Below are 68,005 nucleotides of genomic sequence, written 5' to 3'. Positions count from 1 at the left end.
ATCCCAACCAGAGTCTATTCTGACTGGTGCTGCACTGGTTGTTAATTTTCTTTTTTTTTTTTTAAGATTTTATTTATTTATTTGACAGAGAGAGACAGCGAGAGAGGGAACACAAGCAAGGGGAGTGTGAGAGGGAGAAGCAGGCTTTCCACCGAGCAGGGAGTCTGATGTGGGGCTCGATCCCAGGACCCTGGGATCATGACCTGAGCTGAAGGCAGACGCTTAACGGCTGAGCCGCCCAGGCACCCCTGTTAATTTTTTTTTTAATCACCCATGTATCTAGGCACTGTTGATACTATGGTGAAGAAAACAAAGTCCCAACTCTGGGGTCACTCTACTGAAGAGTCGACGAAAGGAGATGAAGCAGGAGGAGTTAAGGTGGAGATCAGGAAGAAATTCCGGGCTCTTCAAATGACGAGATCCGGCAATAGGCCACCCTGAAGTCTTCTTTTGCTTGAGATACAAGCTCATCTGCTTGGTCTGGGGAATAAGAACGTCTTGTGAGCCCCTCCAAAGGCTCGGGAGAAATCAGTTCTGTGTTCTCAAAAGAGCATTCTTAAGATTCAGAGATCCCCAATGTGGCGTGGGCCTGTGATATTCCCATTGTTTTGCCTTCCATCTCCGATCAGGTAAGGCATTGCTGACTCACTTGTGAGTCTGAGTTTCAGGCAGTGAGATGTGCATTTCAACACAGGGGCATTGATTTATGGCTACAAGGAATCTGGGAATTCCTCTCTCCTGCTTCCAGGCAGCTCCTACTTTGTGAGGACGGGTCTCTTTCACCACCCACAGGCTTTAATCTCTACAGTATCAATCATATGACAATAAAGCTATGTGACCCAAATCCCACTTGTCTTGGCAGTCAGAGGGTGTGGCAACTGGGACTGCTCCCAGTGGTTCAGTACAGTGGAGAACTTAGTGTCCCTCGTGTCAGTAATAGCACTAGACTGGGCTCCTTGTTGGTGGGGCTGTGGAAGAGGCTGAACAGTCCGATTCTGTGCTCTCTCAGAGGAACTCAGACCCCATCCAGCCTTCTAGAAGGCATTTTGGAGCCCATCATGACTGCCGTAAATCCTACCTTGATTTAAATCTGGCTCCATCCATGTGTTTCAAGGTCCTGGGGCTACAGATGAGCTTAACGCTTTGCCGACACTGCAGCCTGAACTGTTGCTCTTCCTCTGTCCCCTTCACCCCTATAGAGGCATCCCAGAGTGTGGCCCAAATTTGAGGCTCATTGAGATTTCTACAGTGAAAGGGGCAGCAGAAATAAATTGATAAATGGATCTCACTTTCCACCCAGGCAATGAAACCGACTTCAGTTTGGGACTTTAGGTGAATTCCCCACTGAAGTGTTTAGAATTATTACTTTCTGACTCTCTTTTTATCCTTGAACCCAGCACTAGAAAGTGTTCTCAAAGAAGCAGCTTTCTTTATCCCAAACTTGGATCTATAGGGAGGAGGCAGAGGGGGGAAGACAAGGCCCAGTAAATCTCTTAGAAGTAAGCTGTCTCCCTGGGGTCCTCCCATCATTCTTTCTCCCCTTCAGTGCAAATCCCAGAGTCCACTTCCACCTGCCCTGGCGAAAGAAGCTTCCATTGGCCCTGCAGACAAAAGAGCTAAATAAGAAACCACCATGAATGTGAAGACTCACAGTGCTGATTTTAAATATGTGGCCCTGTCAGGACAGAGCGGTGTCCCGATTTTGACTCCCTGGTCAGCACCAAACAATATATCCTGTGATTATATGCTGCTGTCAAAGGAGATTGTGGATATGAAAGCTTTCCAAAATTGGTCAAGTGCGGATGGGAGGGATCATCTCTGCGGTTATCTGCTCTTTGTTTTCTTGTGTAAATCATTCTCTGGCCCTAGTTAAGTCCTTGAGGGCAGCAAGGCACAGGCCAGACAGGAACTCTTGTGAGCCAGAAGCTGCTAGCACAGGTCAGGCTCAGGGTAAGCTACGTGAGCACTGGACATGTGTTGACTTCAGAAAAATGAATTATACAGAATCTTATGGAGGACAGCGTGGTTAAGACATTGGACTTCTGTCCAGTAGGACTGATTGACCAAGTGTGTTTATCTCTTTTCCCTCCTCCGATCATTCTAGTACAACCACAAGGTTAAGAGAGGACAAAAAGCATGGGAAGGGGGATGAGAAGGGATGAAAGATTCCAACAGAAATATTAGGAGATGAAATATTATTTCAACAAAAATAGGGAGTAGGGACAGCTGATGTTTTGGTTATAAAGCTTTCAGTGCTCTTTAATTTTTAAAGCAGATAAATGTAATATTTAAGAAAGATATTATCATCACAGACTTTCAAAGACAAAAGAAAAAGCACATGGGAGCCTGGAGACTTGAGTATTAGACCTTTCTTTGGCATTCCGTGACTGCCAAGCTTGTTGCTGCTACTATCTGAGCCTGAGCCCCTCATTGGAAGGAGCTAAACAAATTCTGCAATCACCTTCCAGTTCTAACAATTCCTAGTTCAGTAATTAAATTCCAGAGGCAACACCGATGGCCTCAGAAAACCAACCTATGCTTTGGAATTTGTCAAAACTTGTCTCGAATTTCCCTTTTCTTGGTTTCTAGCTGTGTGAACTAGCTGGACCTCAGCTTACTCATCTCCTGCATGAGGATACTGGCTGTTTCACCGGACGGGCAAGAAGAACAAATTAAATAAATAAAACAATAAAAGGCCGATGCAAATGTTATTTTTCTCCACCATCCTTAGGCAAGGATCTGGCGCAGTTCTGGGCACCAGGCATTCGCTTAATATAAACCTGGAGAATTCAGAAATGAGCTACTATATATTTATTCTTGGGGCAGGGAGGATAGGAAGCAAAACATTTCATTTCTGCTGATTGGATTAGAAGCCAGGTCCAAGTGTAGATCTCAGAGCCTAGGGAATAATTCCTTTGAGGAGATGTAGCTAGGGAAAGGGCGGACGAGGGAGGTTATAAATGTGAGGTTCTTTGACCAAGCAGCCACCCCACCTTGCACCCCACCACCCCTCCAGTGTGGAACTTTCTCTTAACACAGTCCACACACCCAGCCTCAACCTAGATCAGCCTCCTATCCATTACTCGGTGGTTCTGCAGGAAAGCTGAAGATGACATCCACAGGGATTTCCTTGAGCTCCAAGGGGAGCTCTTGAGGGGCTCTGGACTGGCACACTCATTTCCACACTACCAGCTCCCTTCCACGCTAATTTCTCCACATCGCCTAAAGCTTTAGTTGTATAGTATTCAAACATGTCATTCGATCTGGTCCCTGCCCCTAGAAACTTACAACCTGAGCCTCACCTCAATTCCTACAGCCTGAACCCCCATTTGTCTGAGCTAAGCCGAGGCCTGAAAGATGACTGCATGCCATGGAGTGTTAGCCCAATAAGGAAGGAAGGGAAGATGTACCATAAATGTAAGAGTTCAGTGTTGAGCTCATGTAACTCCTAGCCAAGGGAACCCCAGAGTCAAGAGCAGAAAATGTTCAGGTCTTCCCTAAGATTGACTCAGACCAGAGGCCTGAGGCAATCCCACATGAAAAACGCAAGCATCATTCCTTCATTCATCAATCAGTAAATATTTATTGAGCACCTACTATATGCCGGACAAATTCCCTGCCCTCATGAAACTTAACCGCCCCCTATTGTCTTCTTCTATTGGTACTGAAGCCCTGTTTAAACTTTCACTTATATGTCCTTCTACTATTGTGACTACCTCCTCTCCACCAGCTTCCAGGCCCATTCTAATCTATCCTACAGCCCTCTGTGAGCTCTAATCCATTCATTCTTCTGCTCAAAAACATTCTGTGATGTCCCAAGGTTTATTGAATCGAGAAACTATATTCACTTATCCGACAGATGTTTAGTGTGTATCTGTTATGTGCCAGGCTCTGTTCTAGGTTCTGGGGGATACAGCAGTGAGCAAGACAGAAAAGAACTTCTGCTCTCATAGTGCTTATACTTTAGTGGGGGAGACAGACAATAACCAAGACAAATAAGCGAAACAAGTAAAGCATGTTAGTTGGTGATAAGTTCCAAGAAGAACAATAAATCAACAGGGATTAAGAAGGGGAGGGGACAGGGGAGAAGTGAAATTTCACATAGACTACCAGGGAGAAGATGACATTTGAGTAGAGATCTAAGAAAGTGATGGATGGAGCCCTGTAGATAGCAGAGGGAAGATTGTTCCAGAAGGAGGGGCTGGCAAGTGAAAAGGACCTGAGGTGAGCACATGCTTGCCCATTAAAGGACGGGCAGGGAGGTCAGAATGAAGTTCAGTGGCTGGAAGAGTGAGGAGCAGGGGGAGAGTGTTAGGATATGAGGTCTGAGAGATAATGACTTTAGCTTTTACTGTGAGGGAGACAGGGAGCCACTAGGAGCTTTAGAGTAAGAGCAACATGGGCTGACTTACTTTGCACCATCACTCTGCTGCTGTGTTTAAGATAGAAAGAAGGGAGGGAAAGGCCAAGCAGGGAGACTAGTTGGAAGACCCCTGTCTCACCCTAGCCTGCTTTTCCAACCACATCTCCTACCCTACAACCCTAGTAGACTCTTCCCAGAACACCCACTGTGGCTGCTGGCCTCCTATTCTTGATAAAGTTGCTTCCGCTTGCAATATTAATAATAATACAACTGGAATAATAGCTGCTACTTACTAACCATCCATAACTCCAGTCAAATGGGTTTTTTTTTGAAGTATTATCTAATTTCACTCACAGACATTATTTCATTTAATGTTGATATTTTGTCCCTATGTATTGGGATCGCTGAGGCTTTTTATGAATTGTCACCAATTGGAAGGTCCCTGGGCCCAACCATAAGATAGAGAACAATTGCTCCTCCTTGGGTCTCAAAGGGAGCTATTCCATCTTTGAGGGTCTCCAGCCCATGTGACTCTCTGGGCATTTCCTCACCGGAAGTCTGAACAAATGGGGAGAGAAATGTTGAAGATGACCCTAAAAGATCAGTATCAATTTTTTGGATAGAAAAACTCAAATGACATTTTGGGCAAAGAACATAACATCGCAAATGTTCAGAGGTACCACGTGGGAAGTTCAGGAAACTGCAGTTTGCTGGACGATTAGGGCCCAGCACAAAGTAAGTGTTCAACACATATTTATTCAATGCATACATATGGGGTAGTAATTAGCATTCCTACCTACACTTTAGGAAACTGAGGCTCACAGAAGATAATAGATCACACAGGAAGTGACCATACTCTGGTTCAAGATCAAATCTCTGAACTTGAAATGAGACAAAATGACTCACAAGACAGATGGATTAAGAGTAGAAACGGCTCTTCACCTGATCCTTACACACCCCCATCCCAAGGCTATTCCCACGTGTTACCAAAGTCTTGTGTGAGGCTCCGCCTGGTTTTAACTCCCCTGGGATACTTCTGATCCCACTCTGTGGGACTGTTTTTTCCCTTATTTTGTTCAGACCTAGGAATTAGAGATGAGGCAGCCCACACACCACCTGTCCCTCCCCAGCACAGTGACATCTGCATAGCGTGGAGCTGTTAGAAGCAGCAGTTTCTCCTGGGCCGTTCAGATCCAAGGAAGGACCCACCAGGCCTTCACTGGCCAGGCGCCTGGCTGACAAATCCCTTAGCGTAGCCAGGTAGCTGCCCTGGTTCACTGGTTACAAAACATTATCTGCAGAGCTAGGCATGACTGCTGCATAAATAGAAATGGAAGGAGGAAGGAAAATAGTAGAACCAGTGAGTGGGGATTTGGGGAGATAAAATACTAGTCTTCGAGGCTTCTAAAATAAGATGCAGGATTTCTAATAAGAGCTACTCAGTTGACGTAAAATCAATCCTTGCTTCTGCTGTTTCTTTCTCTAGTCAGACTTAGTCAATCAATAAACATTTATCGTTCAGTGTTCAACATACTTCCGTAACTGCAGGTAATGGTTTAAATGATGCCCATGAACTGAGTGTGTCACACTTCATTCATATAGTCTTGCACTTTTAATTCATGAAGAAAGGATAAAGAAAGAAACATTAGCATGTTTTACCCACCATCACAAGTCACAGGAGAAAGTTGCTCTTCCTCAGTACAATTCTAAGAGTAATTTACTAATATTAACTTTTCTGGAATCTTTCCAGCATCTTGTACTTTGAAGGAAGGGTCATGGTTCTGTGCCCTGCCCTCTGTCCAGGAATCCCCCTGCAGCGTTGCCGGCCAGCCAGCCAGGTTCATCTTGCCCACATCCATTTTCCTTAAATGGCTCTGTGTTCAGATACGTAGGGAGACTTTTTAAAATTTGATTTGTAGAAGAGTCTCTTCCCCAAGGTCACTCAGCTGGTCCATGGTGAGTGGGAAGCTGACCCCGCCCCACCTGACTGACTCCGTGCCCTTTCCATTTGGTCATGAGGGGGAACCAAAGCTTGGGAATGTTAATCTTGCCCACAGGCCCGAAGTAATATCCCAGGATGTAGATGTGTGGGACCATCTGTCTGTCCTGGGGGCGTGAAGAAGGCAGCATGCTCTGTCCTTGACCCTGACTGACTGAGCCCAGGGGCTGGATCTGGAGCTTCAGGGGCCTGGGAACCTCTCTCAGTGTGTCCGTGGCTGGAGGCCCTGAGAGTTTCGCTCTGTCTCAGAACAAGCATGGCCACCTCCCAGTTACTATTCTGTGCTGTGGCAAGTGCCAGCTTGTCTTCCCTTCCCGCCCAGCCCAGGAACCCAGCGGCATTTCTCCGTCAGGCCCAGACCCGTCCTGGCAGCCTGGATTCCACTGCCGAGCCTGCAAGCTCCTCTCAGCCCAGGGACCATCTCTCTCTGGTTTTCGTCACAGAGGAATTTCTCTATTCCAGCAGTTTGGGGAGATACAGGTGGACAGCTGCAGATGTCTCCCTTGAACTACAGAGCGGTGGGGTGCAGGTCAGGGTGCAGAGAAGGAACGATGGGAGGGAGCGATGGGAAGCTTTAGACATTCCACTCCTGAGGCTGTTTCATCCCCAAATCCAAGGTAAATAAAGGAGTTGGGGAGGCTGGACTGCACCCAGCAGCCCAGCCCTGAGTTCTAGCCCTGACAGCTGAAAGGAGGACTTTCTGGCATTCCCACACGGGGGTGGGAAAGAGGCTGGGTCTGGGCAGGTCTGAAGAGCCCTTGTTCCCTGTGGCCCCAGGAGGGAACACGCCCCAATTTGCTGACCTCTCTGGTAGCAGTCTATCACGTAGGAAGCCCAGCCTCTGATTGCTCACAGGCCGTGTGTGGGTGTGTGCAAGCAAATTGTGTAGTGCATTTGTGTGTTTATTGTTTATCTGAAATTCAGATTTATCAGGGTGTTCCAATATAGGGGGTCAGGGTTCAGGAGAACCAGAGAGAGGCTGATGCTTCCATCCCTCTGCCCCTCCAATTTCAGTGAGGTGAGGGCCAGTTTCTGGAACATACCCCTGCTTTGACCTGCTCCCCACCTGAAAGCCAGAGAATTCCTTGGGCATTGGCTTTCCAGGCCAGCGCTGGTGCCCCAGCCCACATAGCTAGGGCCCCTCCACCTTCAGTTCTGAAACTCCAAAGACTTTCATGTCAAGTGTTAATGTCCCATCCTGGAGCCCCTTTGAAGATGAAAAGCCCTCCTGAGAAGTGAAGGGCTCTGTTGTTGTAATTAACATAATTACAAGCAATTTTTCCCATAGCCCTGTAGAAAAGTAGGGGACTTCACTTCTTGCAAGAAATACCTACCTCGCTTTCCCAGGAGTCAGCCAACCTCTTCTCATCCAACCTTAAGGTAGATGTCCCTGCCAGCCCCGGTCTCCGTTCCCACCCACCTTGACTTAGACATGGTTTTGGTTTTACCTTTTCAGATGATTCAGCACCAGGACAAGGCATCCAGCTCTCTGGCCACAGGAACTACCACCCTCTCCTGGGACATGTCTGTGCCTACTTTCCTGGGTTGAAAACACCTGGCAAATGGTAAAGCCTCCAGCTACCATTTCTACCCTAGCCCTGCACGGGACAGAAGGGATGCCAGCTGCTGCAGTTTCACCTCTCGACCCAAATGCCCTGCAAACTCTACCCCGATTTCAAGAATCAGTTGCTGCTGTGCAGAGTGACCATGTGGGAAGACACGTAAGCATTTCCCTCTGGAGGGAGCTGGTCACACAGTGGTAGCCAGAGCAGCTAAAGGTCATGCCCAGAGGCCCTGTACAGAGTCTTGTTGTCTTCATTGTTTCTAGGATTGCATCCTTCTGCCGTTCCCAGGGAGGTGATCTACTGTTCTACAGAAAGAGAGAGCCACAGCATTTCCTTCACTAAAGGTTTAGCATAGAGGAGATGCTCAGCATTACTGATTGTGCCAAATAATGCTTGTCGTAGGCCAAAGAAGCATCTCTCTCTCTCTCTCTCTCTGGATTCCCAGGGCTCTAAACAGCTTTGGGGTTTCCTGGCATACCTATAGTATGACTCATATCTGGCCTGTTATATGATTGTCAAAACTTACAGAAATGTCTGACGTGGTTACTGTTGACAGTGTAGACTGCCCAACTGCCCACGCTGTCCAAGAGTTCAAGAATTTTAGACTGCAGACCGATGGTGGCTGATTAATAAGATGTTATAAAATTTCCCTGTCCCCCCAAATCTGTCTTCAGTACCTTGGTATTGGTCTTACCCTAGGTTCTCTTAGGAAATCACAACAAAGGAGAGTCCTGGATCTCAGAAGATGTCCTCAGGACCTGGTCTTTACAGCCTGCTCCTTTCCCCACATACACGCGTGCACACACATGCACGCACACACACACATATGCAAGTATGCATCTGGAAGCATCGGAGCCAAGTCCTCCTCACCCTTCCTGTTTCATTCAGTTTCATTTAATAAGAACTTACGCTTAGAGAGTAAATAATGCTCAACGACTATAACAGCTCATATTGTTATTGTTCTAGTCTCTCTGAGATTCAGAGTTACCCAACATGCCAGATGAACTTAGGATGCCCTGACAGAGGCTCAGTGACAGACAGTTGTGATTAGGCTGTTGAAATGACCTTCACCATAAGATGGGAGGATCTGGACGGGTGTCCAAGGGTCTTGAGCCCATCAGAGGGGAGATCTCACTCTGGAAACAGCATGGGGCTGATGCTGGAGCCTCCTTCCGACCCTCCCAGCTTTACACTGTGGGAGTGTCTGGGGAAATGCCTGTCAGCAGAAGGAGTGTTCCAGTGGGAGCTAGTTCTGGCTTGGCAGCCTGAGGCTGAGTATAACAAATTGGGGGAGCCAACGGAAGGGTAAGGGAGGGAAGGGGAGAATGTCTGTTCTTACCCCCAGAACACAGCCAGGCTTCAGAAGTGATTGCTTCATGTGAGTATAACCAGGACTGACTCTTTGGACATTATTGAGAGATTTGGCCAAAACAGGGGGAAGTGTGTACTTCCGGCTAATGTATGCATGTAGAAGCTTGAAGTCTTAGTCCTTTTGGGGCATTATAACAGAATACCATAAACTGGGTGGCTTATAAACAACAGAAGTTTGTTTCTTGCAGTTCCGAGGCTGGGAAGTTCAAGATCATGGTGTTGGCAGATAGGGAGTTTGATGACAGCCTGCTTCGCGGTTCTTAAAAGGCCATCTTCTTGCTGTGTCCTCGCATGGTGGAAGGCATGAGGGAGCTCTCTGAGTCCCTTTTATAAGGACACACATTCATGAGAGCTCCCCCTTTATGACCTAATCACTTCTGAGAGGCCCCACTTCCAAATACTATTACTTTGGGGGTTAGGATTTCAACATATGATTTTGGGGGGACACACATACTCAGTCCAGTGTATTCAGCATCATTGGGATTCCTATATTAAAAGAAACTCATTCCTTTTTTTTTTAAAGATTTTATTTATTTATTCGACAGAGATAGAGACAGCCAGCGAGAGAGGGAACACAAGCAGGAGGAGTGGGAGAGGAAGAAGCAGGCTCATAGCGGAGGAGCCTGATGTGGGGCTCGATCCCATAACGCCGGGATCACGCCCTGAGCCGAAGGCAGACGCTTAACCACTGTGCCACCCAGGAGCCCCAAGAAACTCATTCCTTTTAGCTAAAGGCTGAAGCACAGGGATAACTTTGAAGAATGAGTATTCTTCAAGTAATATGCTCTACTTAGGAACAAATGTATCTTCCCTAAGAGAAAAGGGTAGAGTTTTCTTTGTTTTAAAATCAAGAATACATAGTTCTCTGACTTTCTTTTCTTTTAATGATTTTCAAGGTCCTTTTGTTTTCTGCAGAGCAAAGACTAATTTCAGGGTATATTCTTGGGTGGTTGAAAAAAATTTCCTCCTTGGATCCCAGCTGCCAATGCTCAACGCTTACCCAGACTACCCTCCTCTCCCTTTCCACTAGGACCTGCCTTGTCCCAAGTCACCACCATCCATACCAGCCACCAAAGGGACAACTGTTACAGTTACTTTAGGACTGGAGGACACAGTGATCCAAACCGTCATCTGGCTCCCAAATCCCTAGCCCTGTCTTCAGGCAGAGCTGGAGAAGCTACCAGTTTGCAGAATAAGGGTAGTATAGTCCACGGTGCTCCACACTGAGCTCCAAACAGCTCTGCGATCTGCCCTTGCGGAATTTTCAGTTCACGACTTCATAATAAACTCATGAAAGGACGTCTTCAGTTACAAATTTCATGTCTAAAGTTTTCAGTTTGAACCAGGATGAATGCATAGAGAAGAAAGCAAGGAGAAATAAAATGCACAAGAAGATGCAAGAAATCTTATTCGGGAGAAATGTATGGCTGTTAAATCTCAAAAAGGCTGATGTTCACTGGGGCTTCCCTAGTTGAAGAAAAAATCTGGCCCACCAAATGGAAGGTAAATTATCGCCCAAGGAGAAACAGATCACTGAAGCCTACCGCACCAGATGTGATAGGCTCCCTGGTTTGGCCAGCGGCTTGGGGGCTACACTGGGGAGTGGTTTGGTGATAGTCAAATGTGGGAGAGCGTAAGAGCAGCTGCTGTTAATTTGAGCTAATAGGCGATTGTGCATTCGATTTCATTCAAGATGGTAATTCCTCATTTTTCAAAAAGTGGGACCACAATCTATACCCACAACCTATACTTCTTCTCTCCAAAAGAAAAAAATTCTCATAAATGGTCACATAGACTGGTTGGTGGTGCTTAGAAGAGTCACGATTTTCTTGGGCAACACGACACGTAAAAGACAAATGAGGAAGAAATGCATCACCTTTAAGTCAGGCCATCGCAAGCTGGATTAATCCCCCCCCTTTCTGCTCTCTCAGTGCATGGCTCATACGTTCATTAAAGAATTGATCATGTTGTGATGTCATGGAGAATCATGGGCTTCTGGTGCTGCCCTTTCCCTCTGGACTGTAGGCTCCCAGAGCTGAGGGCATTTGATTCTTTCGTATGAATGCCTTTGGCACTCAATATACGCCCGGAGCGCAGTGGTGCACAGTCAGGGATTACTCAACAAGCAAATACCTTCCTGGTCCTAGACTGGACCCAGTAGCACATATGAAGTGTAACCTCACTTAGTACATAATGTATGACCAAAATTTGAATCTGGATCCATCTGAGTCCAGTACTCTCTTGTCTTAGCCTTTTTGTAAACCTATCTTTCCTGAGAAGGATCAGTCAGTAAGTGGAAGAAAATAGTCGCTTTCCTGCTCCCCCAATGTCTGCTCCTTCTCAGTCACCTTGCTGGTTCTTCCTCAACCCCCCAGCCTCCTAAATCTTTGGGGCCCCGGGGTTCAGTTCTCAGGCCTCCCCTCTGTATTTATACTAGGTGATCTCATCGTGTCTTATTCATGCTGACCACTCCCAGATGTGCCTGGCTCTCCTGGCATCCTGGACCTCTTCCCTGAAGCCAGACATGCACGCATCTCTGACTACCTCTTGGATCTCTTCCCTTGGGTGTCTAATAAAGTTCCCAAGCACAGGTGAATCAAATAATCTTTTTTGTTAGGCAGATGGATGCAGGATCTCTGAGGCCAGAAAGGGAGAACAGAAGAAGTTAACAGCTGTGGGGCGCAAGTCCCTGAAGTTGGCCCATGGGATGCCCTGGTGTTGTAACCATGCCCTGCACAGGGACCAGCATGGAGGGTATGGATTTTGTAAACTGAATTCACCATAGTCTCTACTATGATCCCTCTATCAGGGTCTCTTGAGATGCTAGTTTCAAAAATGTTGAGAAGTGGAAGGAAGCATTTGATAAAAATATGAAAAAGTCTCCAAAATCCTGGTGGGCAGCATGGATAGCAACCTAACTGTTCAGGGGAGCCATTGAAAAGGAGATTGAATAGCCTTGTCCCATCATTAGGATTTCTCTAAAGTCCACACCTGATCATGTAACCCCCAGGCCCCAAATCCTTTAGCAGCTTCTTACCTCATGTGGGGTTGGGCCTGAACCCCCCCCAGCAAGGTACACAAAGCCTTCAATGGACGGTCTTCTCACCTGTTGGCCTCTCCACCACTCCTCTCTCACCCATCCACCCCAGAAACATGGACTTGCCATTTTCCAAACACATCTTTACCCTTTGCTCATGTTACTACCTCTCCGTGGAATGATCTTTCCCTTCTGTTCACTCGGGAAACCCTGACTTGCCATATCCTCTGTGCAGCTCCCCATGACCCTCTCCCTCCTCTCCAAAGAAGAGTGAGTTTCTTTATCCTCTGGGTTCCCAGAACCCCTTGTGCATCCTTCTAATACGGGTCTTATTTTATTTTATTCTTTTAAAGTTTATTTATTTAAGTAATCTCTACATCCAACATGGGGCTCGAACTCATGACCTGGAGATCAAGAGTCACATGCTCTTTCCACTGAGCCAGCCAGGCGCTGCCAAATAGAGATTTTAGCCCATGACAGTGTAATTATTTATTACTTGCTTTGCTTCCCCAATTAGACTATGAGGGCTTCAAGGGAAAATTCTGAGGTTGGAGCTTTTAAATTCGTTGAATGCCTCGCGTCATGCCTGGAACACAGTGTTTAGTAAATGTTTGATAAATGAATGCATGCATGCTGAGCCCTGCCCCAAAATATGAAAAGTAGAGTATGGTTATACCAGTATTCCACTGGAGGGAGGGATGGAAAGCTTTGTCCCCACTAGCACAGCATTTTAGGCTCCATCTCAATTAGATTAGTATAATTGGATAAAATATTTCATTTTTAGGCTTGACCTAACATACACCAATCTCTAATAAACCTGAAGGAAACGTATTTATTAAAAGTCACTATATGTCAGGCTCTGGGTTTGACAGTGGGTACTTCTCATGAGTCCAGATGAACAGAAAGGGTAGAAACTATATATACTAATATTTTACTTTTCAATGTTATGTGGAGTGCACTGAAGTGCATTACGAAGCTTTTCTTTTCTCAGAGTCTCATTTTCTAAAATGTGCTCCACCTTGAAAATTTATTGCCCCATACACAGTAAATACCGCGGAATCCGATGACTACACAGCTTTCTAATTTCCTGCTGTCCTATATCTCTCATATCCTGTCTTGAACACACACACACACACACACATACACACACACATGCTGTTCATGAAGTCAGCTGAAACAACTCCTACTGCCAAAGATCTAGAATCTAGATCAATTTGGAATTCAATCCTCATGTTCAATGAATGTGACTGACTGACAAATGCTCGAGGGCAGCAGTTCCCCCCACACCCCACCCCACCCACCCCTCCCCAAAACAAACGTCCGGGCTGCTTCCTTGGCATTAGCATTTATGGGTTGGGCATTTATCATGGTGCATTGCAATAATCTGCATACTTGTCCATACTAAACAAGACTGCAAACTCCCTTAAGAAGCCAGCCTGGGTCTTATTCTTTCTCCTAGCCTCAGCTGCTAGCGTAGCACCTGGCACACGGTGTTTAGTATATGCATTTTTTAATGAATAAATAAACTCATTTCATTATAAGGGCAGTGAGATACTGATTTCTACCAGCAGTCTCAGGGAGGGGCTGGATTGCTCTGGGGTGTATAGAGACACGTGTGTATACATGTGATGAGGGAGCTGGTCTTGGGTATAGGAAACTGTCTGATTTAAGACCGCTGGAGGAGAGGAGACAAATGTGTGCGTGTGCATATAAGAACCTTCCCCAGAACCCTCCCAAATCAGTAGCTGAGGAGTCTGAACTTTAATTATTAGAAAGGCATACCTTTAGATTACATATGGCTCCCTGTCAACGTATCTTGAACCCATGTGACCTTGTTGTTATATAAGTTATCACATTAGTTTCAGAACTCAAATATCTCCAGTATCTGATCTGTATCCTCAAGTTGTACACCCTCACCACCCTCCTCAAACCTCCCCCTCTTCTGAGAATCTGAGATAGACTCCTGATAACTTTCTGTAGTTTGCATTAGAAAGTGGTTTGTTTATTCATCTTTTCAAACATATAGCTATACATCAAATAAGCTCTTTTAAACCATATACACCCTAGTATTTGCAAGGGATGAAAGTGCATCAATTTGTAGAACTCCATGAGTTCATCATGATACTAAAAACAAAATAAAAAACTTGATTAATCACCACTAGAATATAGTGAATTGACTCCTTGTGTTGAAAATGTGTAAATAAAGGGAGAGAATCAAGCATTTATTCTGCCTTTCCTATATAAACTGTACCACTGGGTATCCCAACTTTAGATAAGGGAGAAGTTTGTTTTCATAGGAACAGTTCAGCAAGTGAGTGAAGAAGAAATGATAGAAATAGGAGATCACCCCATGCGACACAATTAGAATGCAACCTTTAGTGAATTAATGAATTTAGACATTAAGCACCAGTGGCTGGTAGCATCACAAATAAAAGACAATCAGACATTATACGCCTCCTGTAGGAAGTACAAAATACCTATTATGATGAAATCTGTTCAAAGTTCTAGATCCAGCAGCCTATTCATAAGAGATATAGAAAAGAGCAGAAGACATTACACCATCAAAGTGTAAAGAAAACAAAGACGACATTTATGAAACAATGAGAAATTTGAACACCAATTAGATACATGATGTTATTAAATAACATGATTTTTTGGGTGAAATAATGCCACCGTGGCTATTTCCAAGAAAGAATACTTCTCTTGTTGAAATGCTCACTAAAATATGTACAGATGAAATCATATGATGTCTGGGATTTGCTTCGGAAATAATGCAGGGCTGGTGGAGGTCAGGGGCAATGGGAGGGTGTATTCGTGAAACAAGATGGCCTTGTGCTGGCAATTGCTGAAGCTGAGTAATGGGTACATGGGAGTGCATTATACTATCTTGTCTACTTCTGTATTCCTTGACATTTTCTAAAGAAAACTTTTTCTCTTTTAAATTATTAACACTTCCTTATTATTCTGATACTCTTGTCCTAAGGGATAGCCATTTCTCTCCCATCTTTTGAGATCATTATCCTAGGGAATCTCCAGGGAATTGCAACTATCCTGGGGAAAGTTACATTAATTCATTAATATCTCTGCACACTAGTTACAAGATTATTTCCTGGGCCATCTTTACTCCTGAAAATACTGAGTGCCTGAGGATAAAAGTAGAAGAAAACCTTGGAGGAGGGAAAAGTAAGGGCTGGGTGTGAGAAGAAGAAAGGAAGAACAAATTTGGCCTTAATTATGATTTTCCCAGGACCTTCACTAGTTGGTTCATGCATCTTCTTTGTGTGGGTTTTACTAAGAGAACTTTCAGGGGAGGCATGAAAAAAATGTTTAAATTCTGGATTCTCAGGTCAAAATTTTACAGAGTTCCCTTTTGTGTTGTTAAGGGCTAATATAAGTATTTCTTAGGAGAAGAAGGACTCCTTTTTCATTGTCTAGTGAGCCAATGATGAGACTGCTGGGGTGGGGCTAGACACGGTTTTGCCTGAGCCTGAGAACTGTCTAGACCTGTCCACAAGACTACAAGGATGTGGAAACCAGGAGAGAGTAAGGAGTCATCTCAAGTGCTCAAGAGTATAGCTTTTTATAGAAGATCTCTGGAAGAATACCAAGAAACTGGTTGCCTCTGGGGAGAGAAGCTGGAGCACTTGGGACAGGGTGGGAGGAAAAAAAAAGTATGACTTTATTGTTACAGCCAGATTATACTGTGGTTAGTGCCTTAAAATATATGATGGCATTTTGCAAACAGCCTTCTGTTGACATAAGTGTACCTTTTATCTTGAAATTAGACGGAAGACAGATGTGTGTTTGTGTATGGTTTCCTTGGCTGGGCCAGGTGCTGACACCACCGGCTATTTGCATGTTTTCTTGATAGTCCTTCCCCTGCATTCCCTACCCCACCCCAAGCTCCCAGAATCTAATTAGGAGCACTAGATGGTCACTAGAACCAACAAGAACAGGATTCTAGTAGTTCTAGTGTAACTTCTCCATGGGTGACATGGCACTGGTCAAAGCTCAAATCTTCCCACAGAAGCACCCCTAATAGCAGAACCAAGGGAACACTCTCTTTGAAGGCTTCTGTTTTACCTTAAACGTTCAGATGAATTCTGCAGTCTATGATTTAGCACTTTGTTTTTACAGAACACGAAATTACGTTATTATTAGGGGAAAAAAAGTTGCTGTGTTTATCCCATGGATTCAAGCAGCCTCGCACACCTGTGCACGTCTCTGAAGTACTGAGTCTGGTTTTGTTTTGTGCTTTCTCCTCTTTATATGTTGAGATTATTATTTCTGGACATTAAAATTCACCAATTTTAAATGTACAGTTTAATTTTGATAATTAACTGCCACCATCAAAACCTAGAGCGGCCACATCACTTTAAAAAGTTTTTCCATCCCCCTTTGCCCAAGTGCAGTTTTGAAATACTTAATTTCATTTTATGGCATTCTCTAATATTGACTCTGGGTGATTTGGGGAAAGTCACTTTCCTTCTTTGGTTGAGTTTCTGCTCCTGTAACACGACGAATGTAGGAGTAGATTTGTTTCTAGGGGCTCTTCCATTACTTTCAGTAAATGGGGTCGGGGGTGGAGGGCGGTTATCTTAACCTTGTGTCCTAGTTCTTGATACAGCACACGCAGGTGGCCAACCCTAGTGGGTAAAAGCCTGTGGTCGCATCAAATTTCCCCATCCTCTCTTGCTAGTGTGTAACATTTCCTTTTTTTTCTTTCTTTCTTTCTTTCTTTCTTTCTTTCTTTCTTTCTTTCTTTCTTTCTTTCTTTCTTTCTTTCTTTCTTTTCCTTCCTTCCTTCCTTCCTTTCTTCTTTTCTTCCTGCTTTTCTTTTCTTCTTCTTCTTCTTCTTCTTCTTCTTCTTCTTCTTCTTCTTCTTCTCTTTTTAGTGTGCAATGTTTTCTAAGCATCGTCAGTTTCCTCCTCTGCATTATTGGGTATTGGGCTTATGAACAGGATCTCTTTGTGTGTACACTGCTATGACAATGAAGTGAGATGTGCCGGTACCCTTACAAATTGGTTGGTATTTTTATTATAGCACAACAGAAAGCCAAGCATTCAACCATCTCCGCTACCACACGTTTACTTGGGAGGATACCCAAGACCCAAACGGAAGCACAAAGTACGTCCACCCATCTACGCAGCCCGGCAGCCCCCTGCCCGCCGACGTTCTAGACCTCAGAAAACCAATAGGCACGCGTGCATGCGCTTCCAAAGTGCTTCACTAGAGGGCAGAATCGAGACCAGGAAGTTCTAACGCCTGTCGTACAGGTACGACGTAAAACGGCTCTGCTTTCTGGCAACCTGCTTCCGATCCCGCGTGTGTGAGTTAACGAGACAACTTCCTGGTGGGAAACGCGTGTTTTGAAGGTGGACGGCAGTGACGTTTTTGCTATGGGCAAACGCGGGAGCCGGAGCCAGAGCCAGCTGCTCACCACCCTGACTAAGAAGCAAAAGAAGCATCTTCGGGATTTCGGCGAGGAGCATCCCTTCTATGACAAGTATGGAGGGGCCGGGACCAGCGGTGCCCGTGGTTTTTCCCGAGTTGGGCCCGCCGGTCTCCCTGGGGATCTGGACAGGACTGCTCCCCATTCTTCCCGCGCTTTCCCAGCGCGCTCGGCTTGGGAGGGTGCCGGTGGCATCCCGCCGGTGATGGGGTTCTTCGTGGGTCCTCTGCTTTTGTTGAGCCCTTAGCTTTAAAAAGCTAGACCGCACGCCTCCTGTGGGGGTGGGGTGCTGGGTTTTGTACCGTTAGAGGTTTTCTAAGATTGTTTTTGGTTTTTTTGTGTGTTTTTAAAGAATTGTCTGGGCCCCCTAAACATCGCTGTTCTATCCAGTTACAATGAGGAAACCGGTGTATCGGTAACTGTGAGTTCCTCTCTAAGTGTCCAGACTCTCAGTTATGGTCGTCGTGCTCACCTGCCACTCCACTTTGGGGCATTATAATGAAGAAATGTGCTAGAAAAGGTCTTTTATTGGTTAAATTGATACTTCTTTCCGAGGAGAGCCAGTTAACTCTGTTTGTCAAGTGACCTCGTTAAACTTGCCATTCATCAGTTATTATCGGTTTGTTATATTCTTAAAATCCCTGTCCCAGTGCATATGTGGCTTTTACATGACTATAGCTATAATGTATTTATAGTGGTATACTCTGCGTTTTTCATGTAAAGTTATCATTAGACTTTTTACTAACTGCTCCATGCTGGTAGTTAGAGTTTAACATTACCTGTTTCTTCTCAGGGTTTCTGGAAAGGAGGCAAAACCACAGATTTATCAACTGGTAATGCTTTATATCTTTTTTTTTTTTTTAATAATAATTGGTTCTTGGTTGTTGATTTTAAGACTATATATAATGATAATAAAGCCTGGCTACATTCCCACTCCTTTCGATTTTAGATTCTAAGCTGTTATTTTAGTAGTATTGCTTAGTGTTGAATGCAGATGTGTGTTATAATGCCATTGTGATAACTAATATAGTAACCAGAGTTTGAAACTTTCCTGAGAGATTAGCCTATTAGAACCTGTCAAGGAGGCTTACCAGAGGGCTCTTGGTAAATCCTAAGGAGTATCTTGTTTACTTAACATAAAAGGAGCCACAAACAGTGCACACTGAACAAATTCCTAACTCATTACAACAAACTAAAATAAACCCTACATTCTTTTGTTGTATTGTAATTTTCCTGCTGCTTCTTTCAGCATGCCAAATATCTGACAATAGATTAGATCTCCTTATAACCTAAAGGTCTATTTTTGGTCCATTTTCTTCCCATATAGAACATTAGCAGTTCAAAGAAGATGAAAAGATTCTAGAATCATAGCTAAACTAGCTTTTTTGTTTGTTTGTTTTCTTGAGAGAGAGAGAGAGTGTACATGCACGTGTGGGGTGGGGAGGGGGAGAGAGAATTTTAAGCAGGCTTCACACCCAGCACAGAGCCCAACCTGGGGCTGGATCCCACAACCCTGAGATCATGACCTGAGTCAAAATCAAGAGTCAGACACTTAACTGACTGAGCCACTCAAGCATCCCTATTAGACTAGTTTTTTAAAATAACTTTGTTGCTGGGCATCATTGAATAGATAAGACTGCATATTTACAGAAAAGCTAATTTTTATTTATGAAAGTCTGAACCAGTTATATTTTTGTTTTTTTAAAAGATTTTATTTATTTATTTATTTATTTACAGAGAGAGAGACAGCCAGTGAGAGAGGGAACACAAGCTGGGGGAGTGGGAGAGGAAGAAGCAGGCTCCCAGCGGAGCAGGGAGCCCGATGCTGGGCTTGATCCCAGGACCCTGGGATCACGCCCTGAGCCGAAGGCAGACGCTTAACGACTGAGCCACCCATGTGCCCCATGAACCAGTTATATTTTTGGCCTAATGAAAATCATAAGGTAGAAACAAGAATAGTATGTTTCTGTTTTAAAATTTTCCAGGGCGCCTGGTGGCTCAGTCGGTTTAGCATCTGTCTTCGGCTCAGGTCAGGATCTGGAATTCAGGTCCTGGAATCAAGCCCCATGTAGGGCTCCCTGCTCAGTGGGGAGTCTGCTTCTCCCTCTCCCTCTACCACTCCTCCCACTCATGCTCTCTCTTTCTCTCTCTCTCTCAAATAAATAAATAAAATCTTTAAAAAGAAATAAAATTTCCCATTTTCCTTTTAGTCAGAGAGTTCAGATACTTCAAGTTCTGAAAGTGAAGCAGAGAGTGAACCAGAACAATTTTCTGGGTACCACAAGCTACTTGCCACATTAAAGAATGCTTCAGAAGAAGATGAGGAGGAGGAGGAGGAAGAGGAAGAGGAAGAAGACAGTGCTGTACATGAAGCGGAAATGAACGGTGAAGATAGCAATAGTGACGTCAGTGTGGAAAAAGAGACAACAGGAGAGTCTACCAAAGTGCAGGAGAGTAAGTGTCTTTGGTGTGGGCTCATCACCTTTGTCAGGGCAGACTGCCCCATGGGCACGGTGCCCTATACTGTGTGAGTTGGATGGAAGCACATGGATCCAAAGCAGAGCTCTTAACCTTGCTGGTTCAATGATATCCTTGAGAATCTGATGAAAACACAGGACCCTATGGCCAGAAAAATGCAGAAGTAATATTTTTGCTTATGATTTCCAGGACTTCATCAATCCTAGGTAAAGATCCCTTGATTCAGAGGAAAGGGAACATAATGCTGTTTTTGCGTTATACAGTCTTAATTAAAGAGATCATCGTCCTTTCCTTAGAGAAACCCAGGTTTAATGGAATACAGACAAAATATACAAAAATTTTAAAGCAGCAGATTTGTACGGAATAGCTAGTTATAAGGCGTTGAAGAGATGCTAAGTGATTGCACGCTGTCAGAGTAAATGAGGGAGGGCTTCAGGGAACCTCTAAGATTGAAAGCTTGAAGGAATTATATCTCACTCGGACTTCTAGGTGACTTTTTTCTTTTAACTTTGAAACTAACATTATGGAGGTATGATTTACAGGCAATAAAGTCTACCCGTTTTAAGTATACAGTTCAATGAGTTTGACACATACGTCTTTGTTACTATCACCAAAATAAAAATTCAGAACATTTCCAATACTTCCAGAAGGTGTCTTTTTGTCCTTTTATAGTGAGTTTCCCCCCTCTGGCATGAGGCAACCACTGACCTGCTTTCTTTCACTAAAGATGAGTTTTGCCTATTCTAGAAATTAATATAAATGTAAGCATACAGTATGTACCCTTTTGCATCTGGCTTCTTTGGCTCCTGTTTTTTATGACTAATCCATGTTGTTCATATATTAGTAATTTGTGACTTTGTATTGCTGGAGTCATATTTCATTTTCAGTGTGTCTAAGTAACTTTTTATGACTCACTATTGTAATGCCTGTTTTCCTTGCAGCTGTGTTTTTTCCCTATACTTTAAGGTGTCATACATCATTCTTAGTATTTTAATTCATCAGTTTTACTGGTCTAAGAGTTCATTGCCTCAGACTTAGGGGTTTTTTTTGTTTTTTATTTTTATCTTCTGTTTTGGATTTTTAGAAATGAAAAGTTTGGGTTTTTTTCTTTAATTATAAAAGTGATATACACTTACTATAACGATTTAATAGGGTAGTATAGTTAACCTGTATCTCCACCACCTTGCGATGAACATCTTTAACATTTCGTATAACTCCCCATTACCTTTTTATGGATACGTGTGTGAGTACAAGTATGTACATATATTTATGTATGTGTGTGTGCATAATGATCTCATACACTTCTGTAACTTACTTTTTTTGGTAGTATACCACAGATCTTTTCCATGTGAGTAATCATGGATTCATCTTCTTAATTATACGGTATTTCATTGTAAATGATATGTGGTAATTTAGTTAGTAATCCATTGATAGAAAAGGATGAAATCAATTTTTCCAGTTATTTCTTGTCATAATCAGTGCTGCTTTGAACATCTTTACATGTACCTCTTAGTGTACTTTGTCTAGTTATCATCTTAAAATAAGTTTGTAGAAGTGGAACTGGGTCAGCCATCAGGCTTAATGTTGAAACTTAAGTCTTCCACCTGAATTTGCTTAAAAATAAATAATAGCAATGAACATCAGTGTTGGTTTAGGCTAAGGAATTAAATTCTACTTGTCCACAGAAGTGTAATTACATTTATGCATAAATAATTTTACAAAATGTTTCTCCAAATCACAGGTACGGTTTTACCTGCTGACCCTGAAGGAAAAGGTGGGGATGGGCCAGTTAGCACATCACAGGAATCCCTCGAGGAGTTTACAGATGCAAAACACGAGTCACTCTTCAGCCTGGAAACCAATTTTCTTGAAGAGGACAGTGGAGGCACATGTTCTCTGAAAGTATCACAAGGTCAGAGCAGTGTGTGGTGTTGGAATTCACCAGATGCTTGGTGTGGGGGTTTGTGTGCTAATACGTGTTAAATCTCCTATTCCTGGAATGAACAGCAATCGAAACAGTTTAGCAGCTATATCTAGAGCTGGGAAGACATACTTCTCAAAGGTATTTTGTGGTTTTTCAGGGATTAGGCTATGCTGGGAGTCAGGAGGCTATTTAGTAGGACAAACGGCCGAAGAGTGATAGTACGGAAGGCCAGTTCCCCAGACTTCATATTTTCACAGTTGGGGTCAGGGGAAGACTACTGGTTTTTTCTCCAAGCAGCAAAGGAAGAGAAAGGAGAAAAATACTTTGTGCTTTTCTTTCTATCCTTCACTTGCTCTTTGTTATTGGAGCAGGAATTTTTCCAGATTTGTAAGACTCAGGACTGACTAATCTCCTTGGTCCTCATTACCAGGGAGCACCCTTGAAGCCAAAAAGCTCTGTTCTGTCTCTCTAGTCTCTCTCTGCCTCTTGGTCATGCCTCTGTCCTAGGGGCAGTGACTTGTAGGCGTAGGCAGGTCTCTGCTCCCTCTCTCAGGTCCACTTTCTCAGCCTGTGCCTGGAGGCCAAGTCAGGTTGGGCTCATTCTGTATTCTGACTACCATTTTTGGCCCGTTACCCTTCTTTTTTTTTTTTTTTTAAAGATTTTATTTATCTATTTGACAGAGATAGACAGCCAGTGAGAGAGGGAACACAAGCAGGGGGAGTGGGAGAGGAAGAAGCAGGCTCATAGTGGAGGAGCCTGATGTGGGGCTCGATCCCACAACGCCAGGATCACGCCCTGAGCCGAAGGCAGACGCTTAACTGCTGTGCCACCCAGGCGCCCCCCCCCTTTTTTTTTTTTTCTCCCCGTTGCCCTTCTTCAACCCAGCTCTACCGTTAATGAAGCTGAAATTTTAATCCTTATTTGGCTCAGTTGGTTCTTTTGGTTATTGTGCTGGAGAAGGAGAAGTAGCAGGTAGGATTTGGGCACCACCCCATTGCAAACCATCAAAACTTTAATAACCTTGGAGGAGGGGTGCTTGGGTGGCTCAGGGTTAAGTATCTGACTCTTGATTTCTGCTCAGGTCATGATCTCAGGGTTGTGAGATCAAGCCCCGTGTCAGGCTGTGCTCCTGTGCATGGAGCCTGCTTAAGATTCTCTCCCTCTTCCTCTGCCCCGCCATACCCCTCATGCTTGCTCGCTCACTCTCCCTCTCTCCCTCCCTCTCTAAAAAATAAATAAATAAAAAAATAAAAACCTTGGAAGAGACATTAGGGAGCTTGATTATCCTAAAATTTCTCTGCTGGTTTTGCCTATACAGGTATGTCAGCACCTAGAATTCTTATGTCCTATTGTTCACTCTCAGGTGTTAGTATAAAGTGCACTGCATTGAAGTGTTACCATTTGGATCCTTGCATGGGTCATTTAACTTTAACTGCTTCTTAATGAGCGGGACTGGAAGGGAGGGTTGGGTGGCCAGCTCGGAGGACTGAAGATAACCCTGAGTGTAGGTACTACCATTTGGATCATTTGTTCACCCCAGTTGAGTATTGAGCATTTCTATGTGTCCTGCACTACAAGAGAAATCAGGCATGGAACCTGCTCTCAGGGGTCTTACACTGTTGCGGTGGGTGGGTGGGGGACTGTGGAGGGCCCCAAGGATGGCCTCTTAGTAGAGCCAGCACTGTGCCTGGCAGAGTAGCTCCAGGGAAATATTTATTGTGAGTCAGGAGATAACATTAAATTGATAGTATTTGGACATACAAAAACGAGGTGAAGGGAAGGGTAGAATTTTTAATTGAAGGAAGGAAACCCACAGAAGCAGAAGAATTTGAGGGCCATATAATTAAAAAATTACGTTGGAGAGGTAGACTGGACGTGTACACCCTAGCGTACCCCAAATTTCAAACTGAGAAGTTTCTTCAAGGGTTTTGAGCTGAGAAGTAATGTGATAAGAGAAATGCTTTAGGAAAAGGAACCTGTTAGAAACTTTCGAGCTGGGAGAGAGGACGCGGAAAGTAGATGGGAGAAAGGATGAGTTAATATTGTGAAAAGGAGTGTGTCATTTAGAGGGATGACCAAAAAATATCTGTTGTTTCCTCCTAAGTGATCTGGCATTCTTGATTTCTGAATTAGATCCATTTCTACAACATGTGAGCAAAGAACTGAAAGAAAAAGAAATTCAGGCTGTTGCCACAAATCCCAAAACTACTCACCAGCTAAAAGTAAGTATTGCTTGGTCATCCCCGTTACAAAGGAAAGGAAGCTCCAAGTAAAGCAGTGGTCTTGGGTTTTGGCAGTCTCCTCGAGTGTATGATATACCCCAGCGGCGGGGGAGCTGATAACGGAGCGTAGCATAGGAAGGCCAGAAGAGCCTAGTGGGGCACAGGCGTAGCTAGAAAAGGCTCTGGGAAGCTGGAGTGTGGGAGCCAGGGAAGAATGGCTTTGGAGACAGGTACACCAGGGCTTAGACCAGCATCTGAGAGGCGCTGTTACATAACCCCAGGCAAGTTAATCTACTTTTTTGCTATTCACTGTTCTCATCTGTTAGAGGGGGCCAGTAATGCTTACCTCAGAATGAAGTAATTTAGTTTACCGACTGGTACATAGAAAGTATTGAGTAAAACAGTAGCTACTGCTGCTCTTGGTTTGTGTGAAATATCTGAGGTAGATTCACAGCTAAGTTACTCAGATGTGGAGCAGTTTTTGCTTCTTTGTGTTTTTTGTTTTTTAAGAGTTGGTCATCCTTTTTTAATTGAAATTTTTATTAAAATAATAATTATAGCTGCATTTTTTAAGAAGTAACACAAAGACATCCCTTATGCCCTTTGCCCAGTTTCCCCCCAGTGGTAGCATCTTGGCAAAACTATGCCGCAGTATCAGGGCCAGGAAACTGACATTGACACACCCTTCTGTCTTATTCAGCTTTCCTCGGTTTTGCTCCTACTCTTTTGTGTGTGTGTTTAGTTCTGTACTGTTGTATCAGGTGGAGGTTCCCCTTATCCACCACCAAAGTCATAATTCCTTGGAGATCCACCCCCAGTTCTTGGGGCAAAGCAGTAATTCATTTATTTTTATTGCTGAGATCATCCTTTTTTCCCCCTGAGATCAGCAATTTTGTTACAATGCAAAAATTCCCAAACTGGTATTTCACAAAAGTAATGCTTTATGATTTTAATAGCTGTAGCTCAAAAAAATTTATTCCATGCCCAAGTAAATTTGGAAAACTTGAGGTTAAATACAGTAGAATAGAGCTCTTGTCATAGGACTCATCAGAACCTTTTGTATCTAATATACATTGTGACTCTCCCTGAGGGGGATTAGTTTTTGTGATGTTTACCAAAGTTATTGACCGTGGAGCCCTTTTTTTTTCTAGAATGAATTTTGATTTCCTAGAACATATTCCACAGAATAGTTTGGGACACACTGACCTAGTGAAGAGCTCGGGTTGGAAGTCAGAAACCTTGGGCTCTAGCTCTCAGCTCTATTCTCTCCTGGGTCAAGTTTGTCTGAATCCTATAATCTCTCTGAACCTCTGCTTTCCTAAACTGTAAGACAAGCATAGTGTCCACCTTGCAGGGTTGTTGCTAATGGTTAAATGAGGTGATCTGGTAAATCAGAGGGAGCTTGGCAAATTAGAGAATACTGTGTGAACGTAATGTATGATAATGCATTTCTAACTGAGATCTTGATCTGTCTCTTTCTAGTGGCCCGTATTGGGCCAGCTTGTCTTTTCATCCAAGTTTCAAAAGTTGGAAACATTTAAACCCTCAAAGGACGTTGATTTAAAGTCACTTCATCTCCAGAAGCCTCTGGAATCCACCTGGACCAAGACCAACAGCCAGTTCCTCTCTGGTCCCCCAAAATCAAGTGGCCCCTTCACACCCCTCCAGAAAGAGCTCTTCTTAATTATGAATTCTTACCGGGACCTGTTCTATCCAGAAAGGACCGCCCTGAAGAATGGGGAGGAGATCCGCCATGTGTACTGCTTACATGTAATAAACCATGTCCTCAAAGCCAATGCCCAGGTGCTTGGTAACAATAGCAGACGCCGCAGCCAGAAACTTGGGGTGGGTGACGATGATGACTTCAGAGACCAAGGGCTAACAAGGCCCAAGGTGAGTGGCAGCAGGAGAGCTTTGTCCTCCAGAAGGAGGCTGCAAGGCACTGCCATATAGGTGCCTGGCACTTAGCAGGTACTCGGGTATTTTAATGATACAAATACTGGAATAATGAATGGGTCCAAGAGTGAGCGCCTTAGATGGGCCAGGCAGGGTCAGAGCAGTGCAGCAGACAGCTCAGCGGACTGTTTCTAACCATGGAGTTAAGTGGAAACTTGTGAATCAGAGGTACCTCTGTGATAATTCTCCTTAAAGATAACTCTGAACATACATAAATGACACTCCCTTGCAAATCTCTTCTTTGTGATTGTCAGAAATGGATGGAACTTTAGCAAGCCTTTTATCCAATCCCTAAATATTGTAGCTATGGACAGAGATCCAGATCTGTAGAGGACCTTGCTAAAGAGCCCCAGCGAAGGAGGAGCAGAGATGGGATTAGAACCAAGGAATCTCTTTCCTGAGCCACACACATAAGTAAACCTTGGAAAACAGAAATTCCTGTTTTTCCATTGTACAGTTACTACTGCTTAAAGTGATGATTACATTTATTTGGGTTTATAAGCCTAAGTTCCAGTGGGTTTGGAGCTTTGGTAGAAAATGTCTTTTTTAATTGTGTCCACGTTATTCATGTTTTACGTGGCTACATCTTGTGTTGTCCATTCCCCGCACCCCCTTAGCCTGTATCCCTCCATATTGAAGAAGTCTCATCTTTTTAGGTTGTTTTACTGAGTTTCATAGGATCCTAGGGTTTAGTACTGATGTGCCTCTTAGACATTTCTTGGTCCAGCCCCCTGTATGATAGCTGGGGAAGCTGAAGCCTAGATACTTCGTGTTGTAGCTGGGACAGTAACTTGGCCTTCTTCAGTCTTGGGCCCTCAGTGCTGCACTCTACCAGGCTCACTCACTGCACCTCTCCGGCTGTACTGGTTCTGTTTCTGGGAAACTATCTCAGAGTCTTGAATATAAGGATTGTAAGTTTATCTGTTTCCATTTAGAGTTGTAGAAGAAAATGAGTCCGATTACCCATGAAGCACATTTAGAATTTGATCAGTTGTGGAATCTGACAGGGGTTGTTTACATTGTCCATATTTACAGAAGGGTAGGTAGAAATTCATCATCTGTTAAGCATATTCTGTTTTCATTCTCACCAGTAACTTTAAGCATTTTTGGAATTGTTTGGAAAACTGAGCCCTACATTTCCCATTGAGGTATGATTTTATTTCAGAAATGCTTTCTCATCATTTCTGAAAAATGTACTAGGGAACATACAAGAAAAGTAGTGATGCATTAATCCTTTTCCTTACTGGCTTTATTTGTTTTCTACTTATTACACCCAATTCCTTTTTTTAATTTTTTGTTTTATTTAAAAAATTTTTTTTCCTAATTCATTTATTTATTCAGCATATTTTTATCCCTTGGGGCTTATGCATAGAAATACTACGTTCTGTGGAAGACAGAAATGAGTAACATTCTTTGCCAGTTGTATATCTGTATTGGATTTGTGCTAGTGGACACCTGTTAAAGGCATTGACCTAATCTTGAAAGATAATGTCCACATTCTGGTTGAGGGTTGCCTCCCGTGGGGCCATGAGATTAAAGTCCATAGGACACGGGGCTGTAGGTATGAGAGGTACTCAGGTTCTAGTACTGAGCCAGGTCCTGTGTAAAGCGGGTGACCGAGATGTGAGCCCTTCCAGGGCCTGCCACTCTACAGAGGGTTCTTTAGCTCCACGTTCTCAGGCTGACCTGCAACTGCCGGTCCTTGCCCTGGTCCCACCAAGGCTGCCGTGGCTTCCTCCACAGGTGCTGATAGTGGTGCCCTTCCGGGAAGCTGCTCTGCGAGTGGTACAGCTCTTCATCAGCCTCCTCGAGAGTGACAGCAAGAAGAAAATAATTGTGAGCAACAAAAAGAGGTTTAAGGGAGAGTATGGCTCAGATCCTGAGGAGAGACCACCCAACCTGAAGAGGCCTGAGGATTACGAAGCCGTGTTTATCGGCAACATCGATGACCACTTTCGGATCGGTAATTCCTTCTCGTCAGAACTCAAACCCTGAGGGACCTACGGTGTGAGGTTCGCGTGGCCAGAGGCTAGAAGCCTGGAGTTAGGCATTCTCTCAGTGGGGTGAGATGTCCTCCTACCAGGACTGGGGTGCATTTGTGAGATCTTGTCTGCCAGGGGCAAGAGTCTTCTTTGGCTAACGGGGTGGACACTTGGCTCAGGGTGGAGTGCCTCTGAAGCGGTGTGTAGAGACATGCACATTTACAGCAGAAATGCCTCGGCACACCCATAGCTAGGAGTTGATTCTACAGGGGGAGTTGGAAGTGATAGGCTGAGTGGGCCACTCTGGGGAGGCTGAATAAACCGAGCGTCTATGAGTAATGGACTTCGCTCCTACCGGCCACGTAGAGTGCCTGCCCCCTGAATTGTTTCCACTCACGACTTACCGACTGCTACCCAACTTGGTACACCTTTGCTTATCTCTCATTCACCTCCCGTATACTTGGTTGGGTGATTATTGATAGAGTAAAGTTCTTGGGAAAATGTCTTTTAGTCACATAAGCTCATTTGAAAAACAGTTATTAAGCATCTACTGTGTGCCAGGTACTGCTAAGAAGCTGAGGATATAGAAATAAAAGTTATGCTTCCTTCTGTTAAGGAAATCCAGCCTAATGGGAAAATAGTACAGAATGCTAAGTGCTGAGCAGAGGATGCAGTGGATGTTCTGGGAGCGTTTAAAGCGATTTCTGTACTCAAAACGGGCATAGGATAGTTGGGGAAGGCGTCCTGGTGGAGGTGCCATTTATAGAAAGTTGAGACCTGATTAGGATTTAGTGTGTTACAAAGAGGGGTGGTCAGAGTAGAGGAAAAGGGTTCAGACAGGAAACTGCACATGCAGAGGCATCAGGGTGAATAAGCTGAGCGTGACCTAAGATCTATATAGGCTTTGGCATGCCTGGAGTGTCAGGTGCGAGGGGACGAGATTAGATGTTTAGTTTTAAATGTGCAGGTGTCCTGCAAGCTGCTGATATGTCAGTTTTGGGCTCAGGAAAGAGATGTGGGCTAGAAACACAGATCTTTGTGGAGGTGGTTTTACAGCTGTGGTTAGTGAATAAATTTACCTATTTATTACCCATAAACTTACATAGGGTGTGAGTAGAACTTAGAGCTGAATCAGGGACTTGTGGAAGAGCTGTTTGGCTCTGAGAAGATAGATATGGGCCAGGTCAGGGATAGAAACAGAAGTGAGTGTTAAAGAAATGGAAACCACCAGTGAGGAAAAGAACATTTTGAGGAGGATGTGTTCAATATATTGCTTTATGCATTTGTGAGTGTCCTTGAATTGGTGACCTTGGCAAGAGTCCTTTCAGTGGAGTCCTGAGAATCAGGCCAGATTGCGATGCACTGAGGAATGAATGGGAGATTTCTAAGCAGAGACCACTCTCTGGAGAAGTTTGAGCCAAAAGGAAGAGAATGAGAGCTAGACAGGACCATAGAGGCAAGGGGGGAGATGATTATTTTAGGAGAGAAAACAACTGGAGCACAGTCATGTGCTAAGGGGAAAGATGTGATGGTACAACATGCATGGTGAGCGGGTGGAAGCTAATGCCTGGGTGGGAACTAATGAACGGATGTGTACTTGGCTGTTTTGTGTAGGAGTGGCAGTACTTCAGAGGAGCGTCCGACTCTATGCCCCCTTTTACTCCTCCGACATCCTCATTGCCTCCCCGCTGGGCTTGAGGACCATCATTGGTGCAGAAGGAGAAAAGAAGAGAGATTTTGACTTTTTGTCTTCTATCGAGCTTCTCATCATTGATCAAGCTGACATTTACCTGATGCAGAACTGGGAGCATGTCCTGGTAATGGTGGCCATTCCCATTTAGAATGACAACATTCACGTTTAGAGAAGCAGCTCAGTAATTTAAGTCTTAAAAGGGTTATTTAAGTCCAAATGAGTACTCAGTTTGGAAATGGAAATATTTCAAATCTTCCAGTTTGAAAAAGCCTTTTATCCCCTCTTCTAACCCACAGTTTGGCAATAATCATGCAGAGAAGTAAAAATTCTTACCAATATTTTCAAATCTCCAGAAAAGATTTCTTCCCCTTTAAGGTCACCTCTCCTAATAGACCACTTTAGTGTAGCTGGTTGGTAGATTGGTTCCTCCTGACCAGGAATGTCTTTACCTAGTATAATTCCTCCCATAGTTTATGCTTATTTTCCTTTGTTTGGCCTTCAGTGGAAATGGGAAAACCGCTCAAGATTTCTTAATGTGTGATCTTGTCTTACAGAGAAATGTAGGATGTCCTTACCCTCCTACTGTATCTTGTGCTGTAATTTTTTCCTCCTTCCCCACATACTCTGCAGTGTTGTCCATTTTAGGATTGAACAACTGTGATTTGGAACAATCCTTATCACAGAACCATAGGTTTAGTTTTTTTAAGGCATTTGAGAACTCACTTCTACAGTTCCAGGGCTTATAGGGACCCAGGAAGGTTGGGGCAAATAAAGGGGATATTTTAATTTATAAAGTGTGGAATAAATTTATAATACTTGTTATCCTTTAATATATATTTCAAAGTGAAAATATAATTAGAAAAGCCATGTTGATGGTTGAGTCACGTTCTGTAATTTGAGGGAAAGGCATGTGTAGTGGGTCTGGGGCTAGCCTAATGTTTTGGGAACCAGGTCACTGAAGAACAACAGCTCTGTTTTCCATGTCATTTCCCTTCTTGTCCAAGTCTGAGACTGAGGAACCCATAGAGTGACTAGGGTGGCATTTCAGAAGTTCCTTTCAATGTAGGTACCATCTTGATCCTTTTTGAAAGGTCCAAGAGGTAGCCAATTTTAGCTTACCTTTCTGTTGGGGGTGTTCACCTAAGTGGGCAATTCACCCCCATCTGAGTCTTGATTTTCTGGTGTGATTCGGAATTTGGCTGTACATACTCCATGGGGGTAATAAGATGACAGACTAGTAAAATGCTTGGCAGTGCCCAACGGGTATATCGTCAGTAAAAATTAATGGTAGTGCTGTTTCTGCTCAAAGCATTTGATGAACCACATGAACCTACTGCCCTTGGATTCACACGGGGTGGACTTCTCTCGAGTGAGGATGTGGAGCCTCAATAATTGGTCTAAGTACTATCGCCAGACACTGCTTTTTGGGGCCCTGCAGGATGCCCAGATCAACTCTGTGTTCAGCAAGTACTGCGTCAATCTTCAAGGCCAGGTGCGCTCTCTCCTTGTTTCTCTGGATCTCCGTGAAGCATTGTGTACTGTTTGGGTCATGAGGCATAAGGCGAGGATGGCATTTGATCAGCGGTGGGGGCGGCTCGCTTCCTAATGCTCTCATTGACTCCTGGCAGGTGGCTGTAAGGAACGTCCCAATGACAGGCTCCATCAGCCATGTCCTAGTGCAGCTTCCGCATGTCTTCCAGAGGATGGAAGCTGAAAACCTAGCTTCCGTGATTGATGCCAGGTACCTATCCCTCCCTAGTCCCATTGGACACCTGGGGGTCACGGAGAGGGATTTAGCTTCGTGGGATTTAGCTTCGGCATACAAATTTAGAATTGGATTCCATGTTGATTTTACTACTATTTACCAAATGATATGAGATCATTGAACCTAATCATCACTGACAGAAGAGGAAACCAACCTAGAGAGGTCCTAGTTTGTTAGTGGCAGCATTAGTACTGTAAATCGGGTTCTTTCCACAGGATCGTGGCATTTCTTAATTACATTACACTACTTAATGCTGCTAAGTGTTCCATGTCAACAACTTAATTGTAAGCCCTTCAGGGCAAGAACTAATGCCCAGCAGCAAACACTGAAACCTTTAAATATTCAACTGTAAGCTCTTCACCTTTTGCCTCCCGCAAACACCAAGATTCCAGTATTTCTAATTCTTTCTGTATTTTCCCTGTCTCTTTGTGTTTTGTTGGGGGACCCATGGTAGGAAAAAGATGCTTTGCGTATGGGAGGTGTTCAGTAATTATTTGTTGATTGATCGACCATGGAATGAATGAATGAATGAATGAATGGTGTGCTTATCTACATCTAGAATAATTCTCTGGGATACACTGACATCACATCTATTTTTTTTTTGCAGTGAATTACGTAATCTCTTTGATGGCATAAGCCAGGTTGGCCTCTTTGGGGGAGGTAGAAGGAGATTGTGACTTGCCCAGGGTAATCTAGTTAGTGGTGACATTGTGAGCTAATTTCTAAATCGTTGACTTTGCCCTTTGCTTTTCCACATCAGGTTTAATTTTTTTGTGAACAAGATTTTGTCTCAGTATCGTGACGCCGTCATGTCTCACACACTCATCTATGTCCCTTCCTACTTCGACTTTGTGCGTCTCCGGAATTACTTCAAGAAGGAGGAGCTGAATTTCACCCACATCTGCGAGTACACCCAGAAGTCTGGTATCTCCAGGGCCAGACACTTCTTCCTTCAAGGAGAGAAGCAGTTCTTACTTCTCACAGAGCGCTTCCATTTCTACAAAAGGTAAAGTAGCACTGGGTTTGGAGTGTCCTCTCTGCAGGTGAGAACGCAGTGCGATTCACGGCCTGCTTCTGAGCGCATGGCAGTCTTTGCGGTGCGATAAGGTCCTCTTTACTCTCCTTTCTGTGGAGAAGCCGGCGGGTTTTGGAACTGGATAGACTCTTCTTGGTTGAGTGGTCTCTCCACAGAATGGGTATTGTTGGAAAAGGTAGAGACAAGTGAGTGTGTGTGGTGTCACCTGTGTGTAGATCTGGAGCGCCCCCACACTTGGGATACCTCCTGGAGCTGTGGTTGTACACCTCAAGAAAGATGTTCCTAGGTTGAACGCTCCAGGGGAGGCACAGCCGAAGTGAAGCTAGGAGAGAGGGAACCGTCCTGGAAGCACAGACAAGATAGCAGGGGCCTCATGGTCTGTGGAGCTGGAGGCTGAGCACCCGGTCCGTGTTCAGAGTTACGGTGTGCCTGGAGCAGGTGCACACACGCTTCCGCTCGAGGAGACCGCGACTGAGGGGCCCCTTGTGTGCGGGAGGCAGAAGGTGAGGGGCTTAGAGTTGAATATTTAATGATTTCAGTGTTTGCTTAGCTTCCCCATTACGTGATTTGACAAAACAAATTGGATTTGCTTTTTAGAAAAAAATTCTAATTAGAGCGTTAGTAAACTTGAGCCTTCTGTTACTGTTTGCAGCCACTTGTGCCTCCAGAAGTCAGGTATTTTATTATTTTGCCAAGTCTTTCTCTGCTGCCAAATGAAAAAGCCTTTTTTAAGCCCTTGTCTATAGAGAGATGGAAATTGCATCCTATTATCTTTTCCTTCCAGATGTGCAATAATGTTCAGTGAATTGATGTTTTCCTTTACTGTTTAACTCTCAGTCTATATACTACTGAGGGGCATGTTTTCTCAGAGAACCCCAAACACAGTAGCCGGAAATCTTTGAGGCTTTGGCGCGTATTCGATGATGCATGTTGGCATTGCTTTGCCTTTTAGTTTATGCTGATGTTAGGATGTGCTCTCCAGACATGCTCTTGTTTACCAAGATGGGAAGGGAGGAGTCCAGCAGCCTGCCAGGGCAGAGGAGGCTGCCATGACATGACCTCTTTGAGTGTTCTGCTGACTGGGTGATCTGTGAGTGGAGAGATGAGAGATGGCTGCACTTGTGTTCCCTGGGCTCCGTTCTTGGCCACCTACACGGGGCTGTTTGGCCGAAGAGTGTTAATGAAGGCCTGCTTGTTGGCGTCATTATTTGCTTTGTTCCAGTAAGTTGTTTTCATTCATGTTGAAAAGTGATATTTTGGGGGAGTTTGCACTCAGCAGGTCTTAAGAGCCCTTCGTTTTCTATCAGCTTGACACATGAAAGCAAGCCTTTTAAGTGAAGTGGTTGGATTGGAAAACTTCCCAGTGTGATTGTTTATAGCAAGTATGAATTAGGCTGGGATGAAGACTGCTCTCAAAGAGCAGCTCTTCAGTGAGGGGGCATGGTGTCTCAAGTAGGCAGGACAGTCCCCTGTCTTACACCACTGTTGTGTACTGAACTGTTGTGCCTCCAAATCACTATAAAGACAAACCTACATGTACCGCTTGCTTTATACCCTGGGCCAGGTTAATTGGTATATTCTGTGTTTAAGATGAATAGAAATAATGTGCTTCAGTGTTCGGCGACTGCTAATTATCTCAGGGTTTCCAACTTGGATTTTTTTTGCTTGAGAGGTCACCAAGGTGACGATCGGTGCTTTTATCTGAAATGCCTTTGTGATTTGATTTTACCTTGGGAAAGGTACATGTATGTTAAACTTTAGTATCCAGCTCTGAAATTCGTTATATTCTCTGTGGAAGTGGGCAGTGTTAGAAATATCACGGCTCATTTGTGAGCTAGCAAAACATTTTCAACTGAAGATTAGTCGTTTTTTGTGGCATCGGGGGATGAAACCAGTAGAATTAGGATAGGACAGGCCTTTGGTCATGATGGCCTGCCTGAGGATGGGATGCTTCACAGCCCTTTCCCTGAGCATTGTCACTGGGTTGCCACAGCAGGGAGGGTTCTCAACCAGGGCGCAAGTCAGAAACTTTGGAGGTGGGATTTATGGGGTTGGGACAGGCTGCTGGCGTGTTCCTGAGTACCCCCGGCCCTACAGAAGTATTCCAATTCTGAAGGTAGCAGACCATCTTTATAGACAATGTGGAGGAGCTAGCCTTTCAAGTCAGTTGTGGGTGCCTCACTTATCTTTCACAGTTGGCGGGTGAGGTAGGTGTTTGGCAAGTCCTTTGTCCTTAGTTTAAGGACATCCAGCTGTTTGGTCATATTTGTATTTTGGGTTTCTTTTTTTTAAGATTTTATTTTTTGAGAGAGAGAGAGTGCGAGCGAGGAGAGGAGCAGAGGGAGAGGGACAAGCAGACTGTGCTGTGCATGGAGTCCGACAGGGGGCTTGATCCCAGCACCCTGGAGATCATGACCTGAGCTGAAAGCTAGAGTCAGACACTCAGCCAACTGAGCCACCCAGGCGCCCCTCGGTCATATTTGTAGGGGTCACTGAAGACCCAAAGGCTATACCAAGGGAGGAAGAGGGTAGAGGAAGGGATGCTGACGACTGGAGAATCAGCACTAACTGCCCCTCCAAAGAAGCCTTCACCACGTTCACTGTTACCAGGAGATACCTCGTCTCTGTTGTGGAAGAATTGAGACAGATTTTCTTGGTTTTTAAATATAACACTTACTGGAATTGGTTTTGTTGTTTTGTTTTATAAGTACTCTGATTCTAAGAGTATTATACAATTATTGTAGAGAACTTGGAAAATCTAGGTTAAAAAAAAGAAAATGGAATTTCATTGCTCTGATATTAATACCCGTTTCAGTGTATTTCTTTCCCTTTTTAATGTGAAAAATATGTGCACATGTACATACGCGCGTGCACACACACGGGCTTTTTTTAAAGGTACTGAATTGGGACCACACTATACTTACTGGGATTTTTTTCTTTTACATGTTTTAAGTGCTTACTGAAAAACAATTTTAATATGTTAACACTTTGGCATATATAGTTGTATATCATGGGTCCATTTTTAAGTTGATCTGTATAGCTCTGTCACATCCTCCCTTCCCCAGCTCTTTAGTTGGAAGATTTCATTTCGAAGGAAATTTTAAGACTGATACTGAACATCTGTAACTCCTTTCACTTGGACTTCACCAGCTGTTAGCATTTTGCCACATTTGCACGCACCCCTGTTCTCTTTCTTTCCTTCTCTCTGTCCATCTTATTTTTCCTTCCTGTGAACCATTTGTAAATAAACTGCAGGAGGCTTCATGCCAATGAACCCCTAAATCTTTCAGCATGTAGTTCCTAACTTTTAGCCACAATATTATTATCATATTGCTTGTTATTACTATAGTAATATCATCTGATATATATAGTCTGTATTCAGATTTTCCTAGTTGTCCCTACATTGACCATTATAGCTGTTTCATCCCCTAGTGCAGGATTCAGTTAAGGGTCAGACATTACATTTGGTTAATGTTTCTGTAGTCTATCTTAATAGTTCTCAGCTGGGGATAGTTTTCCTGGAGACATTTTTGGTTGTCAAAACTGAGGGTTATTCTAGTGGTCTAGTGGTTCTTGTGGGTTGAGGTGAGCATGCTTCTAGATATCCTGGAGCACACAGGATAGCCCCACAACAGAGAATTATCTGGCTCAATATGTCAGTAGTGCCGAGGTTAAGAAACCTTGACCTAGAATAATTTTCTTGCTTTTTTTTTTCTTTGACATTTTTTTTTAAGAGTCCAATCCAGTTTCCTCTAGAATGTCCCAGAGTCTGGGCTGTCTAATTGTTTTTTGTTTTTTGGGTTTTTTTTTTTTAGATCAGTGGTTCCCAAACTTTGCTGTACATTAGAATCCCCTTGGGGAGCTTTTAAAGATCCAAATACCCGGGTCATATCCCAATGCCAATTAAATTCCTGTGTGTGGGGGTGGGGACGAAGCATGGATACTTCATACACACAAACAGGTAATTTAGAGTATAGCAAAGTTGGGAATCACTGACTTAGATTAAATATCTTTGGTAAGAACTCTACATAGAGGATATTGTATACTTTCCACTGCATCTTGGCACATAATGTTGGTTTATATCATATTTGGTGTTGCTAAATGTAATCACTTGGTCAAGGTGGGTCTACTAGGTCTTTCCATTGTTAAGGTACCTTTTCTATTTAATTAATAAGTAATCTATGAGGTATGTATTGCATTCTTTTTAATGGCTACATAGTATTATGTTGTATGGACATATAATTAGTGCAGTTTCCTTTTAATGGGTATATAGATTTTAAAAAAAATTTTTCTGCTATTATATACAATAATGCCAAGAACATCCATATGCATAGTTGATGGCATAGGTGCCGAGTTATTTCATTAGGGTAAGTGTGGAGAAGAAAACCTGTTAGCTCAAAATCTGTATACAATGAAAAATTCATTATCCATTGCTGCTTATTTGCTCCCTACCAACTTCTCCATATCTTGTCCCCCTCTCCCCAAAATACACACACATGATAATTTGTACTCCACTGGCCTATTTGTGCAAAATCCCACTTGTTGCCAGTGACTTGATAGCCAAAATGATACCTCAGTGTTTTAATGTCTTTTTCTTGTGTTTTCGTGTTTTTTTTATGATCGTCTGTTGAATGTGGAGGCTGAGATAAGTAGTGCTTACACCCAAGCACACCTTTTACTCTGTCAGGCCACAAGTGTAGGAGTTATGAATCTAGGTAGGATTTGTTATTACTGTGGCTAACCTTCCATGCTCCACGGACTTCCAATTCCTCTAGCACACAGTGGTTTAGAGTGGGGCCTGGGGTGCCAGAGGGTCTTTTGTTAGTGTCCTCATCTTTTCTCAGCTTTCACCAGCCCTGTACCCCTGTGCCAGAGGAGGGGTCTCTCCCCATACTAGCTCCTCCCCCAGCAGTAGGCTGCTCTTGATCGTTACTCCATGTGAGGCTTGAGGTGGGGTTGGGGTTCTCCTGATGCAGCTTGCTTTTAGGCAGGCCCTGTTCGTTCTGGGCTGTGGAGGTGGGGCCTTCTCAGCATTCCTGTAGCACATGCCATGGCAGCCGAACCCTACCTTGTATCTGTAAGGGGTCTTGGCAGGAGTTTCCTGCTTCTCCCACGGTAGTGGCTAACCTCTGCTTATGTCCGAGCAAGGTCTTGGACTGGGTGGATTTTGTGCTCTTTCCCCAGGAACAGTCTGCTGTTGCTTTCTACTGGGTGTGAGTCTTACGATGGGGAAGGATGGGGTGGGGCTTTACGGCCCCAGATGGCGCTACAACTCCCCCCCGCCCAACAGTTGACCTTTGCCCCTCTCTCATCAATTCAGGGTTTTGCTTCATATAGATATGGATCTGGGAAGTGAGAGGTTTCACCAAAGCAGACCAGTCTCTCTCAGGTCTTCTGCCTTGCCTCCCATCTTTCTCCAGGACTCTCAGTGGAGGCTTGTGGAAAAGAACCCATGAGTGAGTGTGAGCTAAAGGAGTGTCCACAAATCCCAGGGATTCTGAACTGTCACGTAGGCCCACACTTGCCCTTTAAGAATTTGTTAGAAGTGTAGCGGTTTTCCTGCTACCCACTTTCTTGGCAGCTGCCCTCTTCCTCCTGTGCTCCTTCACGAGTGAAGTCGTTCGTGTGCCCTGTCTGCAGAGGGCTTTGTTACTCTTCGGAGTTCAGTGAGTGGTAGGCTGGCTCTTGAGATCTGGTTACACATCTCTTCCACGCTCCTGAGCTCAGCAACATGATATTGGTAGCTTGAAATTGGCCACGGTGGGAGTATTTACACCACAGAAATGGGCAGTCGCTTCAAATCAGCACCCTCTCTTCCCCACTGAGAACCAGTTATTAAACATAAACTGGTGCACCCTTGAATCAATTCTCTTGGTTGCCTTGTGACATCAGCTGTCTGGGCTCAAGAAAAGCAATGCTTTTGTAGGTTATCTGGCTTTTTCTTGTTAGTGTGGAAGCAATATGCTTTTGAGTTTATCGTATACTAAGCAGAAGTAGAACTGTATGTTTATTTTTGTTTGTTAACTAGTGAGATAGAACAGTTTATTCAAGTCATTAGCCATTAGAATTTCTTCTTTATGATAATATTAAAGGTGAACCCAGTGGTGGATTGCAATTATAGTTTGGAAGATGAGGTTCGTCAGAAGTCAGGATGATCCATGGGATAAGAAGACAAGGAAAACTCATCCCCTGTGAATGAAATCAAATTCCTGAGGGAGTCTAACATCAGCAGTATAGGAGAGAGCTTTAACAGGGAAAATCAGAGCCTTGTCAACTATAACGTCTTTTGTTATGGGGCCCCAGAGGGAATAATTGACCTCGACCCGAACCATACGGCGAGTCCCTAGGGTCTCCACCCCCCACCACCACTGTGCAGCACTGCAGCAGGGAAAGAAGTGCATAAGCTGTTGAAACTAATTGCTTTTCCATAATGCCTCATGGGTCCTCAGGCAGGATTTTGTAAATGGATGAACTTGGGACATCTGCCGTGGAGTTAACATGTCTGCAGAGTGACAGGAAAAGACTGATGGGAGCGCATTTACAGTTTATGCAGTTTATTTTACATACTGGGTCTGACCTCCTTTCCAGTATAGAACATTCTGTTTTGCCTGATTATATTAAGGGTCATGTTAAGTTGTTAAGTGTTTGCTTTTTAAGTTTTCTGTAACAGATCTTCAGTCCTAGTCTACCTCGGTCTACCCAGAGTAGGCTCAAGAAATGATACAATTTATTTTATCATGATCTTAAGCCAAACTTTAGGAATTCACATGTGTTGTCACAAAATAAGTCCTTCCAACTCAAATTAAAATAACCTTTGGTCCGTTGGTTGTGTGTGCCGCTATCGTCCTCCTTGAGCATGGAGCAGCAAGAGTGAGCTTCTGCCCCTGTCCAACTCTTAGGTAGCTTTTCCATACATTTTCTCAAGTAGATATAGCCTCTCTTTCCCCTTCCAATAGGTATACCATTAAAGGGATCAGGAACCTGATTTTCTATGAACTGCCAACGTATCCCCACTTCTACAGTGAAGTCTGTAACATGCTGAAAGCCACCAGCAGAGGAGAGGAAGCCACGTGGACTTGCACTGTCCTCTACTCCAAGTATGACGCCCAGAGGCTGGCTGCCGTGGTTGGTGTGGAACGGGCTGCACAGATGCTACAGTCCAAGAAGAACGTCCACCTCTTTATCACCGGAGAGAGATGAAAATTTGTTGGACAGGACATGGTGTTGGCAGGATGCATTATGCTCTCTTCTGTGCCACTTGGACCCAGTTCTGATCACTTGTATGAGAGAAGGACTGCTACAAGGAAGGAGCACCAGGCAGCAGCATACTGGATAATTCTTTTCAGGTCGTGTGTCCCTGAAAAGTTAAATGTAAACCAAATTTTGGTCACATCTTTCAGAGATCAGGAGGGAGCTGTTAGAATTCCAAGAGGTTGATACAAGGAAAAACTTTTACTTGAAACTCTTTGTAAGCCATAAATTCTTCTATTGTTATTTTATTCTCTCATTTATTGCATTTGGTAAATTCTTTCAGATTTACCTATTTCCGTGTGACGCTTTCTTAAAGTAAGGCGTACGTGTCATTGCATGAGAACTGGTTATGAGAAATTGGAATACTTCTTGCTGCTGAATATCATCTTAATATTGGATCACGCAGGTTTTGCAAAACTATTATTTTTCTCCAGCCAAACTTTTTTTAAACCTTAAACATTCTATTTTAATTCAAGCTAGAAGAGTACATACTTAAAATCACATTATTTAAAATAACATTAATCTCTGCTCTGTTTCAAGAGTTTTGTGAACCTTTGTGTTGTAATAGCCATCGTAATATCATTGTCTTCATTTATTACTCTAGTCAATTTTGTAAGTCACGTAACAGCTAAAATGACAGGGGAGTTTCACTTTTAAAAACATTTTTATCTTGAAATATTCCCAGAAAAATTAAAAATACCGAACCTGAACCATTTGAAAATAAATTGCTGACTTGATGGGCCTTATCACTCGGAAAGATTACCCCTGAATTTAGTGTGTATTGCCTATAGATAAGGACCTTTTTCTGTGTAACCAAATAGGAAATCCGAACATTGCAGTTAATATCTATTGCCATCTAATCCTCGGACCCCTTTTTCCAAATGTCCCAATAATGTCTTCTATAGCAGAAGGATACAATTCAGAATTACATACTGCCTTGAATTGTCACATCTTTGTAGCATTCTTTATTCTGGAAGAGTGCTCCAGCTTTTTGCCAGCTTTCTTAACTTTGACACTTTTGAAGGTAACAGGCTGTTTATTTTAGATAATGTTTCCCTTTGATTAGGTTTAGTTTATGCGTCGTTGGCGGGAACACTGAGGCACCACTGTGTCCTCACTGCATCTCCTCAGGGGGCACACACTGTCCACTTGCCCCATCACTGATGATGCTCAGTGACCACTGGTTTTTCTTTTGTTTTTGTTTAATTTTTTTTGAAGATTTTATTTTTAAGTAATCTCTACATCCAGTGTGGGGCTCGAACTCACAACCCCCATATCAAGAGGTGCGTGCTCTAGTGACTGAGCCAGCCACTTGTTAAACGTACAGTGTTTGCCAGGCTTTTCCAGTATGGAGTTCCTCTTTTCCTCTTTATTAATTTATGTCAGTATGGACTTGTAGTTTCACCTTCTGTTTAGTGGGTTATAAGGCATTACTGTCAGTGTGGACATGTATACACACATACCATCTAAATTTTATTTCTGTATCCATGTACTGAAACCATGAATTCACACCACACCTCTGATTCCAGTCTGACACCACAGGATGCCTTCTAGTTTTCTCCCTCTTTGTAGTTGTAACGAGACATGTGGCTCCCATTATCCTCAGTGGAACGACCCATAATTGGTACAGATGTTCTTTTACTTGGACACACTTAAAATTGCTTATCAAAAAAGTAAAATCATTTTTGGGGTAGTCTTCCTGCTGAATATTTTTTTTTTATTTTTTATTTTTTAATTTTTTTGAAGAGTTAGAGACAGCCAGAGAGAGAGGGAACACAAGCAGGGGGAGTGGGAGAGGAAGAAGCAGGCTCCTAGCAGAGGAGCCTGATGTGGGGCTCGATCCCAGAACGCCGGGATCACGCCCTGAGCCGAAGGCAGACACTTAACGACTGCGCTACCCAGGCGCCCCTTCCTGCTGAATATTTAAATAGGTATTTTTATTTCTCTCTTTACTCAACATGGAACTATTCATTCCATATACAGCTGGGTTCCTAAAGTTCTGAAAATTGAGGTGACAGTCAAGCTGGCCGAACCCATGCTACAAATGACTTTTTATATTCATCGAGTATCCCGTGGTTATCGGCCACATGTGCTCTTGTTTACCATAGAGCCTGTATGTAATGAGAAAAATGAGTTCACTTGCCTAGTTCAAAGATAGGAGGAAGAAGGGGACCCCCTCTTCTGTTTCCATGTTCATTACCCTGTGCATTGTAGCTGATTTCATGGCTTTCATGATCACTGTTCACAAGACTCTCAGATTTCTAACTCCTCTGGATCTCTACACACATGTGAACCTGGATTTCAAGTCTATGATGTGGCCTCAGGAATCTACATTGTATTTAGCATCCCTAGTGATTTTAGTGCTGGCATGTAGCCAGCCAAATGCTTCTCACCTGTAAGAACGCTGAGGATTTCAAGTGTGAACAAAGTACTGCTTTTGTTCCTGGCTCAGCACCCGAAAAAGAAGGTAAGCCTCAGCAGTTGGCCCTGGCTCCTGAGTTGATTGCAAAAAGTTGATTCTCTGGAATGGTTTCATTACAAGGATGCCTTAACATCTGGTCTCTCACATACACAAAATAAGGGAAAGAAGAGAGTCTATTGGACTATGAATAATAATGCCTGAGCTGGCATTATTACTATCTTGATATTCCTTTTTTTTTTTAAGATTTTATTTATTTGTCAGAGCAAGCAAGCACAAGCAGGGGGAGCAGCAGGCAGAGGGAGAAGCAGACTCCCTGCTGAGCAAGGAGCCTGATGTGGGACTCGATCCGAGGACCCTGGGATCATGATCTGAGCTGAAGGCAGACGCTTAACCGACTGAGCCACCCAGGCGTCCCTATCTTGGTATTTCTTAGCAAGACTCATTTGCAGTAAGCACGTGCCTATCTGGTACCTATAGAAAATTGATAAAAGAATGGTCTTAATCCTGAGAAGAGGTGGAATTGTAAGATAGGGAAAGGAACTTACCCCGAAAATAAGATTTAAAAGTTTTCCTTCACCATAGTAATAACAACTAGCTTAGCACTTTTTTTTTTTTGAGGGGAAAAAAAGCTTTGAATCACGAATGCTTCGTACAGCTGGCTGCACCATGTGCAATATTCAAAAAACAAGAACTAGCTAATCATAGAGAACCAGCAGCTAAACAGCCCTCCACTGGCTTCCAAAGGGCTTATAATTGGTGCAGATGGCCCCGGCGGGATAGGGAGTGTGTCCCTGCTGACTCCTTGCACCCCAGAGGGCCAGAGGGGGCTCAGGAAGGCTCTTGGCCCTGATTGCGCCCTCGTGGGAACAAGGAGCCAGGCTGCTGCGGGTGGAGGGGGAAGGCAGGTGCTGTGGGAGCCTGCTGGCCGCCTTCTGCCCAGCCTTCCCAAGGCCGCATGAGCAGATCTGGGCTGCAGAGTTTAGATTTGATGAGTCGAGGGCCTCAAGATGAGAAAAGGCCCGGGGTGAGAGAACAGGAGTTGGAAGTTCTTTATAATCATCTGAAGAGCTTCATTGTGGAAACTGCGGGTGGCTGTGAGGTGCCAGCAGCTTGCCAAGGAGGAGAGGAATGGAAATGCGTCGACTTCACCTTTCAGGGGGCATCTCCGAGGCCGCAGCCTTCACAGCTAGCCTGCCCCTCCTCCCACCCCCTGTCCTTCCAGTCTCTTCCCCAATTTCTCTGTCTGTAAAGACTTATGGTAGTGATCTTTATTATCAGTTTTCTACTCCAGACTTCTCGTTTAAAAAAGCTTTTCTGGAAGCCTAGCTAAATAGAATTCTAAACAAATTTCAGTCAGCTTTTAGTTAAAGTCAGTGAGTTGGGAGTATGTACACAGATAATCCGAAGTTGATGTAGTCTTTGGAAGATGAAAGAGAGGAGAGCTCTCTCCTTTCCTCCGGGCCTGTCCCCTCCCTCTCTGGTGAACCCCACCATGTTTGGCTGACAGAGGAAAGTGTGTTTCTTTCTAAAAACTTACAGTTCTCCCTCCTATACCATATGCTCTAATCAGAGTTGCAATAAAATTCTCAGCATTTTCTGTCCTGTTTCTGAAACTGAACACGTGGTTCTGTGCCCTCAACCAGTTTGCTTTGTTTCTGTTTCCGTTCTGTGAGGACTGTGCTTTCTTCAGGTGTGAGAAGGAGTCGCCTCTGCTCGCCTTACATGTATTTCAGTGTAAATCCTGGGTTCCCTTTACCTCTGGCCACATCACCATTATTTTTGTGGGAGGTGAGGACACGAGAAAGAACAGAGCTCCAGGCTGGCCCTCTCAAGAGTGAGGGTCCTGTGCTCCACAAAGGAGTCAGGGCTTCTTAGCCCTCACTGCTGGTGGGCAGCTCTCCCCAGGTGTCACCCTCGCTGCTGGAACAAGCAGCTGCACTTGCTTGTACTCATGACAGCCCCTCGCACAGGCGAGGAATGACGCATTCCCAGGCTACTCCTGGCCATGCGAGCATGGTCTTCAGTCTTGGGCCTCTGCAGCTGGCTGTGACCAGGTGGGACCTAGCTGTGGCTGACAGGGAAGGAAGGCAGTCTTGCCGCTTGGCTGATTTGGAAGCTGCACTGAATTCCTGCCCATCTGTTCCCCCAACTGAGCCAGGGCCAAAGCTGCCAACCAGGGAATGACAGTAGACCAGTGTCCTGCAGCCCTCGTCCTGCCTGCCCTCTGCAGCCCATCTCCTATTGCCAGTGGGACTCCCTGCAGAGAGATGGCCCTGGGCCCACAGCTGGTGTTTGCCCACAGATGTGCGTGGGTTTCTGCTTTTTGCGTTCTCCATCATTTTTCAAAGCCAGCCCTGAGCGGGGTGCTGAGACTGACATCACCACTGACCTACTGGGACTCTGCATGGGTCCCTCTGCCCCTTTTCAGCCGCCTTCTCTTTGTAAAAACTAGGGAAGAATCCCACTGTCCTGACAGAGGGGCAAGAGAGGAAGTGGAAGAGGCTGCTCTTTGCCCTGTAGTCACCTCCTGCTTCCTAGTAACAGGACTCTGAATTTTACTGGGGTGACAGAGTGGCCAGCTGAAACTACATTTCCCAGTCCCCCTTGCAGGTGTGGCCAGGGAGATGAGCACTAACCATTGCGCATTTGAGGAGAGCTCCTTTTTTTTTTTTTTTTTTTTTTTTTTTTTTAAGATTTTTACTTATTTGTTAGAGCATGAGGACAGCATGAGCAGGGGGAGGGAGAAGCGGGCTCCCCGCTGAGCAGGGAAGCCCGCCACAGGATCATGACCTGAGCCAAAGGCAGACGCTTAACCAACTGAGCCACGCAGGTGCCCATGAGGAGAGCTCTTTAAGAGTGAGAGGAACACCCCTTTGCCTCCTGTTCTTCCCTTTTGCCACCTGGAACACAGAGGTGATGGCTGAAGCTCTCGAGGGTGGTGTTTTGCACAGAAGATGCTGGAGCAGATAGAGAGCGGCCCAGTGCTCTGATCGTATTCTGAAGGTGCCATACCAGTCCTACATGGGCTCCCTTTGCACTTTTAGGTGGAAACCTAAATCCCTCATTTGTTTAAGCCTCTGAGGCCAGGCCTCTATTATTAGCAATTCCTAACCGATACAGAGGACAAAAATGGGGTCACAGAGTGCTGAAGTCCAGAGACTTTGCCCCTTCTTTCTTCTGTTCCCTGCAGGGTCCAACATCGTGACTGTGCTTCAGGGTCGATGCCTGGCCATTGGTGACAGTGGGGAGTGAGCGCTGAGGTGCTTCTGTGTGCTATCACTGCCGTCGCCTGCAGTCCAGGACTGGATCCATAAGAATGAGGGAGGACAAGGGTCTTCTCATAGCATTGAGTGGAAACCGAGAGCAGCAGAAAAATAATTGGTGAGAAAACAGACTTCAGCTCCCTGAAAGCTGGGGACCACCTGCCTTTTATCTGTTCTGTGTTTCAAGGCCAATTAGGTAATGAATCCGGATCCCCGGTTCAGTGGAAACTCAGAGGTCTTGTGATCCAGTCTGCCACTTGACCCGTGTGTCGTCTGTCGATCTTCTCCGAGATGCGGTCAGCAGCCTCTGTGTGAATGCTTTCAAGGAAGAGGTACTGCTCACTGTGGCTTTTCTAATCAGCTCCAGTGAAAAAACAGAAGAGTCTGTGAAGCTTCCATCTGTCTGTCCTAGTTCAGGTTCTGTGGTTACACAGTACAAGCCTTTCTTCCACTTGTTAATCCTCTGTTAGAAGACATCTACCATGTCCTCTCCGAGGCTTCCTAGTTCCAAATCATTCTTCATTCCTTCAATGGTTTTTCTTTTTTTTGTCTTCTGAAAAGTGTAGTACTTTTGGTCTTACTAAAAGACATGTTCATTCAGCAAAAGTAGGTAAGACAGTGAAAAACAATACAAAATCAAAACTATACCTACTTGGGGGCGCCTGGGTGGCACAGCAGTTAAGCGTCTGCCTTCGGCTCAGGGCGTGATCCCGGCGTTATGGGATCGAGCCCCACATCAGGCTCCTCTGCTATGAACCTGCTTCTTCCTCTCCCACTCCCCCTGCTTGTGTTCCCTCTCTCGCTGGCTGTCTCTATCTCTGTCGAATAAATAAATAAAAAAAAAAATCTTTAAAAAAAAAACAACTATACCTACTTGGTGACAATATCTTGGTATGTTTCCTCCTAGATTGTTTTCTGCATGAATAATCATAGCCAGCAGTTTCTATAGAGGGATCCTTGCACTGAAAGGGGTTTTATTTGTAATCTGCTTAGAACAGTGCCTGGCACATTATACTACAAGGTGACATTTTTTGGGGCACTTATTATGTGCCAAAACTCTTCTAAGCTCTTTTTGTGTATTAAATCAGTTAATTCTCATACACCTGTTTGAATTGTAGGCATCATCATTTTCCCTGTTTTTTTTTTTAAGAGTTTATTTTTTTATTTGACAGTGAGAGAGAGAGAGAGAAAGAGTATAAGCAGGGGGAGTGGCAGGGAGAGGGGGAGGCATGTTCCCACTGAGCAGAGAGCCCGACGTGGGGCTCAATCCCAGAACCCTGGGATCATGACCTGAGCCGAAGGCAGATGCTTAACCGGCTGAGCCACCCAGGCGCCCTTCCCTATTATTCTGTAAAGGAATTTGGAGTTTGGAGATGTGAAGTGACTTGCTTAGTAACGCAGCTAGGATTTGAACCCAAAACTTACGTTGTTTTTCACTACAGATCTTCCCTGACTTAGAATGGGGTTATGTCCTAGTGAACCCATCATAAGTTGTAAATACCATAAATTGAAAATGTGTTTAATACACCTAACCTACCAGATATCACAGCTTAGCCCCGCCTCCCTTAAATGTGCTCAGAACACTTATATTAGCCTACAGTTGGGCAAAATCACCTAACAGAAGGCCGGTTTTCTTTTTTTTCTTAAAGATTTTATTTATTTATTTGACAGAGGTAGAGACAGCCAGCGAGAGAGGGAACACAAGCAGGGGGAGTGGGAGAGGAAGAAGCAGGCTCCCTGCGGAGGAGCCTGATGTGGGGCTCGATCCCAGAACTCCGGGATCACGCCCTGAGCCGAAGGCAGACGCTTAACCGCTGTGCCACCCAGGCGCCCCAGAAGGCCGATTTTCTAATGAAGTGTTGGATGTCTCATGTAACTGAATACTGAAGAGCAGCGTGGTGGTGTGGGTACAGAATCGTCCTAAGCGTAGTGGTTGTTTACCGTCATGATCATGTGGCTGGCTGGCCACAGCCCAGCGTCACGACCAGGTATACCATAGATCAGTAGCTCAGGAAAAGATGGAAATTCAAAATCCGGTTTTTACTGAACGTGTATGGCTTTCACACCCATAGTAAATTTGAAAAATCATGAGTCAGACCATTGTAGGTCAGGGACTGTCTGTAGATAATTGCTTCTCTAAAGTGAAAAACAAGCACTCAGTAAACAGTAGCTATAATTACTATTACTCTTCTTAAAGGAGCGATCTCGTGAATTGTTGAGTTCTTAAAAAGACTGAGGGGAATATTTTCTTGGGGGGAGGTTACCATAGACAAACACTAAGTTATTTTGTATGCCATCCTTCTGGATCACATGACATTCTAAAAGGGAATCTATGCTTCTGGATAGCTTAATGTCTCATATAGCAGAGGATTACTGAAGGCATATTTTTAACTTCTTAGCTGCTCTGTTTTTTTGGTCCACTGAGCTTTACACAGAGAAATTAAATTTTTAATATTAACTCAAATAAAAATTAAGATATATTTTCTTGAAACACACACCTATATGGAAAAGCAGCATAGCAGTGGTTAAAATCATGGGCACAGCAGCAAAGCTGCCTGGGTTTAAATCTTTGCTTTGCTACTTTACTTTTTTTTTTTTTTAAGTAGGCTCCACAGTGGACATGGAGCCCAGTGTGGGGCTTGAACTCACAACCCTGAGATCAAGACCTGTGCTGAGATCAAGAGGTGTACGCTTAACTGACTGAGCCACCCAGGTGCCCCTGCTTTGCTACTTTATTTTTATTTTTTTAATAATATTTTTATTATATTATTTTAAAATAATTTTTTAATTATATTATGTTAGTCACCATAGAGTACATCCCTAGTTTTTGATGTAAAGTTCCATGATTCATTACTTGCACATAACACCCAGTGCACCGTGCAATACGTGCCCTCCTTAATACCCACCACCAGTCTATCCCATTCCCCACCCTTCTCCCCTCTGAAGCCCTAAGTTTGTTTCCCAGAGTCCATAGTCTCTCATGCTTGATTCCCCCTTCTGTTTACCCCCCCTTCTTCTTCCCTTTCTTCTCCTACCGATCTTCCTGCTATTTCTTATGTTCCATAAATGAGTGAAACCATATGATAATTGTCTTTCTCTGCTTGACTTATTTCACTTAGCATAATCTCCTCCAGTCCCGTCCATGTTGCAGCAAATGTTGAGAAATCGTTCTTTTTGAAGATGGCTGATGCTTTGCTACTTTATAGCTGTGTGATTTTTGGCAAATTCTTTAAATTCTTGTGCCTCAGTTGCCAATCTGTAAAATGGGCATGATAATAGTAATACCTTTCTCTAGTTGTTATAATAACTAAGCTACTTAATTCATGCTGGGCACTTAGAACACTGCCTGGCACATGGTGCTCAGTCTTGTATTACAGACCTTCCCTTCCACATTACAAAGCTAAACAAAAACAAAGGAAAATCATGGGGCATCAGCTGTTATTTTAGATTATCCTTGCTTATAAGAATCATACTTTTCAAGTAAAGGAAGAAGAGATTTTGAGAGAGAGAATGCTTCAGAAGATAGCTGTGGACATTTCACTCTAATTTTCAGATCTTAAGGATAAAGCAGCTTGAATGTTTAGGAGTGATGAACACCAGGTGGCGCTGTAAACAAGTGCAGTAGCAGGCCCTTCCTCCTCCCTCTGGCTGCCTCTAGGTGGCTGCTGTCCTGTGCTGTGAGCTGCAGAGACCCAGAGACCCAGGTCTGTCTGTCCGTCTTTTTCTCTCTCTTTTTAAAAGATTTTATTTATTTATTTGACAAAGAGATAGAGAAAGTAGCACAAGTAGGCAGAGCAGCAGGCAGAGGGAGAGGGAGAAGCAGGCTCCCCGCTGAGCAGGGAGTCTGACGCGGGGCTCGATCCCAAGACCCTGGCTCCCCTTTACCACACTCTGGCAACACCTTTTCAGCAGTGAAGAGACTGGCCACAGACTTAGAATTCTGGGTGCTTGTCTGAACCCTCATCTTAGAGGGGCCAGAGTGTGCCTCTCAGAGAGGGAAGTTTTCCCTGCTGCGTACTTCCCGAGCCTGTTGTTCAGCCACCTCTCCCAGGCTTAGCCTGTCCCTCACTTCCTTCCTGGCACTGGCCATTACGGCACCTGCGCCAGAACAGATGTCGTCTTAACACTTCCTCCTCCTTCTTTGGTCTTCTCGGGAACAGTATTGCCACGTCAAATGACATCAGGAGGCCGTGGGAAAAGCTAAGTGAATTACTATTGACTGAACACCTACAATGGGCCAGGAACTGACCTGGGTGCCTTATCCACACCATCTCATACAACCTTAAAGCTAGTATCTATCACCACTTTGGGGGGGGGGAGATGCTCAGAGAATTTAGGTAGTTCTCCCAAAGTTAAACAGCAGTGAAACAGCCAAAGCCAACGTGTTGTTTCTGTCATCCCCGTGTGACTGGCTCCAGGCAGGAGAGAGGTCAGGGCCAGCCGCTGGGCTGGAGAGGAATCTGCACAGGGATCCCTCCATTTCCGTCTGGCCAGGTCTGGTCAGGTTTGTCAGTGCATTGCCTCCTGAGCACCGGCTCTCCCCTCTATTCCTTTCCCACAGTTTTACTTCATTCAGGCCTTATTACCCTTTTCCTGGTATAGTCCAGACTTCTAACCTGATGCCTACGCTTTAATCCCAGCAATGAAGGCAGGTAGGAGGGGAAAACCTACATTTTCTAGCAGGCCCAAGAAGGCTTCCTGCAGGAGGCTGGATTTCTAGGAGCCTCTGGAATGAAGGCATTGTCCATCAGAGGCACACGGTGGCTGAGCGAGTCTGCCGGCCCTCCCTGCTCCTGGGGAGCCCCACTGCCACCTGCATCACTCACTGCTCCGGCACCCCGATGGCAGGTTCGTGCTTTTTTGTTAGATACTCAGAGTCTGAATGCAGCTTCTTCCTGGAGTCCTACTCATTTCCCAGAAAGTAACCACTCCGCACCCTGGAACTGGAGTTTCTGACTTTTCCCATCCATCTCCACACGGGTGCAGAGGTGTCGGCAGAAGGGGGATGGATGTGTAGAAGCCGTCAGGGGGTTCTTCCCAGCCACTATGGGTGGGCGGGGAGAGTTCTCAGTTTTGTTCTATCTGTTATGAAACCTGAGGCAAAGACTAAATCTAGTTGTGCTGATTCAGCTCCCCTGGTGGGAAAAGCCGCTTGAGGCTCTTGGGTGTGGAAGGCAATGTCACCCAGCAGCCGTCATTCATAGCTGCCTTTGTCCCCCACAGGAATTTGAACTTAGAGGAAATGCCAGCCGAGTCCTGTCCTAGCTCCTTCCATGACAGAATTCCAGCTGTACCCTGATAAAAATAAGGCTCTGGGAGTGAAGGGAGTGTGGTAGTTTCCTTATGCTCATCAAAACAAAGCCGGGTGATGCTAATTTATGCTCTGTTTTTATGGCCATAGATGTTCCTGCAAATTCCCACCAAATTAACCCGTCCTATGTGTTCTCCTTCCTTGGGGAGCTTTTGGGGGAGGGTGAAGCAACCTTTTCCAGGAAGAGAACTTTGATGACTTATCCTGGAGGTGGAGGATTTTTGAGGCCAGGGTTGAGGAGAAGAGGCAGAGGCGGCCAAAGGGGAAGAATTCTGAGGGCTTGTTTCTCCCAGACTGGGAAGGGTATTGCCAAGATCCCCCCCCCACTCCCTACCCGCCCCCCCTGGCCCCGCAACCACCCCCTTGCCAAGCAAAGTATGAGAGCAATGCAACTGCCCCTTTAAGAATTCACATGAGTCTGGGAAATGAGCAGGTCAACAGACCAGAGTAGCCAAAGACCAGATCAGAAGGCCTTTCCCTAAACCTTGTGGACTCTATAAGACCCCCAAGATCTTTGCACAAATCTGGAAAGGGAGCCCTACCTGTGACTGAGATTTCTACTCAACTAAGGAAGGATGAGGTTCAGAGCAGATTAAATCTGTTGTAGAGAAATAAAATGAAATATGTTGCTTATGCTCCTAAATTTTATGGAACAGGATGTGTATCGGAATCAGAATATTGGTACAGCACCCCACACATCCCACACACTCACCCCACACACTCGTCCTAGGAATAAACAATAGGGCAGAACTGGGAAGCAAAACCCCAAGCAGGACTCGAGTAGCTTTATTCTCAACTTTCTAAAAGGAAGGAGGCATGAGTTGGAGGAAAAAGCGGGACCACATTCTAGAATGAGGAGTGTATTAGTTTGCTAGGGTTGCCGTAACAAAGCATCATAGACTAGGTCACTTGACCAGAAATTTATTTTCAATTCTGGAAGCTAAAAGTCCAAGATGAAGGTGTCAGCAGAGTTGGTTTCTTCTGAGGCCTCTCTCCTTGGCTTGCAGATGGCCGCCTTCCCTCTGTGTCTTCATGTGGTCTTTCCTCTATGTCTGTCTGTGTCCTCATCGCTTCTCACAAAGACATAAATCATAATCGGTTAGGGCCCGCCCTAGTGACCTCATTTTGCTTTAATTACTTCTTCAAAGGCCCTATCTCCAAATGAGCTACATTCTGAAGTACTGGGGGTTAGGACTTCACAATATGGATTTGGGGGTGGGGCAGCCACAATTCAGCCCATAGCAGGTAGCCATACACCCTTTTTGCTCAGACCTTAATCCAAATATGGATTCACCAGTGTATCAGGAGGGAGCCACACCTCCGGGAGGAACTGACTTCTGGAGGAATAAAAACAGGCCGCTGCAGGTACGGTTACTAGAAAGGAGATTGAGAATCCATCTTTTTTCAACATTCACTGTTGTTACTCCTCGCACTGGGCCATAAGACAAGGGTGCCACCTCATAAGGCAGCCCTGCTTGTCTCCACCCGCCCATTCCCACTGTCTCCGGAGGGCTGGGAAAAACATTCTGATGCTTTAGTTTTCCTAAATGTTTGTGGGGCAACTTTGCCAAAGGCTGCAAATATTTTGCAACATAAAAACACCCAAATCTCTTAGTAAGCAAATAATCTTTAAGAAACTACCTCGTTAGACCATTTAGTAGGAAAAGCTGGCCCTAGAAGGTTGGCCATAGGGTGGGGATGCTGGTCCACATAATAATAATTGTGTCTGCCCAGGGGCTAACTACATCTATGTATGGACCACGTCTACGTCCCGCAGAGGGCAGCACAGGCTCCTGTGGGCTCTGATGATGGGGCGTCCCAGTAGATGAGGAGTGATCGCCAGGAGGCATTCATTCTCCTGGTTTCTCCCTGCTCGGTGCGGGTGGACAGTGGCTGCATTCTCTCGTGCACCCTCTCCTACTGCACCCCACTCTCTGGATTCTCTTCCCTTGCCCATGGGGCATTCCACCCTGTTAGTTTCCACTAACTCTGCCTACACCTTTGTGAGTAGACACCTTTAATTAATCTCTCCTTAACAACTCATTTAAATGTGCCATCTGTTCCTCTCAGGACCCTGAACTTTCCTACGTGTTAGGCATTGTTATAAATCTGTTTTCTTAAAAAAACACAACTTTACTAAGATATAATGTATCTATCATACAATTCACTCATTTAAAGTATACAATTCAATTGTTGTGTTTTTTTTAAGATTGTATTTATTTATTTGACAGAGAGAGAGTGAGCACAAGCAGGGGGAGCGGCAGAGGGAGAGGGAGAAGTACACTCCTCACTGAGCAGGGAGCCCGGGTGTGGTGCTTGATCCCAGGACCCTGGGATCATGACCCTAGCCGAAGGCAATTGCTTAATTGACTGAGCCACCCAGGTGCCCCAACTCAATTGTTTTTAGAATATTCACAGCTATATGCAAATATCACCGCAGTCAAATTTAGAACATTTTCATCACTTCAAAAGGAAACCCCATTTCCTTTGGCTCTCAACGCCCTACCCCTGCCCTGCCCCTCACCCCTATCCACTAATGTATTTTCTACTGATTGCCTTATTCTGGACATTTCACATGGACAAATTCGTGTAGCATGTGGTCTTTTGGAACTGGCTTCTTTCATGTAGCATAATGTTTACAAGATTCGTCCACATTATAGCAATTATGAATACTTCATTCCTTTTTGTGGCTGAACAATATTCTAGGGCATGGGCATTCAGAGTTTTCCTTATCGATTCGTCAGTTGATCCATTCTACCTTTTGGCTGTTAGGAATAGTACTGCTGTGAATATGTAGGTACAAGTTTTTGTGTGGATCTATGTTTTCCTTTCTCCTGGAGTGGAACTGCTGAGTCATAGGGAAGCTATATTTAGCCATTTGAGGAACTGCCAGACTGTTTTCCAAAACAGCTGCACCATTTTGCATTTCTGCTGTAACATAATTGGAGGGTTCTGATTTCTTTCCATCCTCACCAACACTTGTTATTATCTGAATTTTTTATGCTAGCCATCCTAGCGGGTGTGAAGGGGTATCTCATCAGGGTTATAATTTGCATTTCCTTGATGACTAATGGTGGCAGACATCTTTCAATGCGCCTCTTGGCTTGTATATCTTCTTTTATGCTCACAGCTACTTTGGGACTTAGGTGGGTTATTACCTCCATTTTACAGATGAGAAGAATAAGACACAGAGAGGTGAAGTGGATTACCTAACGTTTATAGCCGAGGAGGGTTAGGTGAGAACATGAACTCTAGGGTTGGCTTCCATGCTCCTAAATGCCGTACCAGCTGCTTTCGCAGAAAACAGCAAGAGCATTTGGGGGCCAGCAGAGCAGTGAGGCAGAGTGGTCAAAAGACTTTCAAGAGAAGGAATATCTTCTACTCGCTTTTATTTTATTATTTTTAAAATTTTAGGTTTTTATTTTAATTTCAGTTAGTCAACATACAGTGTCACATTAGTTTCAGGTGTACAATACAGTGACTCACTTCCATACATCACCCTGTGCTCATCATAGCAAGTGTGCTCCTTAATCCCCTCACCTATTTCACCCATCCCCCCACCCACCTCCGTTCTGGGAACCATCAGTGCGTTCTCTGTAGTTAAGGGTCTGTTTTTCAGTTTGTCTCTCTCTCTCTTTTATTTTTTTCCCTTTGCTTGTTTATTTCTTAAATTCCACATATGAGTAAAAGCATGTGGTATTTGTCTTTGACTGACTTATTCCGCTTAGCTTTATGCCCTCCAGGTACATCCATGTTGTAGCAAATGGCAAGAATTCATTCTTTTTTATGGCTGAGTAATAGTCCATTGTGTATATTTTTACCACATCTTCTTTATCCATTCATCAGTTGATGGACACTTGGGCTGCTTCCGTATCTTGGCAATTGTAAATAATGCTGCTATAAACATCAGGGTGCATGTATCTCTTCGAATTAGAATTCTTGTATTCTTTGGTCAAATAGCCAGTCATGCAATTGCTAGATCATAAGGTAGTTCTATTTTTAGCCTTTTGAAGAACTCCATGCTGTTTTCCACACTGGCTGCGCCAGCTTGCATTCCTACCAACAGGACACGAATGTTCCTTTTTCTCCACATCCTCATCAACACCTGGTGTTTCTTGTGTTTTTCATTTTAGCCATTCTGACAGGTGTGACGTGATGTCTCATTGTACAATGTTTTGATTTGCTTTTCCCTGATGATAAGTGATGATGAGCATCTTTTCATGTGTCCTCCGTATGTCTTCTTTGGAGAAATGTCTGTTCGTGTTTTCTGCCTATTTTTTGATTGGACTATTTGTTTTTTGGGTGTTGAGTTTTAAAAGTTCTTTATATATTTTGGATATTAACCCTTTATTGAATATGTCATTTGGAAATATCTTCTCCCATTCTGTAGGTTGTCTTTTAGTTTTGTTGGTTGTTTCCTTCGCTGTGCAAAAGCTGTTTATTTTGATGTAGTCCCAATTGTTTATTTTTGCTTTTGTTTCCCTTGCCTCAGGAGACCCTATCTAGAAAGAAGTTGCTATGGCCGATGTGACAGAAGTTACTGCCTGTGCTCTCCTCTAGGAGTTTTATGATTGTAGGTCTCCCATTTAGGTCTTTAATCCATGTTGAGTTTATTTTTGTGTGTGGTGTAAGAGAATGATCCAGTTTCATCTTTTGCATGTAGCTGTCCAGTTTTCCCAACACCATTTCTGCTATTCAGTTTTAAATTGTTTATATTGCTGCATGTAAATCTCCTTCATCTCCATGTTTGAACGGTTATTTTGTGGAAAGGGGATCAAGTTCTTCCACGCTTGGGTTAAAGCCAGGGTGAAAAGAAAGGAACAGACATAAGATATAGGGCAGAGAACAAGAACGCAGCAGGGGCAGAACGGTGGTGCCTGAGTGGAACAAGATCATGTTGATCCCCTAATAATTCACAGAAATCTGGAAGAGAGATCTAGCTTTTGAATAATCCAGACAGTTCGAACAAACCGTATCTGGATCTGAAGGGACTGAGAGTCCCCAGCTGGGTTTCATCTGGGAAGTAGTTTCACAGAAATGTGCTAGACTCGTCTGCCCGACTTCTCCGCTCTACCCCACTCAGTTCTTAGCCTCTTATCCAAACAAACACATGGTGCCAAAGCCCTGCCGTTCCCCCTTCTCCCCTTCTATTAACACTATATCCCCTGGCCTTTTACTGTGACCTTGAAGAGGCTGTAAAATCAGCATCATTCTAAATATTCCTCAAAGATGGGCCTGTTTTGGAGCTTTCTCCCCTCAAACTCATTCCAGGAATCTTCTTCCTTTTATTCTGGGTGCTCCCCCCACCCACACATGCACACACATACACACGTGCATGCGCGCACCCACCTACCCCCCCACACACTCCTTGGTTCACAGCCATACTGCCTGACGCTTCTCCCGGATGTGAGAGAACAAGGTAACAAGAGGAAGGAATGAGTCTGTGCATCAGGTATATTTTCTGAATTTCCATTCTGCATCCCCAACATCTGTCTGCTAATTTATCAAGAGGAGCAGCGAGAGTTTAGGAATGATGGACAGTCCTCTGAGGAAGCAATGCCAGAAGCATGAGGAGCAGAAATGCTGAACAAGATGCTGGCTGGAGGGGAAATCAATCTCCCAGGCCGATTAGTTTGGGTGAGCGCCAAGAGAGGCAGAAACTTGTTACAGCCACAGTCATCTTTCTTGCTACCTTTTCTTCTAGATCCTAGAATAAAATCAGGTAAGCTAACCAGTCTGAGCATACCATAGCAATGTCTCAACACAGATGACTATTATTTAAAAATGCATGGGATTCATCTCCCAGGGGGCCTGGAAGACGTGTTAGGACAGGGGCCGTGGCCTTTCTTCTGTCATTGATAGACTAACCAGTACAACGCTGGGCCCAAAAGGTCACCAAGCAGCTTGCTCAAGTGAACTGGCTTTGAAGTAGAAATGAAAGGAACTTTCATTTTTTAAAACCGAGACTTTGTCTAATCTGTCAGCCGAGAAATGAAAGCCAGATGAGCCCAGTTTGTATGGTGCATGGAAAATACGATGGCTAACTGCAGACAGGGAAGCCCACAGCGAATTTTAGAAGAGGGGTTTCTGTAAATTGTGAGAAACATGATTCTCACAGGGATGTATAGTCAAAGATTTATTCAATTCATTAGTGAGGGAACCAGCAGGATGCCGAAGCCAAATCAAGGGAGAATACAAGAGACTATTTCACATGATCGCTGAAAGAATGGATGTAAAAGGAGGTTCTGGAAGTTAGATAAAACTGGTTAACATCCTCAGCAGCGATAAGATCAGACCCTTGGGGGATCATGCTTGCTATTGGATGGAATTCATTTCCATCTCTACTGAATAAACATCATCTGCAACTTTGGGTGTTCTCAAGTTAACATCTAAGTTCCCAGAGCCCAGGCGCTCAGCATTAGTAATTAGTAAATCCCAGTTGCTTCCCCTGGAGCATTGGGTGATTCTCAGGTGGGCTCATGAGACAATGGAATGGCACGACATCAGATGGCACATGCAATAATTTTGGTCTTATTTCCAAGTTTTGTATGATTTTTTTTTTTTTTAAGATTTCATTTATTTATTTGACAGCACAAGCAGGGGGAGCAGCAGGGAGAGGGAGAGGGAGAAGCAGACTCCCTGCTGAGCAGGGACCCCCCGATGTGGGGCTTGATCCTGGGACTCCAGGATCATAACCTGAGCAGAAGGCAGATGCCCAACCGACTGAGCCACCCAGGTGCCCCTTGGATGATTTTTCTTAAGACGCAGCTTCACTCTTTGTGAGACACCATTTGCCAGTAAATAAGTCGCCTTGCAGGATCACGTGTAAGCCCAGCAAACGGTTGTCAGAAGAGGTTCTCTCATCCAAATCGCACGCCCCACTTACTTTTCCTCCCTGCACTCTTTCGCCATTTTTAACCTTCCTCCATGTACTTGAGTTGCGTGGCAATAACCACCTACATGGAGTGAATAGACTTACCTCTCTCTGTCTGACTTATTTTAAGCCCTAGATTTATAAGCCAGTATTTCCTAGTACAAATGTGAATTGCAGTTGTTAAGCAAGTGTTTGTTTTCTTTTTGTGTTGTCCCTCACAGACCAAAAGCCATTTCTCTGGACCCCACTCAAGTTCAGGTTGGCCGTGCCAAAGCCATCCACTACGGCGGCTGTATTTATAGGCCAGCGGTGTCTGACGGGGAGGGAATTGCTTGTTGAATGACTTGGAGCACATCCCTGCCCTATTGAACCAGGGTTAATAAACTCAGCAGTAGAGCTTTGGAGGCTTATCCGTCCACCTCTGAGGGTATGGCTGGGGACGAGCCCAGACTCACCTCGATGGCACTCTCAAACTGGCAGAGGCGAGGAGAGGATTAGCACTTGTAAGTGTCATTGCTACCTGCTATACCAGCCGGGGGTAAACAAAACGAAGCAAAACAAAAACGGCATTTCTATTGTTGAGCTCCATTTGCTACTATGAGCCCTCCAGCCCCCTCAGAGTCCCCTCTGCTGGTTCCAGGGGACCCCAACGAGCATTTCACATGGGTATGTAGAATAGTCTTCTGGCTTATCACTAGCTTCTGTCATTTATCTCCAGTCCTGCCTCAGCTTGCTGGGCTATTAGAAAGGTCCCATGTGCCTGTATGGCCCCCTGGAACAGCCACAGACTGTCATGCATTGTGCCAAAGCCACCAGCACCAGGGCCCCAAGTCCGCTGTGCTGTCTTGTACCCTCCATGCCCCTGCCAGAACTCACTGATTCTTCACTCTTTCCTGATGGCAGCCCTTCCTCTCTAGGACTCAGGCACTTCCTGCCTGGAGGGAAGATCTCTTGCATTTCTCTGCTCCTCTCCCATGACCCCAGATCTGTGCCACTCTACCCTTTGCTCCTTAAGTGAACTCTTTCCTGGAGGCTCACAGGAAAGACCCCTTAGGAGGCCCATGCCATGATTCTCCAAACTTGCCCAAGGACGCCTGAATGCAAGGGGAACAAAGCTTAGGTCTGGACCGAGACGCTGTCACTCCTTCAAAGGGACATGCACGGAAAAACAGGACATACTCATCAGCTCTGACAGGAAGCTCACGAATATGGACTTGGCAAAGCAGAGGGTCACAGGGGACAGTTTCCTGGCTCTTCTGAATCAGATCTTCAGACTGAGCTTTTGTTATTCAGGCGAAGAAAGAATGGGATATTCAAAAAGAGAAGAAGGACCATGGAGACGTAGCATACATCTCAGCTATATCATTAATGAGTCTGGGCAAGTCACTTCCTCTTCCTGGCCTCACTTTCCTTACATATAAAATCAGAGTGGTACTCTGTCCAGACCAGGGGTCAGCAAACCTGTTGTGTCAAGGGCCAGAGTGTAAATATTTCAGGCTCTGTGGTTCATATGGTCTGTGTTACAACTAGTCAGCTCCACAGTGGTAGCATGCAAGCAGCCATGGAAAATACGTTGCTGTGTTCTAATAAAGCTTGATTTATAAAAACAGGTGGTATCCTGGATTTGACCCACAAACCGAAGTTTGTGAACCCCAGGTCTAGGTGATCTCCAAAGTCCCATAAAGTCTCAATAATTCCCTTAGGTTAGAAGGGAATTTCTTTGATAGCACACACACAGTACATTTAAATATAAAATCCCAAATATAATAACACTGATAGTTTAGTCATTATTTTAGATAACACCTTTCCTTCTCTCTTCTCCAGGGATACATTTAATTTCAGCATCTGTTGAGAGCCTGGAATGTGCCAGGTGGTGCCCATACTGTTGGGGAATCTAACAATACAGATGACTAAATCATACATCTCAAGTTATTCACAGTGTAATGAAAGAGGCATGCAAGTGATTATATAACAATATATACTACAAAATTATATAACAATATAATAATACAAAAACATTACAGTAACTGCTATAATCGTGCTAATCCATTATCGAGACTTAAGTTCCATTACGTCCCCATTCCAGGTGCAGGAGAGCACCAGGGTCAAGGACATTGCAGGGTAGCCTGTGCAGGATATACACTGGGTGAGCCATCTGAAAGTGCATTTCTGTGAGGAGTGATGGCCGTGACCTCTCAGAGAAGTTCTGACTCAGGCCGGCACTGGCCCGCAGAGTGATGCCGTGACGGAGCGCACTTGAGGACAGAGGGGTGGCTCTCTGTGCTAAAAGTCAAACCTTCGTTCCAGTGCAAAGAAGTGAGGAGTAGCTTATGGAGCAGACCCGGTGAAGAGAATATTGGTTCTGGAACGTGGCACGGGACATTCCGTGTGAACGGGAAACACGAGGGAGAGCCGTGTTGTAACGTTCACATGGCATGACCCCCAGCTCCACAAAGCTTTGTATTTCTTGTTATATTTCTTTTTTCAGGAAGATGAGGAGATGGGTAGAGGAGATGCTCTGACCACCAGCAAGTCATTGTGCCTGGATTCTGGTCTTTGACATACTTATTTCTAAAATGTCATCATGACTTGATATATCCTTTCCGACAAACCCGCGGTAAACGCGAAGTTCCTTTGACAATGTGGCTAGATTGATCGAGAGGCTTATCTCAGTCAAATCTAGAATAGCTACGTGGATGGGAGCAACAGTGCAGCTAATTCGAAACACTCGCAACCCATTTCTAGTTGACTTTGGAACGTAGTCCACTTTTGCAAGAGTAAATTTATATTTTTCATGTTTTGGGGAATCACGGAAGCTTAGAATTTTACCAGACTTCTTCGTTTCACAGAGGCTGTGAAAGGAAAGTTTAGAGAAGGGACATTAAGAACTTCTTACGATCACATAGTTCATGGGAGAACCCAAATTAGAACCCAGGACTACATTTTACGCCCTGACTCAGTGTGTGTAGAGCCCTGAGAGCACACCTGCAAGTATAAACTGGCGGTTTCTGTTCTTCGCTCTTCTAGTCAATTACATCCTTTTCAAGAGCGCTGGTCATGGCCCACTCAGTTGGCTTCACAACCCACAAAAAGATTTCAGCTCAGCTCAGTTTGCGATAAACCCTGCTTTAGGGGACAGCGTTACTCATCTGCCATCATAACCATACACCAAATTGAAAGGAATGTTTCTTACAACAGCGTGAACAAATATTTCCCTTTGAAAGATTACATTTCTGTGCCACTTTTCATAGGTGAGTAGAAAGAATTTGTAGCTATTTATTTGGTTTTCTTGGGCAAAAAAAAATTTTTTTAAGATGTATAAAGGGAATCACAGATCTGTCAAATATTTTCAAACCATGTTCAAAACCCACTTTCTCCATGAATTCTTTCCAGTCTCAACTCATCGAGCTCTGATCCTCTCAATGCTGATATGTGTTTTTGCAATATATTCTGTCACTTAATCCTAAACCTCATCTCTACCCCTTTCCTTCTAGGAAAATTGGAAAAAAATTCCCATTGGTGCCTGGGGGACTCTTGCCGTGTTAGTCCCAAATCTAGGAGTGGGGATGGAAACTCATCAGTATGGTGCAGAATGACATGTCATCCATACAGATCAAAATTCTGTCTGTCTGAGTGCTAAAAATGGGAATGCAACAAAAACGTCAAAATCAAGCTGCTTCAGAATGGGACCCAGGCTTTTAAAAAATAGACATAATTGGATTTCCAGTGCAATTTTAGAAACTTTTCAGCCTCTAAACAGCACAGCCCCAGCTGGATTCAACCTCCCGCTAGCCCCCCACTGCAAGCATCCTTCAGAATCCTACACTCCCAGCAGGGATACCTTTGAAATTCATTTTGTTTTCTCAGCCGCTGGGGCTGCAGGAGGTCATGGCTAGGGGCAAGGAGCAGAAGAGAGAAGCACAAGAAGCAAAAGGTTTTTAAAATCCTTGCACTGGAGACTCAGGCTACAAATTGAAGAATCACAGCCTGAGATCGTGGGTGGACTCACAGAAGACCGTAAAAAATGGCCTTCGGGCCCGATCTATCTCTTTTCCCCGCTTCAACTGCTCTTTCCTAGTGCGGTTTCAGTTTCCTCCTTGTCCAAGAGGCAGCCGCAGAAAGAAGGGAGCCAGGAAGGCAGAGGCCAAATGCTCTTCTCAGTGGCTGCCCCAGCCATGCTCTGACAACTAAGCTGATGGGAAAATGGCTCCTAATTAAATCACTTCAAAAAAAAGAGACCGTTTTCCATCTGAATGCACTCCGCAGTTCTCATGTTGGGTAATTTGTTGTTCTAATAAGCCAGAGAGGTTGAATTCCAAGGGTGCAGCCACTGATAGTCCAAAGAAACAGGGACCATGTTTTGGCAATGCCCTTACCCTGGGGAGGGTACCGAAGCAAACTGATAAATGACAGTTCCTTGTGAGAAGGCTGCTCACTGGAGACCTGGGGGCTGAGATTTGTGTTTCCCAGTCTGTAGGTTTAGGATCATTCGGTGCCACCAAGACAAAACAAAAACAAAAAGCAGAAAAAGCTCCTTTGCCATTTGGCAACTGAAAAATAAGCAGGAGAGGGCTTCCTCTTTGCAGATCGGGCTGTGATGGGGAAGGAGGGTGCTCCTTCCAACCTATTTGGACAGAAGCGTGGAAGTTCTCCACCTTCATTCAGCTCCATGGTTTAGGACAGTGGGAGGGGCAATGGTGCCCAATTTGAGACTGTGGGCTCTGAAGGTAGACCAAGTGTCCATTCCAGCTCTAACACTCCCCAGCTGAGTGACCTTGGACAAACTGTGGCAATATGTCCAAGCCTCATTTTTCTCACCTGTCAAAAGACAATAATAATACCTACCTCTTGGGGTGCTGGTGAAGAGTAAAGAAGATCATATGTGTAGAGTGCATCGTGTCTGGCTATAGAAAACACTCATGTAACAGTAGAGAGAAAGTGTTTTCTACTTGACAGATGAGGAAACGGAGGATTGGAGAGATTAAGTAGCCTGACCAAGGTCATCAAACCAGTGAATGGTAAGGTCAGGATTCTGTTTGACCCTAAATCCAGCAACACAGTTCCATTGTTGGAACAGATGGAAGCATGCATTTAAATGCATACAATTTGGGGGCACCTAGGTGGCTCAGTCGGTTAAGCGTCCGACCCTTGATTTCAGCTTGGGTCATGGTCTCAGGGTCTTGGGGTCAAGCCTCATTTCAGGCTCTGCGCTCAGCAGAGATTCTCGCTCTCCGTCCCCCTCTGCCCCTCCCCCTGCTCCCACGCGTGCTCTCTCTTTCTCAAATATATAAATAAATCTTTAAAAAAAGAATAAATGCAGGGGCTCCTGGGTGGCTCAGTCAGTTAAGTGTCTGTCTTCAGCTCAGGTCATGATCCCAGGGTCCTGAGATTGAGCCCCATGTCAGGCTTTCTGCTCAGCAGGGACCCTGCTTCTCCCTCTCCCTCTGCCTGCTGCTCCCCCTGCTTGTGCTCTCTCTCTGTGTGTGTCAAATAAATAAGTAAAATCTTTTTTAAAAAAATGAATGCATACAATTTTAATGGCTGTGGACTGAGCAGAACCATTTCTGGTATACTTGTCTAGGGCAGGCCAATCACAGAGTATACAGATTATACTCTCTAAGGTGTATCTTGGTAAAAATGATCCAATTTCCTTTGGTTCTTGGGCCGATCTTGCTCAAGGATTCCATTGCTCAGAGTGCCTGAGTCCCTTTCTCTCTGAATTCCGGAACATTTGGTCTCTTGGGTTTCCTGTAACCAGCCTCTGCTGCTTTAGCTTCTCTTATTTCCTGAGACCCAAAAGAAAATTGGTGGTCCTGGCTCCCTGCCTTCTGACCTCCATTTCTCTCTCAAGTTTCCATTTTAGTTTGGTTTCAGTGGAAAATTCCACTGCAGCCTTCTATGGATGAATGCAGCCTTGTTAATTATATTGATTCTACAGAGATCAATTTTTATAACTCTAACAGGGTTAGTCCCTGAGTTCCTGTGATTGTTAGATGATCATGGCCCCATTCCTCTGGGCCCAGGGGTCCCTCAGGGAGGCTAATTGATGGAGGCCAGTCATCTGTCATGAGTCATTTCTATCGTGCTGGAAAATAGAAATTTATGGCTTTGATCAATATCTTTCCTTAGGGCTCAGCATCTCCTGGCTCCGTTCTCTTTTTGGCACTCGGAAGCAGTAGCATTTTCCCCCTTTCTACTGGAGTAAATTCCTCCTTGCCACTGTTTCTCTGAGGGCCTTGGCTGCAAGAGAAATCAGAAGCTGTACCACAGTTTGGGCTGTGTTTAGTTCTCTTTCTCTCTCATTCCACTTTCCTTGCTCTCTTCTTGCCTCCTCCCTTTCCTCCTTCTTTCCCTCTTATCTTTTCTCTAGTCTTCACTTCCCTTGCTCTCCTATCTTCTCCCTCCAACCTCCCACCTCCGAGCCTTCCTCCACCTGTCCACCCTCCTCCTATCCTCTCTCTCTGTGTTGAATTCTTCTCAATTAAATATATGTTGTTTAGGTACCCAACTGATTGGGCTAGGTAACTGAGTACCCGAGAAAGATGGTCTCTGCCCTCAAGGAACCTACAGCTCACGACCTAGTAGAAACTTCCTGGATTGTCTTTTTTCCAATTTATATCGAGGACTGAAAAATCTAAATATTATTTAGGGTTAGTAAATATTCTCTTACAAGAAGTCAAAAATACCATGAGGATTGTGTGTGGACTAATCGCTCACACTTAGTATGAATTAACTCAATAGAATTGCTTTCTTTCTCCTACATTAAGCAGCTGTTGAGCAGCTGCCCTGTAAGAATAAAGATTCTGGTTGGAAAAGTAGAAGTAGGGAATTTGGGATCATAAAACAATTTTGGAGGTGGGCAGCTTCAGGAAAGCACTTTGAAAAGTGTAAGGATGCTGTCCATCAAGATGGAGATTCTTTTCACCCAAGGTTTGTCAGACGTCTCTGTGACCCATAGTTATAGTTTAAGCAAAGGCCGAATCAGAGAAGTTGGAGGGATTATAACTTTTATTTCTTCTGCTGTAAAAATCTTTGAGCCTACTCTGAGCAATGATAGTGGAACTTGTTTACTGGTTGGCTTCTCCTGCTAGATTGTAAGCTCCACGAGATTAGGACATTATCTGTCTTGTCCCTAACTGTCCTCACTGCCCAAAACAATGCCTCGTCTACAAATAGTAGGTGCTCAATAGATACTTCTTGAATGAATGAATGAATGAATGAATGAGTGGAGTGGCAGTAGGATACCAATGCTATAGGGGTACAAAGGAGGAGAAAATTACATTAGGTTGAAAGATTTGGTTTAGAAAGAGCTTCATAGAGAAGGTTTCAACAAAGAGTTAGTGGACTGTTTGCCTGGACCTCAAGGAGAACTGGGGGGGGAAGAACTTTGCTGAGAACCATAGGGAACGTAACCAGCTGGAACAATAACACTTTGTAAGAATGAACACTCTCACAATTAACCCTTTCTTGAACACAGTGGAAAGTACAATCAGACGGGTGCATACGTGGGTTGGTAGGATGATTTTACCTACTTTCTGACCAGTCTGGGAATTGTCAGGAAAATGGAGGTAGCTTCAGGGCAAGAAAAGATTGCCAGGGCGCCAGACTGGTAGGTCCCATCATGCTCCACAGGACAAAGCCACTCACCGAAGTCTCCATTGGTCGCTGGAACTCTCACCGAGGATGACAGGTACTATCTTTCTGAAAGGTTGTCATTCCTTGAACCCAGGAAGCCTCCCTAAATTTGTTCTGTGGGGTTGTGCCTACCCAGAATGAGGGACAGGGTGACCATGCAATTCTTCTTTCAGGAAAGTCTTCCCAACCCAGGAGGGCATGGGTGTGAGTGGGGATGATTCAGCCCCAAGGCAGGGAGGAGGCCAAATGTCCTTCAGGGAGCCCATTTAGCCTGAGAATCCTGGATTATCAAGGGCAAGTGGCTGCATAATGACGACCTAGTTTTCAGCTCCCTGAGCGATGGCAGGTGTGGTTAATGCGGCAGTCTTTCGTCTTCTGCTGTCTATCTCCGTCCCCCCCACCCCCAGCTAAACCTGGAGATTATTCCTTCCATCCCGGTGTCCTTTCTTTTTCTTTGTCTCGGAAATAACGAGATGTCATGAGTCTGCCATACATCAACCTATCAGTAGCGAGTGGTGACTTCTGATTAGTGGGATACTACAGGAGCAGCGGGAGGGACCATGGCAACACTGGCTGCTCTGCCTGGCAGCCGTGTCGTCCCGCAGAGACCGGCGTTCTGTCTGTGTCAACAAGAATTTGTCTGGGGATTATTCATGTAGCTGGACATAATGAATTCAGCTGTTTGCTAGAGCAGCAAATGGGTTTTTTGCCAGTGATATTAGGATCAAGCTGAGTAATAGGATGTGTCCATACCAGAGTAATGTCCATTTATTAGCTTCTGTGGGAACACACGCATTAAGGAAATCACATTTTGCATGGCTCTGTAGCTGAGGGAGCTGCTTGTTAAAAATTTCCACTCAAGCAACCTCGAGCTAAGGATTTGTATTCCAAAGAGCTGGACCTATTTCACCAAAAGTATTTCCTTGAGAAGTAGAAAAATCCCACAAGCACGATGAGCACAAATGACTCTGTCTTATATAAAAGTCTCTATGGGAAAGTTAACCTTAGTTGAGGGGAAAAGCTGTAGGTCTGTGGAGAGGGCAACCCAGGGCAGATGGCTGACATGCTGTCTTTCAACATAATGCCAATTGGCTTTTTTTAACGGTGACCTAGGGTCGACTTTAATTGCCTGTAAGGTTACACTGGGAGCAAGAAGAGTCATCTCGGCCATTGGGAGAAGTAGCTGCCTACTGGATTGCAGGGACCGGGGCAAGGTTCCTTCAGTCCTCCTCAGACGTCTCTCTTTCGCTTCACTGATGACTAAAATCCTGCCGCTTCAGCTTCATTCCTTGGCTTGAGCTTTGCCCTTGCCCAGTCAAAGATATCACTAGGAAATGCCACTCGTTAGGCCTCTTGGAATTGTACAGTGCAAAACTGGAAGGCTTTGGGTGGACCTGGTGGAGAGGAAAGAGATTATAGGCAAGGTAGAGAGAGGATAAGTAGTAGTTCCAGAAAGGTTAAAAAAAAAAATGTAGATGTGAAGACAAGTTTTGCCTATTTTGTAGCCTTGGAAAGGAAAATTTAGTAAGTAGAAGTCCCAGTCCCTCTCATTAGGGAGCTTACAAGTCTAGGACACTTTGTAAGGTACATCTCATGTAGCCTAGACATCAGGTCTCCACAGAGCCAATGTGATAGGTTTCAAAGTGTCTTCATGGTATATTTTTCTCCAGCTGGGAAGGAAAAAGGAGAAATGAAGGGAAGATTCTCAGGTGAGACAAACCCGCTTCTTCTTTCCCAACACAGAGGTCCTGAGGCAGTCCTGGGGGAGGGGATATTAAATGATTCCCTGTTCCTCCATGAGCCTATCAAGCCATATCTACCATAGGAGGAAGCCCCCTTCGCAGCAACTGGGCATGTGTAGCAGTCAGTTTTGTGTGTTCTCATGAGCTCAGAAAACACAGGAGTCTACTGCCAGGCAAGCACTTCCCTCGGCCCAGCTCCAGTAGCACTGGTTCCCCTTCTGTCATTTCCCAGATGCTCCTTCAGGGACCAGTTTGCCCTCCTCCGCCTTCACCGATGTCCCTTGTGCCTATTCAACTTCTCATACCTCTTTTCCCCTCAAGACTAAGTTCTGAGTAGGTTGGTAGCTCATCAGTTTCCCTCTCCTTTGCTGCTCTCAGAGGCCTTTTGTTTTTTTTAACCAGTTGCCGCTAGGAAGAAACATCCAGGATACAAAGATGTTACGAACACGGGGTGAATACGAATTCCCCAGAATTTTACTCCATGCTTCTAGAAGGTCACTGTCCCACATCTCAGGCCCCAGCTTATCCTCCCTGTACTGCTCAGTCCTTGGCCCTCTTTTCTTCTTAGATCTGGACAACCACATGATGCCACTTCATCAGCCATCTTTAGCTGGACCTCCCAAATCTCCGTCTCTGGAATCAACTCTTTCTCTGAGCATGAA

The 68,005-nt window shown here is 44.5% G+C and overlaps 1 protein-coding gene across 1 annotated transcript; it reads left to right on the top strand.

Moving 5' to 3' along the window:
• The first annotated feature begins 17,649 nt into the window (after positions 1–17,649).
• Positions 17,650–41,044, top strand: UTP25 (UTP25 small subunit processor component). Its single transcript, XM_008701190.2, has 12 exons — positions 17,650–17,842; positions 18,582–18,621; positions 19,999–20,242; positions 22,008–22,178; positions 24,325–24,413; positions 25,896–26,306; positions 28,113–28,332; positions 29,966–30,168; positions 31,354–31,536; positions 31,673–31,785; positions 32,570–32,815; positions 39,802–41,044. Exons 1-12 carry the CDS (start codon positions 17,736–17,738, stop codon positions 40,043–40,045), a joined length of 2,271 nt encoding a protein of 756 aa, XP_008699412.2. The 5' UTR covers positions 17,650–17,735; the 3' UTR covers positions 40,046–41,044.
• Positions 41,045–68,005: the final 26,961 nt, after the last annotated feature.

This window comes from Ursus maritimus, unplaced genomic scaffold (genome assembly GCF_017311325.1).
Source record: "Ursus maritimus isolate PB19 unplaced genomic scaffold, ASM1731132v1 scaffold_2, whole genome shotgun sequence".
Classification (NCBI taxonomy): domain Eukaryota; kingdom Metazoa; phylum Chordata; class Mammalia; order Carnivora; family Ursidae; genus Ursus; species Ursus maritimus.
Note: the sequence above shows the minus strand (reverse complement) of the source record. Positions and strands in the feature narration are given on the sequence as shown.

Coding starts and splice junctions, on each gene's coding strand:
- UTP25 (XM_008701190.2), top strand. CDS start 17,736: ATGGGCAAACGCGGGAGCCGGAGCCAGAGCCAGCTGCTCACCACCCTG. Junction 17,843..18,581: donor GAGCATCCCTTCTATGACAA/GTATGGAGGGGC, acceptor GTTTCTTCTCAG/GGTTTCTGGAAAGGAGGCAA. Junction 18,622..19,998: donor AACCACAGATTTATCAACTG/GTAATGCTTTAT, acceptor TTTTCCTTTTAG/TCAGAGAGTTCAGATACTTC.